Source organism: Moschus berezovskii, chromosome 2 (genome assembly GCF_049115385.1).
Source record: "Moschus berezovskii isolate FMDL1 chromosome 2, NW_MosBer_1.0, whole genome shotgun sequence".
Classification (NCBI taxonomy): Eukaryota; Metazoa; Chordata; class Mammalia; order Artiodactyla; family Moschidae; genus Moschus; species Moschus berezovskii.
In genome coordinates this window covers 6,023,167-6,093,424 of record NC_142461.1, presented here as the reverse complement: position 1 = coordinate 6,093,424, position 70,258 = coordinate 6,023,167, and the positions used below count along the sequence as shown (strand labels likewise).

The 70,258-nt window shown below is 54.6% G+C and overlaps 1 protein-coding gene across 1 annotated transcript; it reads right to left on the bottom strand.

Moving 5' to 3' along the window:
* Window positions 1-27,539: 27,539 nt before the first annotated feature.
* EPHA8 (EPH receptor A8) lies at window positions 27,540-63,548 on the bottom strand. Its single transcript, XM_055397644.2, has 17 exons — window positions 63,455-63,548; window positions 58,093-58,157; window positions 50,896-51,559; window positions 42,767-42,922; window positions 38,324-38,659; window positions 35,191-35,315; window positions 34,941-35,103; window positions 33,630-33,723; window positions 32,160-32,227; window positions 31,108-31,272; window positions 30,724-30,909; window positions 30,356-30,417; window positions 29,580-29,789; window positions 28,489-28,638; window positions 28,211-28,401; window positions 27,784-27,957; window positions 27,540-27,654 (listed from the first exon to the last, which is right to left on the bottom strand). Exons 1-17 carry the CDS (start codon window positions 63,546-63,548, stop codon window positions 27,540-27,542), a joined length of 3,018 nt encoding a protein of 1,005 aa, XP_055253619.1.
* Window positions 63,549-70,258: the final 6,710 nt, after the last annotated feature.

The following is a 70,258-nucleotide window of genomic DNA, read 5'->3' as shown; positions in this document are numbered from 1 at the left end:
GTAATTAACTCTCCAACACCAGGAGAAAGTAATCAGCCTGGAGTTTGCTGCAGGTGGGAAAAGAGCAGGCTTTTCCTAGGGAGTATGCAAATAAATCGAAGTTTGCAAACCACCCCTCGGGCTCCACAGAAAGGCTGTCAGAACCGAGGACGCCCAGCTGCTAAGCAGGCACCGGGTGATGCTGCCCCCAGCTGCAGGGGGGCCTGGCCCCTCACTCAAGTTTATGGGGGGGGGGTGGATCGGAGGGTTCAACGTAGGAGTGGGGGGCCTTGCCTTCGGGGCTCCCCTGCGCACCTGCAGTCCTTGTGTCTGGAGCTCTGCAGGGAGGCAGAGGGAGAAACAGGCTCTGGGAGGACTGGCTTTGAATCACACCACCGGTCCTTGCTCATGTGACTCTGAGCAAGTCACTCCTACCTTCCTGAACCTCAGTTTTCTCATTGAAAGATGGGGATACAAAGACACTCTTTTCAGGCTTGCATGGAGAGCTGGACAGACATAAAGCCTCTACCCTGGCCTGGCACTTGGGTGTTCAGCAAGTGGGAACTCTTATCAGAAAGCATCACGATCCATGAGGGCGGTGTGCTCCCGGGTCAAGGCCATGACCCCTCGGGGGCTCATGGGTGCCTGGTCTACATTTCAGGGGGTGCAGTCAGCCTTGTGACATGTAACTTGAAAGGGTTCGAGAATGGCCTTTCCCTTCTGTTTCCAGGTATCTTATTTGGTTAGCCAAAAAGTTCATTTGGGTTTTTCAAAACTATCTTGAGAACTTTTTGGCCAGCGTAATATTTCTCCTGCCTTGCTTGAAATTCTGGACCTGGACTAGGGTAAGGAGAGTGAGGGCCCCAGTGGGAGAAAATTTAAGGAGGCATTCACTAAGGACCAAGGACCGGGTGACTGCAGAACTGATCCTGAGGGTGAGCACCACCTTAAATATGCCCCCAGGCACTGGACCCAACTCATCCTCATCCAGGCTCTGATGAGACCCCCCGCCATTGTCAAGCCCTCTCTCAGAATTAAGCCTCCTCCTTTAAAGAGATTCTGGAGGGGAGCAGGGAGGGAGCAAGAGGAAATTTTCTGAGTGATGGAAATGTTTTATGGCTACATTGGAGTGTCAGGGGCACCGGTGTATGTGTTTCTCAAAACTCACCAAATAGCACATTTAAATTATGTGTATTTCACTGTATATAAATTTTATTTCCATAAAACATAATTTTAAATTAAATAAAATGTAGGTATCTTCTGGGAGACATCTCACATTAATGTGCAGTTATGGTGATGATCAAGGTGGTCATTCCACTTCTGCTTGTATACCTCCTGTGACAGGGAGCTCACCACTTACGGAGCCAGGACATCACTTGTTTGGCAGTAGAACTAGGATCTGAACACAGATCTTACTCCAGAGTCCAAGGCCTCGACCTCAGCTCTACTGACTGTCCCAGGGTTGTGTGTGCTTGGGAATCATCATGAGGGTTATATGAGGTGTGACATGTGAAATGTTTGTCACATATCACAAGATGTTTAAGAGCTTCTGTGCATGTGGAATTGCACTTCCCCAAGATTGCCAGGAGAAATAACAATAACCTCAGATATGCAGATGACACCATCCTTATGGCAGAAAGTGAAGAAGAACTAAAGAGCCTCTTGATGAAAGTGAAAGAAGAGAGTGAAAAATTTGGCTTAAAGCTCAACATTCAGAAAACTAAGATCATGGCATCTGGTCCCATCACTTCATGGCAAATAGATGGGGAAACAATGGCAGGCTTTATTTTGGGGCTCCAAAATCACTGCAGATGGTGACTGCAGCCATGAAATTAAAAGACACTTGCTCCTTGGAAGAAAAGTTATGACCAACCTAGACAGCATAAAGACATTACTTTGCCAACAAAAGTCTGTCTAATCAAGGCTGTGGTATTTCCAGTGGTCATGTATGGATGTGAGAGTTGGACTATGAAGAAAGTGGAGCACCAAAGAATTGATGCTTTTGAACTGTGGTGTTGGAGAAGACTCTTGAGAGTCCCTTGGACTGCAAGGAGATCCAACCAGTCCATCCTAAAGAAGATCAGTCCTGAATATTCATTGGAAGGACTGATGTTGAAGCTGAAACTCCAATACTTTGGCCACCTGATGCGAAGAACTGACTCACTGGAAAAGACCTTGATGCTGGGAAAGATCGAAGGCAGGAGGAGAAGGGGACGACAGAAGATGAGATGGCTGGATGGCATCACCGACTCCATGGGCATGCTGCTAAGTCACTTCAGTCGTGTCCGACTCCGTGCGACCCCCATAGATGGAAGCCCACCAGGCTCCCCCGTCCCTGGGATTCTCCAGGCAAGAACACTGGAGTGGGTTGCCATTTCCTTCTCCAATGTGTGAAAGTGAAAAGTGAAGTTGCTCAGTTGCGTCTGACTCTTCGCGGCCCCATAGACTGCAGCCTATCAGGCTCCTCCGTCCATGGGATTTTCTAGGCAAGAGTACTGGAGTGGCTTGCCATTGCCTTCTCCAATACAGTCCTAGCAGTCTGTTAATGAAAGAAAGATCTGGGACCAGTTCAGTGCAATGACATATGAGCGGAAGGGACGTGGCTGGCGCAAGTCCTCTAACACGCTCTTGTCCCGCTGCCACTGTGGAGTCCTCGTGTAGCGATGCTTGGAGCTGCAGAGTCCAAGTGGCCTGGCTCACTGAGTGTCTGCACGGAGGACACCTGTCCTGGAGAATCATCTGGACCACAGCAGGCTTTGCAGGAGCAATGGGTAAACCTCGGTGCTGTCGAGACGCTTGAGCGCGTGTTATTCCCATAGCATACCTTCCTTGTCCTGGCCCATACGGCACAGAATGCTATGATGTTAATATTGTTGCTAGGCCTTGTAGTCTGAATCACCTTCCTCCTCTTCATTTCCAGGCTGTCATTGTCAATGACAGCACCCTCAAAGAACCCTTCAGGCCACACCATTTTCTGCTTATCCCCACTGAGCTGTCCAGGGTCCTGTCCTCCGTCTGAACTCTCCAGCACTGCTCAGACTTTCATCAGCTCTGTGTAGTCTAAGCTGGGCTGCAGGGTTTCTAAAATGAGAAATAACCAGATTCACCTTTGGAGAGCTTAAATTCTGTTGTGGGGAGGCAGATGTGGAAATAATTCCCAAAGTAGGAGGTTTATCAGGTGCCAGAGAGTATAGAAACTGGAGGTGGGAGTTCCCAAAGGGTAAAAGAGGTCACCACAGTGTAGGAATCTTGGGACACTTCCTTGGAGGAGGCGGAGGGGAGAGGAATGGGAGGGGGAGGGGCGGGGAGGGGGGCAGGCCTCGGTAGCTCCCTCTGATACTCTGGGCTCTCATCACAACTCCAGTCTGAGTCCCAGTTCCTCTACTTCCATCTGCTGTGTAAGGTGAATCAGGCGTTCTGGTTTTCTCATCTGTAAAATGGGGACAATAAGAATATACCTTTACAGGGTTGTTGCAAGAACTCAACAAGTTAATGTGAAGTGCTTACTTCATGTGAAGTGCTTACGCAGCGCCTGGCATGCAGTGATTACTCAGTGAAGAGCTGTTTTATGACCGCATTTGGCCCTTGCAACAACCCTGCAAGAGGACAGAAATAACTAGCATTGTCTCTGTCTCGCAAATAAGAAAAAGGAGGCTCAGAACACACAGCTAAGAAGCGGATGAGCGTGGTCTGGCAGCTGTGCCTGCCTTTCACCAGAGCCCGTTTGGGGTTAGAATTTGTGTCCTCACCGCTTCCTCTGCCATGACCACTTTTCCCAACTCTTTCCACTTTTGAGACTCCACTCTTCTTTTTCTTTAACATTTATTTAATTTTTTAAATTGAAGGATAATTTCTCTACAGAATTTTGCTGTTTTCTGTCAAACCTCAACATGAATCAGCCACAGGTATACATATATCCCCTCCCTTTTGAACCTCCCTCCCAGCTCCCTCCCCACCCCACCCCTCTAGGTTGATACAGAGCCCCTGTTTGAGTTTCCTGAGCCACACAGCAAATTCCTGTTGGCTGTCTATTTTACACATGGTGATGTGAGTTTCCATGTTACTCTTTCCACTCATCTCACCCTCTCCTGCCCTCTCCCCATGTCCATAAGTCTATTCTCTGTTTCTCCATTGCTGGCCTGTAAGTAAATTCTTTAGTACCATTTTTCTAGATTCCGTATATATGGGTTAGAATATGATATTTATCTTTCTGTTTCTGACTTACTTCACCCTGTATAATACGTTTTGGGTTCATCAGCCTCACTAGAACTGACTCAAATGCGTTCTCTACTCTTCTTTTTTAAATTATGGCAACATATACAAAACAAAATTTTTTTAACCATTTTGACCATTTTAAAGTGTGCGATTCAGTGACATTAAATACAGTTACATTGCTGTGCAGCCATTGCCACCATCTGTCTCCAGAACTCTGAAACCCTGTACCCATTAAATAGGAACTCTCTGCCCCTCTCCCTCCAGTCCTTGGCAACCATACTTTATTTTCTGTCTCTGTGAATCTGACTACGTTAGGTGCCTCATGTAAATGGCATCATACAGTATTTATTATTTCATGACTGGCTTATTTCACTTAGCACGAAACATCCTCCAAATTCCTCCGTGTTTTAACATGTGTCAGAATTTCCTTCCTTGATAAATCTGAATGCTATTTCATTGTATGTATAATTCACATTTTATTTATCCGCTCATCTGTTGATGGAACTTCTTCTATCTTCTGGCTATTTAGTGTGATAAATGCTGTCATGAACATAGGTTCAAATGTCATGAACATAGGTGTACAAATACATTTTAGGGTCCCTGCTTTCATGAGACCCTACCACTGCCACCAACTTGGGAGCCTCTCCAAGATCTTTGCCAGGGTCCCCAGTTCCCAGTGACCCAGGAGCCAGGCCCCCACCCAGCTCACAACCCACAGACCATTCTGCTACCCATTTGGCTCCCTGCCTTCACTGCTGCGATTCTCCTCTACCTGGCAGCCCTTCTGCACCATCTCCTTAACACAGATCCACGTATTCCCCAAGGCTCACCTTAAATGCCTCCCACTCCAGGAAAACTGCTTCTGCCCTCCAATGTTCTCTCCTGCCCAGCCCTCCATCTTTCCCTTGCTTAAGTCTCTGATTATTTTTTAAAATATGGACTTGAGTTTGAGGAAGCTCCAGGAGTTGGTGATGGTCAGGGAAGCCTGGCGTGCTGCAGTCCATGGGGTCGTAGAGTCGGACACGACTGAGAGACTGAACTGAATTGATTTTTAAAATTTTTATTTATATATTTATTTATTGTTGTTGTTTAATCACTAAGTTGTGTCCAGCTCTTTGCAACCCCATGCATTGCAGCATATCAGGCTCCTCTGTCCTCCACTATCTCCTGGACTTTGCTCAAATTCATGCCAATTGAGTTGGTGATGCTATCTAACCATCTCATCCTCTGTCACCCCCTTCTCCTCCTGCTCTCAATCTTTCCCAGGATCAGGCTCTTGTCCAGTAAGTTGACTCTTTGCATCAGGTGGCCAAAGTACTGGAACTTCAGCTTCAGCATCAGTCCTTCCAGTGAATATTCAGGGTTGATTTTCTTTAGGATGGACTGGTTTGATCTCCTTGCTGTCCAATGGACTCTCAAGAGTCTTCTCTAAGTACTACGATTTGAAAGCATTAATTCTTCGACGCTCAGCCTTCTTTATGGTGCAACTCTCACATCCATGCATCGCTTATTTAGTATTTATTTATGGCTGCATTGAGTGTTTGTTGCTGCGCTCAGGCTGTCTCTCGTTGCAGTGAGTGGGGCTACTCCCTAGTTGCGGTGCTCAGGCTTCTCATTGCGTTGGCTTCTCTTGTTACAGAGCACAGACTCTATGGCAGTTGTCCCCAACCTTTTCAGGACCGGTTTCATGGGAGACAACTGCTCGTCTTCTGCTGTGCAGCCCAACCCCTAACAGACCATGGGCCAGGTTGGGGACCCCTGCTCTAGGGCAAGTGGACTTCAGCAGTTGTGATCCACGGGCTTAGTTGCCTCACGGCATGTGGGATCTTCCTGGACCAGGGATCGAACCTGTGTTGCAGTCAAATTCTTACCCATTGGACCACCAGGGAAGTCCGTCTCTGTTTACTTTATACCTTACATTACTATTGTCTGAGACTGCCTGATCTCGCCAACCCCCTTCCTTCCAGAATAGGCAGTTTCCTTTAGCATGTTGTAGAGATAATCTCCCCTTGAAGGGAAGCAAAAACGGCAAAAAGGAGAGCCCTCCTCCCACCAACCTCCTCCTCCCTCCAAGAATGTGTCCAGACGGAGTGACCAAGCACTCTGGTTTCACGCACTGGTGGGAGGAATTGGATGAATTAGAGTGACGTGGCTTCTCCTGTCTTGTGCCACTCTGACTTTTCAATCTAGAAAAGTGTCCTGCTCACCTGCCAGGACACCTCTGTCACCTGAGGGGTTGGGGCCGTGTGAGTTCAGAGAGCTTTTGCTGTTTGGCTTGAATGCTCCTGCCTTCCACTAAGCTCCTGGATTCCTGAAAGCCCTCTGCCTGGATTCTTTTGTTCTGCCGCCTGGTTTTACTCAGAACCCAAACTTCAAGGGGGTTGGTTCTGGTTCCCCCATCTCCAGGCCTGGTTTCTCAGAGCCCAGGTGGGTGCTGGGTTTTCTGTAGCAACGAGGTGGTCGTGACTTCCTAGGGCTTTCAGCCTCTGCGGAGGACTAACTGGGGTTGCCACTCCAGAGCACCCCCTTTTGGCTTCTCAGCAGGCAGGGGTGGCCAGGTTATTTTTGTGATAAAAGTTTAATAAATTGAAAGGCACGGTTTTCATTCTGTGGGTAATTAGCTGCCGCCGCTGTGCTCCCTCCTAATTGTCTCCCTCACTCCAGACGGGCGTAGATCAATAGGAAGCGGCCGCTGCATGGTGAAAGTCACAATTAATTAATTGTCGGGCGTGTGTGTGTCTCCATCTCTGTCACATCAAAGGCTCGGGGGCGGCAGCTGCCCACATTTCTGGCCCTGCTGGGCCAGCCCAGCCCAGAGCCCCAGATGCACGTGACTACACGCCACCGGGCACGCTTCCTGCCTCTCCCCTGGGCAGTGAGGCTCCTGGATGAGGGGTCCCCTGAGACCTCTGGCTCAAGGACTTTCTCCGACAGCCAGCATTTTCTTGGCACCCCATTCCAAACACAGGCTCCATTAGATCTTTGCCCAGGTACGTGTCCCCTGGTCCCCTGGCTCGTGCTCCAATTCATTCTCCTCCCTGCGGTCTAAATCCTCAGCTTCTGGAGCTCTGTGATGAGCTAGAAGGGTGGGGTGAGGAGTAGGTGGGAGGGAGGTTCAAGAGAGAGGGGATATATGTATACATACGGCTGATTCACTTTGTTGTTCAGCAGAAAATAACACAGCATTGTAAAGCAATTATACTCCAATTGAAAGAGAAAAGAAAAACAAAGTCAATGAAACATTAGAGAAAAAGAAAATCTGTAGCTTTTATAGGTTAAAACTTTGACTGTATCCAGAATGGTGGTTGATTGTCTCTGGTGGTGGGGGTAGGTATTGACTAGAAGAGAGGACATTCAGGGATGCTGGGAATGACCTGCGTTTTTATCTGGGTGGTAGTTTCATGGGCTGTGGGCTTCCCTGGTGGCTCAGATGGTAAAGAATTGCCTGCAATTCAGGAGACCCCGGAGAAGGCAATGGCAAGCCACTCCAGTACTCTTGCCCAGAGGATCCCATGGTTGGAGGAGCCTGGTAGGCTGCAGTCCATGGGGTCGCTAAGGGTTGGACACAACTGAGCGACTTCTTTCACTTTTCACTTTCACACATTGGAGAAGGAAATGGCAACCCACTCCAGTGTTCTTGTCTGGAGAATCCCAGGGACGGGGGAGCCTGGTGGGTTTGTCTATGGGGTCACAAAGAGTCGGACGCGACTGAAGTGACTTAGCAGCAGCAGCAGCAGGAGACCCAGCTTTGATCCCTGGGTTGGGATGGGAAGATCCCCTGGAGAAAGAAATGGTTCCCCTACTCCAGTATTCTTGCCTGGAGAATTCCATGGACTGAGGAACCTGGTGGGCTACAGTCCATGGGGTTGCAAAGAGTTGGACATGACTAACACTTTCATTGGTGTATACCTACATACTAAGCTATTTTGCTATACACTTCAGTTTAGTGCAAACTGTTAAACATGCAAGACTAATGCCTCTCTCCTATTCAGTACGAACAACTTTATGCGCCAGGCATTGAGACAGGATGGAGAGGAACATGGCCCTGGGATGATGAAACCAGAGGCCCTGCTTAAATATACTTTCCTAACCTTCACCATCAGCCTTGGAGAAAGACAGCGTGATCCCCATTTTACAGATGGAGAAGCAGAGGCGTGGAGAGGCTGGGGGGTGGAGGGGGAGGACCTGTGTGTGCTGAGGGGCTTGTGTGCCCCCTGCACAAGCTCAGTGCCTTACACGCCTCCACCGCTCCATGAAGGTGGAGCGATACGTCCCATTTTACAGCGAAACTGAGGCTCAGGCAGGCAGGGTCCCTTATCTGAGGTCACACATCCTGGGGGTGCTGAATTGGGTCTGGAACCAGGGTTGTCTCCTTTTCAACATCTCCCTGAAGGGCAGATATGGAGGAAGGGGGGAAGGACAAGGAGAAGTGGGGGGGAAGTTGTTAGGGGCCTGAGAGGGGATGAGCCCACGGGGGAGCACGCCCAGCAGGGAGTGAGCGTGAAAGAGGTGGTGCTGAGGACAGGCTTGTGGACGCACCCACACGCAGGCACACACGTCCGCTGCTTCTGTCCCATTCCATCCTTCCTAGTGGGGCTCCCTGCTGCTTCTCTGGGGCCAGTGAGGCCAACCTGCCCTCTCCTGTAGAGCAGGAGAGGAATTGAGTGGTCTCACCTGCTCGGCACCCAGAGGGGGCTGGGTGGGGGCGCTGGGCTTTTCCTCCTCCGTCTCAGCTGGGCTCCCAGCCCCACCCCCGCCCTCCCCAGCTCGGCAGGTGACCCTTGGCCCTGGGAGAGGTCAGCCCCCCCCACCCCCTCCCCACCATCCTGGACACCAGGGCCAGAGCTCCATGCTGTCGCATACCCCTTCCCCCCTCCCCAAGCAGGATGATCCTCCTCCAACCGGAGCCAAGCCGGATGGGTTGACAAATATTGTAAGAACTTCATCGCCAGTGGGGCGAGGAGGTGCCTGTCCTTCTGTCGGCTGCTTCTCAGTGAGAACACAGCAGCGAGTCCAGCCTCCCCTGCCTGGCTGGGCATCAGGGGAGGCCACCTCCGTGCTCCCACTGCCGGGGCTGCCTGTCATCGAGCCTTTGAAGTGGCGCCTGATTTTCCAGTCTGTCTGAAGTCGCTGGCTGTTTATGCAGCAGCTGGTCCGGCAAGTCCCCCCGCCGGGCCTTTTTCCATGACGGTGCCAGCCACCAGGGACCTGGGGAGACAGCCACCAGGTCTCTGGGGTGGGGAGGGGAGCAGGAAGAAGCTGAGATGCCATCTCTGTCTTCAGGGTCTTTTCTAGACTGCGGTTTGCTTATTTTTTGTTTAAAAGGACAAAAAAAAAAAAAAAGAGTTTCCAAGAACCCTAATGTGCTATTCTCTTCAAAGAAAAAGGAATAAAGATTTTTAAAAAACAAAAAAAAATTAAGGGCCAAAGGTAAAGCTTTTAAATGTCTTTGAACATTTTTACTGTGGTGGCAGTCACACTGGGGAAGGTGCCGGGCTGGGAATCTTTTCATGGATGCTAATGTGCCGTGTGACCTTGGGCAAGTCACTTCTCCCTGCTTGTCAGATCCCTGGTGAAGGTTGGACTGGTTCTGCCCCCTCCCCACTTTGGGGCCTTCTTACAGGCTGTGCTGTTTGTTTTCCCCGAGACTCACTCCCTCAGGCCACCTCTTCCTTCTCAATATGAAAAGTCTTCTTTAGCCCAGGAAATCAGAGAGCAAAGTGGAAGGGCCCTCCAGGGATCAGACTGGCAGCATGATCCCTCTCAGACACGGGTGCAGAAAAACCTCCATTTGGGGGACTTCCCTGGTGGTTCAGTGGCTAACACTCCTCACTCCCAACACAGGAGGCCTGGGACCAATCCCTGATCGGGGAACTAGATCCCACGTGCGGCAACTAAGGCTGGGCATGGCCAAGTAGATAAATAAATAAAAATAAATATTTAAAAAATCTCCACTTTGAGGATGTCACAGCTGGGGATCAGAGAAGGTAAGTGACTTGCCCAAGGTCACACAGCGAGGGAGTCTGTGGTGGCAGGGTTGAATCTGTGTGTTCTAGCTTCCCAGCTGGTGGGAGGTGGGGTTGTTTTTCCTCCTGCCTCATTAAGCGGTAGGAGGAGTCCCCAGAGAGCAGTGGCCATACTCACGTGAATTACATTTTTCAACTGAGGCCCTTGAGAGTGGAGTTTAAGGGTGAGGACTCTGGGGGAGAACAGAATTTGGGGTCCTGCATTCACTGCCCCATTTATGTGATCTTAGGCAAACGGTTTCCCGTCTCTGAGACTCAGTTTCCCTAACTGTAAAATGGGCCTATTCCATGGGTTTCCTTTGTGCACAGCTATAAGGATTAAGGATAATATGTGGTTCCTGGCGTGATGGGCCTTCCCCAAATCCAGCAGCTACTCCTGCAAGTCCTTAGCCTGGGGCTGGAGCCACATCTGTTTTCTCCATCAAGCACTCGGAAAAGGAGGGCACCCGGGGCCTGTCTCTCGGGCCCAGCTGTCACGTCTGCTTTGCACGCCACATCCCTTCCTCCAGAGCCCCTTTCTGGGAGAGACAGGCGGCCCGTGGCGGGTGTGCAGGAAATGTCAACCTCATCTCACTGAGAGGACTCTGCTAACACTGCTGAGACCCCTGGTCAGCAGAGTGGGCAGGGAGCAGCCCAGGGCCCAGCCTTGCTCCCTGGGGCTGCCCAGACTTTCTTGGTCTCCCCGTCACAGCCTGGCTTCCACCACTGAGAGACAGCCCTGAAGCTTACCTGGGATTGGGGCACCCTCAGTCCAGGGGCCTTAAATGGAGCCTTGAATGGTGGATGGTTGGGTGGGCTCAACCTCAAGCAAGAGGAACACAAGGCAGGTGCCCAGTAGGTATGGGCTCGGGGCCGGAGAAGAACGAACTGGGTTGGATTCCTGACCATGACTCCACCACTCACGGACTGTGTGACCCAGCGCACGCATGCTTCGTTGACTGCTCAGTCATGTCCAACTCTCTTGCAACTCTGTGGACTGTAGCCCACCAGGTTCCTCTGTCCATAGCGTTCTCCAGGCAAGAATACTAGAGTGGATAGCCATTCTCTTCTCCAGGGGATCTTACCAACCAGGGATCGGACCTGGGACTCCTGCACTGTAGACGGATACTTTACCGCCTGAGCCACCAGGGAAGCCCGTGTGATCCATGTCAGGTCTCTAAACTCAGGTTCTTGAACTGAAAATAGGAACAGGGTTAATGCCCTTTCCACAGGGCTGTTGGGGACACTGCAACAATCTTCCGGAGCCTAGATCCCCAGATAGATCCACATACAGTATGAACCTAATAGGAGGAAGATGCTATGAATGTTGTCAAGCTCTTACCCTCACAGCTGAGCATGGGATTCTTTCATCCACCCACCCATTCACTCACTATTCAGTTAGGCCTCCTGTGCACTTGATATAATTTGCCAGCTCAGTTCCAGGCACTGGGGAAGCATTACTGAACATAGAAAAGATCTCTGCCCTCCTGGAATTGATATTCTAGTGGGAGAGGCCCAGAGGGGACGAAGAATGGGGCTGGGCAGCAGTAAGGAGTAAAGGAAAGGACACAGAAAACCTGTGCTCAAATCCTGGCTCAGCCACTAACTTGCTGTGTGACTTTGGACAGAGTGCTTCGCCTCCCTGTGCTTCAGTTTCCACATTTGTAAAACAGGAGTAATAGCCCAGCCCGGCAGAGAAGGCAATGGCACCCTGCTCTAGTACTCTTGCCTGGAAAATCCCATGGATGGAGGAGCCTGGTGGGCTGCAGTCCATGGGGTCACTAAGAGTCGGACACGACTGAGTGACTTCACTTTCACTTTCATGCATTGGAGAAGGAAATGGCAAACCATTCCAGCGTTCTTGCCTTGAGAATCCCAGGGACGGGGGAGCCTGGTGGGCTGCCGTCTATGGGGTCACAAAGAGTTGGCCACGACTGACGCGACTCAGCAGCAGCAGCAACAGCCCGGCATCATCAAGAGATGAGTTTCCAATGAAGCGCTAGGGGAAGGGGCTCCTCCCACTGCTCAGCTTTCTTCCTGAGACTCAGGGCTGGGGGGCAGAAGATGGGTGGGTCCTACCTACAGCACTTCTACTCAACCGTGATGCCCAGCCCAGCATATCCCAAAGCTACAAATCTGGAAATGCCTGCCGCAGCTGTTCAAGTCTGGTCCTAAGGTGGGGGCAACAGCTCTGTATGTCTTCTCCAGCCCTAGACCCTTCAAACTAGGACCCTGAGATCCTGTTTCTTCCAGTCACCCTCAGGGTGGGATCCGGGGATCTAGGCAGCCTTGTTGTTGGAGAGGACCACCTTCATCCACTCATCCATTTTCTCTTGGTAAGCAATCAGCCAGTCGACAAACACTCATCGGCATTGACCATGTGGCAGTCCTGTGTTAGATCCAGGAGCTCAAGGTTGGGTTGTGTCAATTTCTTTAGCAAACATTAAACATCCTCTGTTCTAGGCTCTGGGCCTGGCCCTGGGGACAAAGTGATTCATTGATTTGTTCAAGGTTTAAAACGCCTGCCATATTCCCTATGCTGAGTGTTAAGCAAATATTGAGGCCCTACTCTGTGCCAAGCACTACGACAGGTGCAGGGAACAAAAACCCAGGGGCTCCCTGAGCACCAGCGCAGAGCCAGGTACATCACACGAATGGGAGACTGGCGCCAGCGTTTTGTATGCAGACCTGAAAGCCAGAGTTTCTCCCTGTGGCTAATGAATCATCGGGCTTCACAAGAGAAGTGTGAACAGACCCCCTTGTTCATGAATTTGTTAATTGAGCTCCTCGAACCCAGACATTAACCTGCATTACCATAAATACTGCAGAGAACAGCCATCCGCAATTGATGCTCAGTGCTAATGGAGAAAATCGGTCGAGGAATAAAACTGAAATGGAGTCATAAAACCTTACTTTCACCATTAATTTGAACCTAGTCTTCCCTAAATACCTTCGGCTAAATCTTTCTATAATGTTCCAGGGCTGGGAGAGGGGGTGTGGGAGCCAAAAGTGGGAGCGGCTGTGATGTGGAGGCTGGGTGTGGGGACCCTGGAGCTGGAGGGCTGGGGTGGGGGTCCCTGGGCTGGCTGGCCTGTCTGCTCTGCTTCGCCGGGGGCCAGTCAGCTCTGGTCCACGAAAGACAGAGGTGGGTTTTGGTGATGAGTGAACCCGTCTCCTCACATGGAGAGAAGAGAGGGGTGGGAAGAACAAGGTTGATGGAAGGGTCGGGAAGATCCCCTGGAGAAGGAAACGGTAACCCACTCCAGTATTCTTGCCTGGAGAATCCCATGGACGGAGAAGCCTGGTAGGCTACAGTCCACGGGGTCGCAAAGAGTCAGACACGACTGAGCGACAGAACGGAACGGAACGGAGGCAGAGAGGAAGGCAAGAGTGACCCCTTGGCAGGTGGATGGGGGAAAGCATCACACAGGCGCTGAAAGACAGATGGGCTGCTGGCCTGACCAAAAAGACCATTAAGGAACAGACAGACTAATAGGTGGAGGAGAGAGATGGGAGGCCAGTCTGACCACTGGGAGGACGGACAGATAGAACTGATGGTGAAACAGAGAGGAAGACCTCTGGATAGACTGACAGACAGATGGACAGCCAACCTGACCCATGAGAAGCCTGACAACCAACAGGCAGAATGACAGCATCATAGGCAGACAGACGGGCACAGTGACAGTCCAAGAAGCAGATCAAGGGAGAGGCAGGTGGCCAGTCTGCCCGTTGAGAAGGCAGATGGACAGACGGACTGAAGGGCCGTGGCAAGCGGAGGCTGGGTTTGGGGCAGAGGCTTGTTGTTAACCCTCCCTGGATGCACTTAGGGGGAAGGGAAGGGGGAGAGGCCAGGTGGATGTCTTCCTCTTGCGTGTCAAACCCAAACCCCTTGCGTGAGGGAGTCTGGCGTGCAGGGTGCTCCCCTGGGCCCCAGGCTTCCTGGCCTCTTCCCCTCCTTCTCCTCCTCCCAGCCACGTGCAGCGTCTGGCACGCAAGGCAAGAGGCTCAGAGTTGCTGATGAGGTGTGCGCCATGGTTGGAAGGTGGGGGCAGTGCCTGGACCCCTCTCTGGGTAACCAGGGCTCAGATCCAGCAAAGGGTCCTAGCCCTGGTCTGCCACCCCTTTGCCTCACGGGTACCCTCTAACCCTCACCACCACTCTCTGTGGAAGGTTCTACTATTACCTCTGTTTAACAAAGCTTCAAACTGGGCTCAGAGAGGGGAAGTGCCCAGGCCAAGGACTCAGCATGAGGTGGTGGGAGCCAGACTGCCCGCAGGAAGCCCAGGTGGGCACCGATCCTCGGCAGTCAATGGGGCTGGCAGGTCCAGTTTCCTTGTGGCTGTGCAGTGTGTCTACCAACCCCTGGAGTTCACCATAGGAAACCTCCCAGCTCTTAGACAGAGGCCACTTCCTTCCTCTGGGATCAGCTTTTCCAGTGACCAAGATGCCTTTGGCCTCCATCTGAGGGACTCCCATTTGCCTCTCAGCTGGATGCAGAGTTATGTGGGCAAACCCCCAATAACCAGAGCCCTGGTCATTCTGACTGTTGCTTGCTCTTTGCTCCGTGAACACGGCTGGTTGGGGAAAATTCAAAACTCCCCTAAGGAGTGCCCTGCTTTTCCATGAATGGAGCCTCAGTTCCCACCCCCTTGATTTGTATCCATTTCTCTTTTTGGTCATCAAGTGCTCAGGACAAGCAATGCTTCCATTTATCAACATAATGATAGTAGTAGCAGCAGCAGTAGCAGCAGTAACAGCTATCGATGGAGTGTCCAGTGAGAGAAGATAAACTATGTTCTGAGCTCCAGATACACTCACACCTCACAGTGGGTCTGCGAGGCAGGCCTCTTCCCCATTTTACTGGAGGGAAAGCCAAATCTAGGGGGCTTCTCCACAGTCTCATAGTAAGAGGCAGAGTCAGGATCTAGATTCTGCTTAAATCCAAAGCATGGGCTAGTTCTGCTACCCCAGCAGGCTCGGAGATGCAGCCGGAGCTTGGTGGGGCTTCTGAAAGCCGTGACTGGACCACGGGGAGTATGGGGGGAGGGGAAGGGGGTGGCAGATGGTGGGGCAGGGTGGGTCAGAGAACCCACAGAGCTGGGAGGCAGGTGGCCTTGGTGACTTAGAGACAGCTTCCTCCACCACCCTGGACTGCTGTAGGTGAGAATTACCATCCCATCCCTCATGAAAGAAACATCAGTTTTAATCGGATCAGGCCCCACACCCTGTGCTGGACATCTCATCCATTTTTAATTTATTTCTTCCTTAAAACTTAACCCATGGGGAGGAGGTGGGGAGGTAGCTGGGAGAAGGCTATGGAGGGATGTGGGGAAGAGGGTAATTCCACACTTTCTGGATGTGTTCAGGGAGGCTTTGTAGCACAGCAGTTTGGAATCACACACATGGAGGTGATTTCAGCTCATTACTTTCTAGCCACGTGACCTTGAAGAAGTCACGTCCCCTCTCTGTGCCTCAGTTTCCTCCTCTGTAACATGAGGCTAATGATATCCATGCCCATAGGTCATGCCAGGCACACGATAACGTGAAAGAAAAGTGAAAGTGAAGTAGCTTAGTCGTGTCTGACTCTTTGCGACCCCATGGACTGTAGCCCACCAGGCTCCTCCATCCATGGAATTTTCCCAAGAGTACTGGAGTGGATTGCATATTTCCTTCTCCCATAATAGGCACATAATAGGTGTTCAGTAAATTGCAGCCATTGTGCCTAAGGGCTGGTCCCCAAAGTGGAATGTTTTGTCATTCTCATTGCCTGGAAACTCCTTTCTTCCTGAGGCAAAATCATCCTTCACTGAAGGGATTCTGACCCTAATAAGGGGTTCTTAAGTAGAGTTGAAATCTCTCTTTCTGAAACCTCAACCTTCCCAAGCCTGTTTCCCAGGACAGCCCCTCCAGGATATGAAGATAATGATAGGAAATGTTCCCCTGTCCTTACTAGGGTCTTGCTACAGTCTCTAGTTGCCATAGCTTCCAGAACCCCCTTCAACACAGTATCCTCCCCTGACACACCCAAGGGTTTGTTTTTCTCCTCCAGCACAGTCTAGCAAATATTACTGAACCAGGACATAAGCTGCCTCAGCCTTATTTAGTCCACAAGACACGCATCAAAAGTATTTGGACAAGAAGGGAGGTAAGTCTCTAGATGCACCAGGCCAGCATGGAGCATGGCAGGAACTCAGTAGTCCCAATAATCCAGCCTCAGTTCCTCCCAAAGTCTAGAGGTGGCCTTGGAGGCAGGCGCCTGCAGACGCAACTTCAGCACCAAGGACAGCTCCACCGGGTTTGGCGGCAAGATTGTCCAGCTGGGTTTGTGGCTTAGCGCAGTTCAGGCAAGGTGATGGCTCCAGACCTCAGATAACTGGCTGGTAGTTATCTGGTTTCAGGGTGAAGTGCTGAATAACTGTTGAATGAATGCTTGATTGAGTGCCTTGGCTTCAGCAGGCCAAATTATGGACCTGAAGTTGGAGGCAAGAGTCTTATCTCGTCTGAGCCTGTTTCCCCAGCTGCGAAAGGATGGGGAGAAGAATGGAGATATAGAAAGGGCCTGGTATATAATCCTGTTGAGACGTGACCTTTCTTGAGAATAGAGCCAGGAGTGTCTGCCTGTCCTGTGAATGATGCTGGGAGGATCTCAGAGGAGGAGGCAAATGCATGTATTAAACTGGATTCCTGAGGCTATGCTGTGCATCTGCAACTGGGCATTCCACGTCTGGGATATCTCGGTGAGTATCCTTACACTGAGGCCGAGTGTTTCCTAGTCTTAGCATCTTGACGGACATGCAGTTCTGTCATCGGGGGAGAGACTAGGGGAGGGAGCAAATCAGAGGTGACCATCTGAGCTTGGCATGCGTGCGCACACACATACACACACAGAAATGCTCTTACCACCCTCTACACCACTCATATGCTCAGTCACACACTGCTTCATGTCACAGTCATGGAAATGCATGTGTATCACACACACACACACACACAATCACAGATACAATAGTATTGAAAGTGAAGTCGCTCAGTCCTGTCCAACTCTTTGTGACCCCATGGACTGTAACCTACCAGTTCCTCTGTCCATAAGATTTTCAAGGCAAGAGTACTGGAGTGGGTTGCCATTTCCTTCTCCAGGAGATCTTCCCAACCCAGGGATTGAACCCAGGTCTCCCACATTGCAGGCAGATGCTTTACCATCTGAGCCACCAGGAAAGCCACATACAATAGTATACCAGCTCCAATCACACACATTTGTATGTTTCGTGTATTTTGGTTGCTGGGTTCTGCATACAAAGACATCCATTAACTTCAGCCACCCTCACTTTCATGGTGTATACTTACTCATCAGAGTCATACTCCAGAGACCTACACACACGCAATCCTAAATTAACAGTCATATATCCTCATGGAAATAATGTCACACTTACCCTTTTGCACAGTCACATGCTACCACATGCACAGAAATGTCTGTGCAATCTCTCAGAATCACTAAAACACAAACCCATACCAATAGGCACCACCCCACTCCCCAGTCTGTCCCATCCTTCATCCTCCTTGTCCAGTGAGCCTGGGCTACTTTCCCAGGTGTGATCAGCTAACTGACTGGGTGACTCCTGATCTTAGGACAGGGTCCACATCCTTAACCACCCACTCAGCACACCTCACCAGTGGCCCTCCCCCCAGGGGTCAGAATGAGTTAGTTTGGATCCTGGTTCACCACTCACCAGCTCTGAGCAAAGTTTCCTGTGCCTTGGTTTCTTTACTGGTATAAAGGGGATACTGACAACAACCTTCTCATAAGGCTGCTGTGAGGACTGGAAAGCATGCCTGGAAATGCTTGTCACCATGTCTGGCACATGATAAAAGGGTGGTAAATAGTGACTCATTAGTATTAATAACAGTAAGCCACCCACATAGGTTCCCATTCGATGCCACACAGACAGCCTTCTCTCCACAGCCCCTTTCACACAAGTGGGTGGAGGTGGGGATAATTACTTTCAGCATCCAAAGATGATGTCAGCTTTGGGAGGGAGGGGGCTTCCCCGGGCTCCTTTCCCCTCACTGCCCTGGCCCCCACCCTTGGGTCACCTTGGCTATGCCCCCACTTGAACTTTCTCCCGATGGTTCCCAGCCTCCTTCGCCTGCATCTGCATCACCTAGACCCCTGCCAAGGCCTCCAGCCTGCTTCTTCTTCCCTTGGGCTCCTGCTATCTCAAAGCCGGGAGGTGGCCTTCTGGTTTACTTTATTTGATGCTGGGCCCCTCACTTTTGGTATTCCGAGAAGCTCTTGCACTAATCTCCCCACTCTAAATGCTCAGCACATTTCTCTTAAAGCCACAGGAGCTCCCCCCCACCCCTTCCCCATCTTTTATTCATCACCTTCCACCAGCCCTAACACAGGAGACATGGAAATGCAAACCCTCCAAGGACTGCAAATTTCATGCCAGCAGCTGACCCTTTGCCAGCCTCCTAGGGTGGGGGAGATGAAGGTATCCTAATGAGGTGTCTGGGCATTGGGGATGGAGTTGGAGGGCTGGTCATCCACGGGCCTGGGCCATCACCCACTAGGCAAAATGAGAGCTAGGGGAACAAGGGTGAGGGGTCTTCCCTGGGGGCTAGGATGCTAGCCCACCCTTGCCTGCTTCCAAGGGCTCACCCATACTCACCAACTGCCTCAGCCTTGCACCATTCCAGAGACACCCAGACACCCTCCTCCAGTCATAGACCCTGTTCCCGTGTCTTACCCTCATATCATCTCCTGATCCTCATGACAAGTCTGTGTAGTGTGTATTGTATTGACCCCATGTGATGGGCTCAAGGTCACGTGGAAGGGGGGATGAAGAAATTGACCCTGAGCCAGAGCGGATACCCAGGGCCACAGGAAGGGTCATTTGCCTGTGCCTCCATCATTCACTGAATTCTGACCATGATCCAGCCCTGGGCTGGGTACTGAGGTTGTTTGGCTACATAGGGACATTCTTGGCCTTAATCAGTGGTAATTAATCACAGTGCCATGTAAGTGCTTTCATGGGAAGCCTAAGGGTCTGTGGGCACTCAGAGAAAGGAGGCATCCAGCCCTAAGTCAGGGGAGCGGGTACCAGAGTTTGGGAACTTCAGTATGGGGAGGAATTAGCCAGAGAGGAAGGGAGAGGAAGAATACTCCTCTCGTGGAATACACACATGGCACAGCCACGGAAGAGGGCTGAGAGTGTTTACGGACCTACAAGTGTTTCCTTGTGGCTGGAGGGTCCTCTGCGGGTTTAAAGGGAAGAAACAAAAGAGACAGGTGGGGCCAGATAGGAAAGCTCTGCTTGATGCCCTGGGACATCTCTTCCCATGCCCCCTCTAAACCCCAGCCGTGCCGTCTGTCTTCCTCTCCCCAGAAGCTCCCTCAGAGGACTAGGAGGGTTTGCCCACACTGGGAGCCCAGAAGATCATTCTTCCCGGCGCTTCTATGCTTCTTCAGGGGAGACCAAGTAGAACAAGACTCGCTCCAAAGAGAGGAGATACTAACGGTGAAGATTCAGATATTGTGTCCGATTACAGGGTAAGGTCCTTGTATATTTGAGAATTTCCTTTTTCTCCTCAGGTGGCTCCTCTAGGTAATTTGTTTTCCTTCTGCAGGTGGTTCCCAGAATAGTGATGCCAAATACAGGAAGTAGAAGAGAGTCCAAACCTGCTTTGGGAAGCCTTCCTTTGACTCACACTACGAGAAGTTGAGTGGCCTAGGTTCAGAACCAGGCTGTGTCTCTAATGCTGTGCAAACTTGGGTGAATCCTCTCTGGGTAAGGCTGCTGCTGCTGCTAAGTCACTTCAGTCGTGTCCGACTCTGTGTGACCCCATAGACGGAAGCCCACCAGGCTCCCCCGTCCCTGGGATTCTCCAGGCAAGAACACTGGAGTGGGTTGCCATTTCCTTCTCCAATGTGTGAAAGTGAAAAGTGAAAGTGAAGTCACTCAGTCATGTCCGACCCTTAGCGACCCCACGGACTGCAGCCTACCAGGCTCCTCCATCCATGGGATTCTCCAGGCAATAGTACTGGAGTGGCTTGCCATTGCCTTCTCCGCTGGGTAAGGCTAGGTTTCACTATTTAAGAAACATGAAGGGGATGTTGCTGGTCATCCAGTAGCTAGCCTCTGAATTTCCACTGTAGGGATGGGAGTTCCATCCTTGGTTGAGGAACTAAGATCCCACATACCACATGGCCAAAAAAAAAAAAAGAAACAAACAAACATGGAGGGTGTGGACAAAGAACAAATTGGTCCCCTCAAAGCTCTCTGAGTTTATAATAAGAGCAAAGGAACTTATTCCACTTTTCTATGATCCTATGACTTGGCTTCTCTATTTTCTTTAGCCTGTGAGCATCTTGAGGGCAAAAATTATCTCATTTATTCCAGAATTCACAGATTCAAGCAAGGACCTGTCACAGAAGAAATGCTTGGTAAATATACAATCATTCATTTATTCATCCAACAAACATCTGTTTACATACAAATGAAGGCCACCAGTGTGCTGTGAGCTAGTGTTAAAGCATTGAGTAAATTAGATACCATACCTGCTTTTTGAAGTATGTTGATGATAAGGGCAGAAGAAAAGTAAATAGACAATGTATAACTTCAACAGGTTTTAAGTGCTGTAAAAAGAATAACCTTGTGTAACATAGCAGAAAGTGACTCAGGAAAAGGCAGTCATTTTGGGGGTTGATTATTTTGAAGACATGGAGGAATATCCCAGGCAGGAGGAAGAGCTCATGCCAACACCAGGCATGTTCAAGACATCAAAAGAAGAGTGTGAATGAGGGGGAGGTTGGGTGGAGGGAGGTTGCTCTAAATCTGGAGCAGGTTTGCTTTAGGCCAGGTGAGGATTTTAGATGCCATTACCAACTTGATAGAAAGCTTTTGGAGGGGTTGTAACCAGGGAAGTGGTTTGTGTTGTGAAGATCCCTCTGGCCAGAATCCCTCGTGCAGAATGGATTACTGGTGTGAGATAGGAAGAAGGGACACCTGTGAAGAGGCTCCCACAGATGTCCAGAGAAGCATGGGTATTGGTGGCTCAGACTTGGCAGCAAGTGTGGAATAAATGGTCAGCTAGAACCCACCCCAGAGAAGGCAGTGGCAAGCCACTCCAGTACTCTTGCCTAGAAAATCCCATGGATGGAGGAGCCTGGTAGGCTGCAGTCCGTGGGGTCGCTAAGGGTCGGACACGACTGAGCGACTTCACTTTCACACATTGGAGAAGGAAATGGCAACCCACTCCAGTGTTCTTGCCTGGAGAATCCCAGGGACGGGGGAGCCTGGTGGGCTTCCGTCTATGGGGTCGCACAGAGTCGGACACGACTGAAGTGACTCAGCAGCAGCAGCAGAACCCACCCAGACTCTATGACCTGAAGGTGCACCCAGTCACTGGGGCCTAGCACCCTGGACAGCGCACTCCACTTGTTCCCAGAGGGCTGATTTGGGTTTCTCCCAGACACAGATTCCTCAGAACACCCTCCATTGTGGTTTTAAAACATTTTAATTTCTAATTAGAAAACATTCCAACATACAGAAAAATCAGAAAATACAGTAACAGACAGGTATGTGCCCACCCAGGTTAAATGGGTGTTAACATTTTGTCATATCTGCTTCAGGGCCCTCTCTCTTTTTTTAAAAAGAAAATGGATGGAACACAATCAATACAGCTCAATACCTCTTTCCTCCTTGCCTTTCTTCCACAGAAGTAACTAAGCTGAAGCTGATGTTTACTGTCCCGGGCGTGTACTGTCATCTTCTATTTATGCATGCAAAACCTTTAAGTCTATTGTTACATATATTTCAAAAGTTTATATAAATGGTATAATACTGTACACATTTCTTTGCCATTTATTTTTTCATTTCATATTTATGTTCTGGAGATTTACCCATATTGGGAACATGTTGATCTACTTTGTTCATTTTAACTGTGATAGATGATTTCATTGTGTTTATAAAGCAGCTTATTTTCCTGTTCTCCTGCTGAGAGGCAGTTAGACTGCTCCTCGTTTTTCTATCACATACGAAGATGTGATGAATATCCTTGACCACATGAATATGAGCTTTGCACATGAATATGAGTTTCTCCAGGGCTTCCCAAGTGGCGCTAGTGGTAAAGAACTTGCCTGCCAGTGGAGGAGACATAGATGCAGGTTCGACCCCTGGGTCGGGAAGATTCCCTGGAGGAGGGCATGGCAACCCACTCCAGTATTCTTGCCTGGAGGATCCCATGAAGAGAGGAACCTGGCAGGCTACAGTCCATAGGGTAGCAAAGAGTCAGACACGACTGAAGTGACTTGGCATGCAAGCATGCGTGTGTTTCTCTAGGATGCGCAGAAAACGCTCTCGGTTCTCCACCCAGATTCTATGACCTGCAGGTGCAACTCATCCCCCAGCTGCTGTGAGTTCTGGCGGCTCACAGCTTCTTGAGAACTTCTTCATCCAGGAAGTTATAAGTTACCCACCACCCCATCCCCTACATTGGGCAGCCCACTGTCAATGACTGATGGATAAGCCAATGACTGATGCAAAAGCCTGGCCTCTTGGCCTCAAGGCAGATTCACTCAGCAATGTTATTAATGCTTCAGAGCTCCCCATGGGGTCAGATTGAAGATAATCTCCAGCTGAGGACCTACCATTACTTAACATTTCCTCCTACCCTATCTGCCTGACCCTCTCTCTCCACCTGAGAGTCCTCTATAAACCACCTGCACAAGAATCTCGGGCACTGCTTAGGGGACCTAACTTCAGATGGGCACTGCTGCTGCTGCTGCTAAGTCACTTCAGTCGTGTCCGACTCTGTGCGACCCCATAGACGGCAGCCCACCAGGCTCCCCCGTCCCTGGGATTCTCCAGGCAAGAACACTGGAGTGGGTTGCCATTTCCTTCTCCAATGCATGAAAGTGAAAGGAAGTAGCTCAGTCGTGTCTGACTCTTAGCGACCCCATGGACTGAAGCCTACCAGGCTCCCCCGTCCCTGGGATTCTCCAGGCGAGAGGACTGGAGTGGGGTGCCATTGCCTTCTCTGCAGACAGGCACACACCTAACCTAAGGCAGAGCCACTTTGTCTCAGATTTGCTCATCTTAAAACTGACTGTTTCCTAATTGTTCTCCAAAGTAGTTGTACCAATTTACATTCCCACCAGCAGTTTGCAAACATTGCTGTCCCCCACCTACCACACTCTTCTATACTAGTGATATAGACTAATCTTGCCAATCAGATTGTGCAATATGCTATCTAATTTATGTTTTAATTTGCATTTCCATGCTCACTAGTGATATTGAGAATCTTGTTACTATCTTTATTGGCATTCAGATTTCTTCCCCTGTTATTTGTCTGTTCACATCTTTTGTCCATTTTCCTACTGCTTTGGAATGTTTATGGTAAATTGATTCTTTGAAGCTTAAATTTTTTATTTTGGAAACGAATTCTCTCTTGGTTGGTTATCCAAGTTGCAAATATCTTCTGCCAGCTGTGGCTTTAACAAATTTGCTTATTTTTTGCCATGTAGAAGTTTTTGATTTTAATGAAATAAGATTTATCATTTCCCTTTATCATTTGTGCTTCTGTCTTGTTTATTTTCTACTCTGAGATCTTAAAGTTATTTCCCTGTTTTGTTTGAAAAGCTTTGTACTCTGCTTTTTATACTTGCTGACAGGACTTTGATCGACCTGGAACTTACTTTGTGAGTGGTGTGAATGGGGATGTACTTTTATCTTTTTCCATGGGAGTATTTAATTGTCCTAACATCACTCATTGACTACCATGTTTCAAACACTCAGATATATTTGGATCTGTTCTTCGTCATTATTCTGCTCTTTTTCTCTGTTTCTCTATTCCTGGGACCAAATCAAATGATTTTAATTATTTAAAGCTTTGTAGCAATTATTGAGATCTGGCAGGGTAAGTTTTCCTTCCTCTTCCTCTTCTTTCTTCTTCAAAATTGTCTTAGCTATTCTGGGTTCTTTGTCATTCCATTGCGTTTTGGGATGACCTTGTCAAGCTGCAGAGAAAACCTCATTTCAAATCTTATTGGGAATAAAATGTATAGATTAAATTGGAGTCTACTGGCCAACTTGATAATAGGGAGTCTTCCCACCACGAGCACAGTTTGCTTCTCCCATGGCTGTTCTTCTTCCCTCCTCTGCATCCCACCCTTGCACAGGGGGCTGCCTGGGAAATGAATCTCCAAACCCTTCTCATCCTCCAATGCCCAGCTGAACGCTCCCTCCTCCAGGAAGTCCTTGATGATAGCCCTGGCCCTCCAGGCTCGATCTCCCTCTTTCTCTTTCTCCTTTGACCTCCTCTAACCCCGCTGTGTGAACCATTTTCTGGACATAGCCTCCTGGATCTGATTGAGGGAACCATTTTTGGACTCTCTGTACCTCCACCTGCTCTCAACTTCTGAACAGAAGGGGCTTCATGTCCATCCTTGTATCCCCAACGGCATATCACCCAGTCCATGGTAGGTGGTTGGTAGGGAGTAGGTACTATAGGCTCTGATGGTTGGTCCTTAGAGAAGAGAGGTGTGTAGTAACACATTCTTCCTCACAGGAAACTCCTGGTTCCATGGGGCAGAGCCTGGGGCAGAGCTTGGGGTTTTAGAGGGATACACATCTGGCCTGAGATCAAACAGCTCTGGCTTACATGAGGGTTCTGCCATATGGGACACTGGCCTCTGAGAAGGATTATTTGTGAGACTGTAGGGAACACACTACACGGGTTTCCTTTCTGGTCCTCCTTTCCCAAGTTGGAGGAGACCCTTCCCTCAGCTGGAGGGGTAGCTGGAGATCATTTATTTGCTTATCAACAAGACCCCAGGGGTATTTTCCCCAAATGTCTGAGTCACTGACTCAAATGCGCGCAGCTGGGCTCTGCCCTGTCTCTGATGCCACCAGCTTGTCTCCTGCCACTGTTTCCTCTCTCTGGAGCAGAGGTGTGTCCTGAGCCCCTGATAGAACTATGGAAGAACTATGGAAGCTGCCTGCATCCTGTCTTCCCTTCCCTGCCCCTTCCCTGAGCACCCAGGTCTCTCAGTGAACTCATTGTTCCCAGGGAAGCTGTTTCCATGAGAAGAACTTTCCTCACACATTGCTCCTCCAGGGGAGTCCCCAAGAGAATGCAAGGTCAGGGCAATGCCCAGCTACAAGGGATCAAGCTCCAGGGTTAAGCACCATCTGCAGTTCACAAAAGAGAGAATTAGGGATGCTTCCTAGCAGAGGATGTGCTTTGGAGTTGGACAAACCTGGGTTTTGATTCAGACTCCCACAAACTTGACTTCAGGCAAGCTGACTTCTGTGAAACTCAGCTTCCTCTAAAAACGAAATGGGCACATGAATCCTTCCTCCTAGGACAGATGAGAAGACCAGAGGGGGGGAAAATGTATGTGCTGCACATAGTAGGTGCACAGCATAAGGCTGCTCCTTCCTTCCCAGGAGAGGTCAAAGTTGTAGGGATGGAAAGAAATGGGAGACACAGTCAAAGATGAGGCAGAATTTATTCTCCTTGTGGGCAAGTACAAGATTCAGGATGGAGCCCACAGAGAGGCAGGTCCCTGGGGCGCCTCACGCTACGGGCAGGGGCCACACTTTCCCAAGTGCCAGGCCCACTGTGTGCCCCCCTACCATGAGGATCCGGAGTCCAGGAACTGGGCGAGAGTGGGATGGGGGCGAGAGGAAGACAGGGTCCTCCCCGGATCGTGTCCTGACCACGTTTCCGACTTCCATAGGAAGGAAGAACAGCTCGGCGACATAGTAATACAATATACAGAGGTGAAGAGAGCTGGCCGCGGCACCCAGGCGGGGCTGAGGCTCCCCGAATTATTGCAGGAGGGAGAGGGGGCTCAGTGCTGGCATCTCCGCGGGACAGCTGTGCTGGCTACGGGGCGGGCTGGGCGGGGGGTGGAGCTGGGCTCGCCCCTCCCTGGGGGCTGGCAGGGCTCACTGAGTATCCTGCTTGGGGGTTCCCTGGGCCCTACCAGCTTCCCCTGGGATGGGGCTTTCTCACCCTGGGTGGTTTTTTATTTTATGTGCTTTGAAGACCATTTTTGCATTGTCAGGAGTGAGGAAAAAAAAATATTCTGACATGGTAGAAAAAAGATATTTACATACCCTGGTGGGCCGCAAGAGGGAGGGTCAGTTCAGTTGGTGGGGGAGGGGTGCGGTGGGGTGGGCTTCCCAAGTCCCTCCCACCCACATCCATCTGTGTGGGAGGATTTGGGGGAAAGAGCCCCCAGGGGTGGAGGTGCAGCTCTGAAACTCTGAAGCTGCCCTGTGACCTTGGATCAGGCACACACGCTCCCTTGGTCTGCCCAGAAGGTGAAGGAGGGGTGGACTTGGGGCTGAAAAACTAGGATCTTATGGTCCTTGATCCTGGGCATGGGGCCGGGGGGAGGGGCGGGCAGGCCAGGGCTGGGCAGTGACATTGGCAGAGGCCCTTCCAAGTGAGAAGCCCTGGGCTGTGGAGGGGTCCCAGAGACTAGGAGGAAGGTGGTGGCCCCTGGCCCCGGGCCAGGTAGCCAAGTTCAGCTGAGGGCATCGGGTGTGCCCCGTGGTGATGCCTGCACAGAAGGTGACCAGAGAGGCTGGCCGGGAACCCTGTTTTCCTGTTGAAGCAGTGATGGGAGCCAGGTGGGGGAAGCAGGTGACCCCCACCCCTACCAGCTAGAGGGAGGGCTCAGACCTGAGATAGAGCCGGGGGTGGGCCCATCCCGGCGGAGAGCTAGGGTGGGCCTCATGCTGGTGAGGTTCGGAAGTAGCCCCTGGCTCCAGCCTCCAGGCGTGCGGGAGGGGCTGAGCCTGTCCCCAGCCCCTGTGGGTGCTGGGACCCGGGCCCACATTCGAGGGGCAGTGTCACACTGAGCTCCGAGCTCATACATCCTCACGCTTGTGACACGCCGTCCACAGTCATACACACACGCGCCCCCAGCCTTAACGAATAAGCACGGTCACCCGAACTCGCACACATCCATGGGGGACCTGGAAGATGGACACACACACATGATCACGCATGTTCACCAGGGCTCCCACGACCTCGTGAGGTGAGTGCGTGCACACACACCCCTGCACGCACAAGGAGGCAGGTGAGTGACATCTCAGGGGCCTTGACGCTCCAGCTTCTGGGAAAGAGAAGGCCCTCTGCCCTCTGCTGGACGCCAAAGTCCCTTCCCAGGTGGACTGACCCCGTAAGTTCGGGTCTTGCGGTGGGATCCTCGTCTCCCTGGCACCGGAGCGGAAGGCAGCTGAGGCGGAAGGGCCGAGGCCTGGGACCGCCCACCTCGCGAGTCCTCCCACGACGGCAGGCGGGGCCCCGGGGCTGGCTGAGTTCAGGTCAGAGGTGCCGGCGGGGCCCCTGGGTGCTGGTCAGCTGGGCCCTCATGGTCTGGATGCTGCCCAGGATCTTCTTCTGGTGGCCCATGAGGGTGATGCCCAGGGCACGCACGTCCCTGGAAAGGAAGGCAGTGATGACCTGGGCGGCTGGGCCCAATCCCGGGAGCTGCAGCTCAGCGGCTCCGCCTCGGCCCCGCCCCCTGCCCTCTGCCGCCCGTCCAGTCCCGCGGGCCCAGCGCACTCACTGGGCGTTCATACGGAGCACCATGCCCAGGGAGGAGTAACCCCCGGCAGCGAAGTGGTCCCGGTAGCGGCCCATGCGGATGGAGTCCAGCCAGTCTCCCACGGTGAGGCCCCCGCTGCCACCCGCGCCCCCTCGGAGGTCAAAGCAGCTCCGGGCAAAGGCGGGGGGCGGACACCTGAGGCACAGGGGCCCTGGGTAAGGGGCCTGCCAGGAGACACTGGCACCCGCCACCCTCAGGTTTGGCAGCAGCTAAGGGGTCTACCCCGGGCTTGGAAGGCGAGGGGTGAACAGGGGTCAGGGGCCCAGGCTGGGTCTGGTCCAGGGGTGCGGGCGGAGCTGTCCCAAGGCCTGGACGAAGCCGGGGCCTTGTCCAGGGCAGGCGGGGAGGGCGGCCGGGCTTGGGCGGGGCTGGGGTGGGCGCCAGGCACCTGTGCACGGTGGCCGTGGCCCTGAGACTTTCCGGGCTGTGGACGAGCGAATCCAGGACGCTGACGATCTGGGAGAAGCGAGGCCGCTGGGCGCGATCTTTGTGCCAGCAGTCAAGCATGAGCTGGTGCAGCGCGTGGGGGCAGCCCATGGGTGCGGGCAGGCGGTAGCCCTCCTCCACTGAGCTGATGACCTGCGGGGGAACAGGGCGCTGGGCTGCAGCGGACCCCTCGCCCCCAGGCCCCAGAACGCCACTGCCCAGCCAGGCTCCGGCACTCACGTCCCGGTTGGTCATGTTCCAGTAGGGCCGCTCCCCGTAGGCCAGCACCTCCCACATGACCACCCCGAAACTCCACACGTCGCTGGCCGAGGAGAAGGTCCGGAAGGCGATGGCCTCGGGGGCCGTCCAGCGAATGGGGATCTTGCCTCCCTGTGACGGACACACGCGTGTTGAGAACACCTCCCCAGCCTGACGGGGAGCTGAGCGCAGGGGTCCGGGCTGGGGAACTTGCAGGCTTGTTGGAGGGACACGGCCTCCACGACCTTCCACGATCACCTGTTCTGATGCGGGGGGAACCTGCACGCGGAGCAGGGGTGGAGACTGAACGAGAGCCACTGGGCGGCGGGCTCGGCACCAGGAGACCGTCAGTAAGAGCCGGTCAACAGGTGGAGGCGAAGAGCCGACTCAGGAAAAGACCCTGATGCTGGGAGGGATTGGGGGCGGGAGGAGAAGGGGGCGACAGAGGAGGAGATGGCTGGATGGCATCACAGACTCGATGGGCCTGAGTTTGGGTAAGCTCCGGGAGTTGGTGATGGATGGAGGCCTGGCCTGCTGCAGTCCATGGGGTCGCAAAGAGCGGACATGACTCAGCGACTGAACTGAACTGATGCCTGAACAAGTGATGAAGCTCAGACAACGTGGTCTAGCAGGTTTCCAGCTCCCTTTACCCCGCTTCCTTATTTTGGTCACAAAATCCTTTTTGTAAGTGAAACCTCAGTGGGTGAGACCCTAAGGGCAGGCTCTGATTGGGGCAGAGGTGGGGGCCCTCTGCACTTAAGGCACCTTTCAAGAAGCCCAGATCCCCACAGAACACACTGTGAAAATTCTGGGGGTTTTTAGCCAAACTTTAGAGACAGACACAGTGTGGATGTGTGATGCAGAGAGGCCAGCTCTCCCCATATCTCCCAGTGAGTGAGGGGCCATGGGGACCAGCCCTGGTGTCTCCCCAGTGGCGCAAAGGCAGGAAAGCTTGCACCCATTTGACAGAGGGGCAAACAGAGGTGCAGAGAAGAGACAGGACTCGCCCCAGGCTGGAGGCAACCCTGAAATCTCCAACCTCCCGAACGACACGTGGGGTGCGGGCTACGCACCGTGGTGGTATAGGCGGCATCAGGGTCGTCCTCCAGCACCCGGGAGAGCCCAAAGTCGGACACCTTGCAGACCAGGTTGCCGTCAACCAGGACGTTGCGCGCGGCCAGGTCGCGGTGGACATAGCCCAGGTCTGAGAGGTAGCGCATGCCGGCACCCACGCCTCTGAGCATGCCCACCAGCTGCACGATGGTGAACTGGCCGTCGTGCGTCTGCAGAGGGACGCGGCGTGGGCTTCAGGAAGGCTCCTTGAAGTTCACAAAGGGCCTCCCTGCTTAGGGAGCATGCTAGTGTCGAAGGTTTGTTCTCACGTCTCGTTTACCCTCACAGCAACCCTGAGAGGTAGCTAGGTAGGTAGGTGGGGCATGAAGACTGGTCATCCACTTTGCCCAAGGGGAGAGGGAGACCCAGAGAGGTGTGGCCCTGTCCCTGACCACCCAACAGACACATGGCCCAGTGAAGGCTGGGAATCTCAGGGTTTCCGGTCCCCACCCCATGCCTCCCAGCTGGGTGGGGCCCTGGGAACCCACAGAAGCACCACGCTTAGCCTGTGTGCAGGACAGGGCGGCAGGACCCACAGCAGAGGGGCTTTCACGTGATGGGGGCTGAAAGGCACTCAGATGGACTGACCCTCTCCATGCCTGGCTCCCGCTTCCCCAGGTCTGTTAGGTCCAAGCTCTGGGGACGAGTGGGTGTTTGGAGGCCTCGCATGATCTCGCATCACCCAGATTGAACTTCCCTCTCCCGGCCCATGTGGAAAGCAGAGTGGGGCACGCACCCTCAGGAACGCATCCAGAGACCCGTTCTCCATGTACTCAGTCACGATCATCGCCAGACGGCCTGGGGGCAGTGGAACGGGGAGGAAGTGGCTCTTGGTGGGGGATCAGGGCTGCAGGGCTGTGGCCCCATGAACACGCCGCCCCCCGCCCCACTCTGAGCTGCCAGGAGCTGGGCCAGTACCGTGGGGCCCAGGGAACATAGGGCTTTCACTAGGGTCCTGGCTCTGGGTCCCCTTCCCTGCCAAGTCATCCGGGGACCTGAACCAGGGGGACGGGGCAGGGCAGGGTGGTAGGCGGATGGACCCAGAGCCCTGACCCCAGCAGGAGGGGCTCTGAAGGCTGAGGCTGTTGTCCGCCTGGCACCTACCACGGGTGACGACACCTTCAAGGCGGATGATATTGGGGTGGTCAAACTGACCCATGATGGACGCCTCACTCAGAAAGTCCCGCCGCTGTCTCTCCGTGTAGCCAGCTTTGAGGGCCTTGATGGCCACGGGCACGTCCCGCTGCCCCGGCATCTGCAGCCGCCCGTAGCAGACTTCCCCGGACTCGCCTGTGGACCCAAGTGGGGCAGGCAGGGGGTGGACGGGGGGACCTTCCCCTCCTCCGCCTGAACTCTGCACTCACCCTGTCTTGCACACCCGTGTGCCTGGCCATGCCTGGCATCTTGGCACCCTGCTCCCTCTGCCCGGCGTGCCCTTCTCCCAGGCACCTCCGTGACGTCCCCGCACACACAAGCCCTGCAGCTCACCAGAGCCGATGATTTTCTCAATGTGGATCCGAGACGCCTCGATCTCGCGGGTGAAACCACGGCCCGTTCGGCCCGGCTCCTCGTAGGTGTGGGGTTCTGTATAGAACTTGGGCTCCAGGATCTTCCCCGGAGGGTGGTGCAGGGGCAGGAAGACTGGTGGAGGCGCTGAGGGGCCAGGAGAGAAGGGCCATCACTGGGGTCCCTGAGGACGTTCCCTCCCAGCCCTTCCCTGAGTCTGGGAAGGGTCTGAGGGTGGGGTGAGAAGCGTCTTCGGGAATCTCAGGATGTGGGGGGCAAACAGCAGACATCCAGTAAGTGCTTGCCAAGTGAAAGCGGGGTCTCTATGGAAGGGCTCTGAGGTCTCTAGGGGATCTGGGGATTTCTAGTGAGTTCTGAGTATGTCTGACATATTTCTGGGCTCACTTTCAGGATCCTTAAGATCCTTTTCAATTGGTCAAACAAACCCAAGGTCCTTATGAAGATCTTTCTCATTCCTAGGGTTAGGAGTGTGACCAAGAGTGGTTTCACCACAGTACCGACTCAGGTGGGTGGAACGTGGTTCTCTAAAAGACTGGTTTAAGAAGGATTCTGAGGCCACATTCAGGCTCCATGGGAATCAGTACCATGATTGATTCTACCATGCGCAAAGAAGTGGAGTGTTGAGGTAGGTATCCTCATATTCGCCTTGTTTTCTGAGGCCTCTGCAGGGTCCTGAAAAAGTTCTCTGTAGCAAGGGTTCCTGTCCAAGAGTATCTGACCAACAACCCCCCCCCCAACAAAAAAAAACAACAAAACCTGGGTGTGAACATGCCTGTGAGTGCAGAAATCCGTGCAGTTCCCTGGGAAGAGCTCTAGAATCCTCCGCAAACCCAACAAAGTTGAACCGCACCGTGCCCCTGGGGGCTGTGTGACACCCTGCTGTCTCTCTCTGGGGCTCTAGTCTCTTCTGCAGGCACGTTTCCCCTTCCCTCCTTTTTTCTAGCCCCAGCCCAGCCCTGGCTCCTGCTGTGACCGCCCCTCTCCCCTCCGGACCCCGGGGCTCCTGCACTCACCCTGCCCGTTCTGATAGTGCATCTTCTCCTCGTCTGAGTGCTGGAAGGCCTTGCTGTAGCCGCAGTGCCTGTGGAGGGGGACGGTCCTCAGCTTCAGCCCTGACCCCCATCAGCGACATGTGCAAACTCCCTCTTTCCCCCATCCCCTTTCAAGTCAGCTCCGGCCACTCCAGTCACTGCCCTTGGGGCATCCTTGACATTGACAAACACGGCATGGGACTTTGCTGGTGGTCCAAGGGTTATGAATCAGCCTTGGAACATAGGGGACGCGGGTTCAATCCCTGATCAGAGAACTAAAGTCCCACGTGCAGCAGTGCACCTAAGCCTGTGTGCCACAACTAGAGAGTCCACGCACCAAAACGCAAGATCCCACATGCCTCAACTAAACTCGATGCAGCCAAATAAATACATATTTAAAAAATACTTCGTAAGAAAACACTGTATAGTTTATACAGTTGAGTCCACGCAGCCTTCACAGCAAAATCTATGGTATTCCTGGCTCAATTTTACACAAAAGCACTCCCGGCAAAGGGTCTGGGAGATGAGGCTTCTGACGCCAACTCTGCCACGTGACCTCAGCAAGCCCCTTCCCTCCCCTGGGCCTCAGTTTCTCCACCTATGGATGATCTTTCCAATTCTTACTGAGCCAGGATCCGAAGCCCACCCCAGCTCCCTCTGGAACCGAGTGGAAGAGTGACTAAGAGCCTGGTCTTCAGTTTTTTAACAGATCTGTGTTCTGTCCCACTTCTGACATCTATTTAGCTGAAGTGGCCTTACCTCTCTGATCCCCAGTTTACTCACCTGCAGAATGAGGCTGGAATCTATACATCCCTGGGCATCATTAGGATTGAGTGAGGGGGTCATGCTGCAGGGAGACCCGGTGGGACTGGCTGGTGGGCGGACGTGGCGTGAGGGAATGAGAACCGGGGACGATGGCGAGGTCTGGGGCTAGTCATGCCATGAACGGTGGTACCACGTTCTGAGACGGGGCTTGGGGAGGGGACGGTTTGGGGGTGCTGCTTGTCTGAAACACACTCGAGTGGAGATGGGAGCGGACAGCTGGACCTCAGGGGAGAGGTCTGTGTGGATGCCACGCTTGGGGGGATGTCAGTGCGAAGGTGGGATTCAAAGTCGCGGACCCTGATGAGGTCACTGAGGAAAGGTACAGGGTGAGCGGGTGAGAGAGGAGTGTCTGGACGAGCCGGGGTCCTCCAGCTTTTGGAAGCTGGTTAAAGAGCTGGAGATGCAGAAAGACAAGGCCAGACAGGTGGGTGGAAAACAGGAGGTGGGCCTGAGCGTGGAAGGCGAGAGGGAAGTGTGCCAGGAGGGAGGGAAAGAACAGGTCCATCCATAAGGGAGCCCTGCCCCAAGCACAAAGGGTCACTGGCTTGGCGGGGGCTGGGGACAGGCAGGAGACACAGCGCTGCAGGGGGAGGGGCTCAGGGTGGCCGGGGGCCCAGGCCCACCCACCTCTTCTTGCAGATGAGCAGGAGGAGAAGCACAACCAGGCCAGTGATGAGGGTCAAGCAGATCCAGACGATGGTCCGGGTGTCGTAGCGGGGCCCTGTGCGGGGAACCAGGGCGGGGCGTTGCCTAAACCCTTAGCCTTGGCCTCAGAGGTCTGGCAGCCTCCTCAGCTCTGGGTCAGCCGAGAGTCGGGGCACAGGTTGCACCTGCCTCTGCGCCTCCCTCCCCCTACAACCTGCCGCTTCAACATCCTGCTTCCCGACCTGGGCACAGTTACTGGACTTCTGAGCCTCAGCTTTCTCACCGACGAGCCCAAAACCACCTGCCCTGCCTGTTACCATAAATGACGAAGCTGGGTACACCACACATTGTGGCCAGCTAACCCACAGCTTCTCCAGGGAGATCCCAGCATTACTGTGAGTGGGCAGACCAGAAAACTGAGGCCCAGAGAACTCAAGGAACTTACTCAAGGACGCACAGCACAGAGTCAGGCAGGATTCCTACTTGGACGGTGCCAATGTGGTGTCAAACCTAAGAGTGCTTGAGACACACAAGTTCCAAGGGCATGCCAGGCAAGAGGCAGGGCGTCAACTCAGCGTTGAAAACCTGTTGTCCTAACGCTGCCCCCTGGAGGGTGCTGAGTGTAGGAGAAGACCCCAGCTGGCAGGAGATGGGGGTGGGGGGGCGGGCATGGCGGGCAGAGGATTCCCAGGCTTGAATGTGCACTGGAATCACCCTCAAGGGTTTTGATCCAACCGAAATTTCTGGGCCTCCAGTCCCAGGGTTTCTGATTCCAAAGATCTGGGGTGGGGCCTGAGAATGAGCATTTCTGACACTTCCCAGGGGCTGCCCTGACTGCCCGTCCTGGAAGACGCTGTGGGAACCGCTGTTCTGGAGGCAGGGGGACGATACTGGGGAAGGAGCGCAGAACCTGTCCCCAGGCTGATCAGATTCAAGTCTTGCTCTGCTGGGTAACCTTGGGCAATCTATTTGACTGCTCTGACCCTCGTGTTCCTTGCCTGAAGAATGGGTCAACTCCCTAGAGGGTCTCGGTGCCGATTAGAGGGTCATCCTGTCGGCAAAGAGCATCAGGATCCTACCAGTCACACCGACGCTCGGGAAAAGCCCACAGATGATGGGCTGTTATGAGCTCTATCACCCAGGGTATGTAACCTTCCTTCTCTGAGCCTCAGTTTTTTTTCACCTATGAACATGCCAGTCAGTTCCCACACCGGCGCAGTACCTACTAGCTCCTTTCCTCTGACCCCCGCGACCCTGGCCCGGCGCCCTTGCCCTCCCCCAGCCTACACTCACGGGGTTTCCCAGTCTCCACCTCCATGGCCTGGCTGAAGCGGCCGCAGCCGGCCGAGGTGCGCGCTCGGACCTGGAACACGTAGCGGGTGCCCGGCTTGAGGCCCGAGACGGTGGCCCTGGTGGTGACCGCCTTGAGGGTGGAGTAGCTCTGCATCTCCTTGTCCTGCGGCGGGAGGGGCGTGGTCAGCCTCGGCAACCCCCCCCCACCCCGCCCCGCCACACCCCTGGCCCCGTCCCCGGGGGGCGGTACCTTCTCGTAGTACTTGATCTCGTACTCCAGGATGATGCCGTTGGGCTGTTCCGGCTCCTGCCACAGCAGCGAGACGCTGGTCTGCCCTGCTCGCTCCTGGCGAATCACCACCACCTGGGATGGGGCTGGGGAGCGGAGGATTGGGGGAGTGGGGACTCGGTTAGGTCAGATGGATAGTGGGTGATGTTGAGGACTGGCCTCTGTCTGTCCCTTGCCCAGGCGCGGCCCAGGGATGCTAGCTGGGACCACACTCACACTGCCAAGTGTCCTGCCGCTGCCCCAGGAAAACCAGTCCCCTCTGCTCCTACTGTCAAATCACCAACGGCCACCCTGGTCAGTTACACGGGGTCAGCACAGCCTGGCTCCAATCTGGGATGCTGAGCTTGGCTGCATCCACATGAGGCCTGACCACCCCAGCGTCTACGGCCTCCTCCTCTCTGGCCAAGTCCACTCACTGGAAGTTTGCTGGACCCCTGCCAGCCCTACCGAGCAGCGCTTCTTATCCACCCTGACGTCTGTGTTGCCATGTTGCCGGCCCCTGCCCAGGGCCTCAGGGGGTGTGCAGCAGGATCTCAGGACTGCTCAGAGAAGGAGGAAGTAAAGAAGGGAGGGAAAGAGTCAAAGGAACTGGCGCCCTCACTGCCTGGGTTTGGAGGGCATGGGTGGGGTGGTGCTGCGAGAAGGGACTTGAGTGACCTGCTGCCCACGTAAGCTCAAGTACCCTGGCTGCCACACGAGATCACCCTTTCACCCCCTGGCTCATTCCCTCATCCTCCCATTTCCTCCCCACCTCCTGCAGTCTGGCCAAATGCCTCTGACGTGAGCCTGACGGGAATGTCAGATGTCAACCCGGCCACAGCCAAATGGAGGGGACTGTTCTCGGAGCTGCTATAACCTCCTCCTTCCTGCCCCGTCCAGCTGCAGCCTTCCTGTTTCCCCGCTGCTCACCCTCCAAAGGCTGGAGGACCCCTGATAAGGAGTCCTCACTCAGGAGAGATGGGGCTGGGTGAGTAGGAAAGAGAGGAGGGTCCTGGACCAGTTGGGGGTCCTCTAGCTTTTGGAAGTTGTTGGAGAAGAGTTGTTGGCCATGAAATTAAAAGACACTTGCTCCTCAGAAGAAAAGCTATGACCAACCTAGACAGCATATTAAAAAGCAGAGATGTTACTTTGCCAGCAAAGGTCCATCTAGTCAAAGCTATGGTTTTTCCAGTGGTCATGTATGGATGTGAGAGTTGGACTATGAAGAAAGCTGAGTGCTTAAGAATTGATGCTTTTGAACTGCAGTGTTGGAGAAGGCTCTTGAGAGTCCCTTGGACTGCAAGGAGATCCAATCAGTCCATCCTAAAGGAGATCAGTCCTGAATGTTCATTGGAAGGACTGATGCCGCAGCTAAAACTCCAATACTTTGGCCACCTGATGGGGAGAACTGACTCATTTGAAAAGACCCTGATGCTGGGAAAGATTGAAGGCGGGAGGAGAAGGGGATGACATAGGATGAGATGGTTGGGTGGCATCACCGACTCAATAGACATGAGTTTGAGTAAGCTCCGGGAGTTGGTGATGGACAGGGAGGCCTGGTGTGCTGCAGTCCATGGGGTCGCAAAGAGTCAGACACAACTGAGCGACTGAACTGAACTGAACTGAGAAAGGAGGGGCTGGTAGAGACGAAGGACTGGCCAGACAGGTAGATGGAAAGTGGGGGGTGGGCCTGGGCATGGAAAGCAAGACAGCAGGGGAGGGAGTGCCCACTGCAAGCTGAATTTCTAGGGACAGGCGGGCAAAGGTGTCCGACTGGAGGTGCCCGAAGGTGTCCACGGAGGAGAGGACACAGGTGTGTGAGCATGACAGTTCTTTTCAGGAAGCTTCCACGTGAAAAGAAGTAGTCTGTGGCTAGAAGGGCATGTGGGTTCTTAGGAGGCTGTTCTTTTTAACAATGGAGCCCCTGCGCCGTGTGAGTAACTCCGGGTTCTCCTTCAGTCCCGATGAGCTGGTCACCTGCCTCGGCCGCCCCAGAGACACGCGGGCAGGGGCAGGGCCTAATCCTTGCTGAGTCAGCAGCATCGAGCAGAGAGCCTGGCATCTGACAGGTGTGCCACAGATGCCAGAGGAATGAGGGTCTCTTGGGAGGATGAAGCCTTGGCCTCTGGGAGGGGATGCCCTGGGCTCCTGGCTGGGAAGCCTGTTTCACTTGGGAGAGAGACAGACCTGGGTTCGAATCCTGACTCGACCACTTTTATGCGAAGACCCTGGGTGGCTCTGGGCCTCAGCGTCCTCCTCGGTAACATGGTGGGAACGGAGTCGCTGGGTCAGGCCTGCGTGGTGTTGAAGGACACGGAGGTGGGGGGTGATGAGCCATAGGGCGCGTGCCAGGGGGCTGTTAATGGGAAAGCCGCCACAGAGTCAGGCCGCTGCTTGACACCAGAATGGGGAAAGAAGGGCTATATTCAGCCCAACGACTTGCTAGAAAGAGAGCCGAATGGCTGCTGCCCAAACCGGTGTGGCCAAAACCATCCCAGGGACAGCAGTGGCTGCTGTTCTGGAAAATGACGATCAGAGTGCCTTTATTTTTTAATGACATTTATTGAGCACATACCATGGGCCAGGTGCTGGGCTCCACATTTTTATTTCCTTCACTTAAGCCTCATGACAGTAATCACACAGGTATGATTATTCCTACTGCATTGGGGAGGAAACAGAGGCAGAGGGGGAAAGTTCTGGAACCCAGGCCTTGGATGGTCATGCTGGTCTACCTCGGGGCTTTCTGGATTGCTCCTACTTACAGGAGGGCTTCCCAGGTGGCGCCGGTGGCAAAGAACCCGCCTGCCAATGCAGGAGATGTAAGAGACAGGGGTTCAATCCCTGGGTTGGGAAGATCCCCTGGAGGAGGGCATGGCAACCCATTCCAGTATTCTCGCCTGGAAAAGTTCATGGACAGAGGAGCCTGGCGGGCTACAGCCCACAGTGTCACAAAGAGCATGTGTTCTATTTTACTAAGGGCATGGAAAGCCTATAGCTTGGCGTCCTGGTCAGGAGGACAGGGTTAGACAGGTGGGCACTTGCCCAAATACAACCTGCAGCTCTGAGGCTGCAGAGCGCGAAGGTTGGGGAACTGGGGACCGGCGCCTCCGCCTACCTGCCTGGTTTGTGGTGATGTTGACCACGGCGGCCCGGCGGGGCTCAGGGCTCAGGTCAGACACACCGTTGACCGCCTCAATCCAGAAGGAGTAGTTCATGTGGGCCAGCAGGTTGGCCACCAGGAGGCTGGCCTGCACCAGGCTGGTCTGCTGGGGCACGAAGCGGGTGCCGCTCCCACATGTCTCGCAGTGGCCCAGGGCCCATGGGCAGCGGCGGCACACGGCGTTGTAGGTGATGTCGCTGCGGCCGCCCCGGTCCAGAGGAGGAGCCCACTCAAGGGTCACAGACGTCCCATTCACGCTGGAGATCAGATTCACGGGCGCTGAGGGGGGCCCTGGGGCGTACAGAAAGACAGGCAGGCCTGGTGGGTATTCATATGGGCTGGTCCAGTCTCCCCCACCAGATCAGGGAAGGACTGTGGTTCCCCGCGATCCCTGGGGCTCCCTCGGGATGAGGGCACACCTCCTGGATCCTCTGGAAGCTCCCCAAGGGCACAGGTGGTGTCTCTGCCCTCAGACTAAGGAGCGCAGTGTCAGGGTCTGGGCACGGAGGCCACCCTCCCCATGTAGGACCACAGGGATGCTGGTGTCTGCTTCACAGAAAGTCTGCTTCACAAACTTTTCCTCCAGAGCTGGGGAGAGGCTGCACATAGCAGCCCCCCCAGGTGAGACACTCCAGGCACTTGCATCCCACACTCCACTCCTTAACCCCCGGCTGGACTTCATGTAAAGGACACGGAACGCTGTGCTGGAGGAAAGTGGAGCCTGTGTCCCAAGAGACCCCTCGCTCCCCACCGTCCCAGGGGGGGCCCCCAGCGTGGTCAGCACAAGGATACTGAGGAAAGGGGTGGGGCCGGGGGCTGGGGGCTGGGCTAGGGTCCCGGGGGTGGGGGTTTGAACAGAGGCGGTGGGGGTAATGGAGACCCCCGAGGCTCAGAATTTCAACTCTCAGAATCCCAAACAGGGAATCTTAGATTTTAAGAAAACAGAATCTCAGAATCACAGAGAAACCTTCGAATCATCAGGGTATGGACGGCAGAAGTCTAGCCTTTGGCAAGCTTAACATTCCTAGTAGTGGAGGGCACTGCATCGTGGGTCTGGGGAGAGATCGTGGTCCAGCCAGCTGAGCGCAACGTCCACGAGCGAGAGCCGGGCTCACCCGGCCTGAGGCGCCCACAGCGGCCTCCGTGTCCCTCGCCTTCCTCTCTGCGCCTGCAGGTGTCCCAGGGGCAAAGGGACAGGAGGTCTGGGGAGGATAGTGGAGGGCGTGTGTGTGCGTGTGTGTGTGGGGTGGTGGTGTGGGGGTGTGGTATATGAGTGTGTGTGTGTGTGTGTACGGTATCTGAGTATACCTGGTGTGCGTGCGTGTGTGTGTGTGGTGTGGGTGTATGGTATATGAGTGTGGGTGTATGGTATATGAGTGTGTGTGTGGTGTGGGTGTATGGTATATGAGTGTGGGTGTATGGTATATGAGTGTGTGTGTGTGGTGTGGGTGTATGGTATATGATTGTGTGTGTGTGTGGTGTGGGGGTGGTGGTGTGGGGGTGTGTGTGTGTGTGTGTGGTGTGGGTGTATGGTATATGAGTGTGGGTGTATGGTATATGAGTGTGTGTGTGGTGTGGGTGTATGGTATATGAGTGTGGGTGTATGGTATATGAGTGTGTGTGTGTGGTGTGGGTGTATGGTATATGATTGTGTGTGTGTGTGGTGTGGGGGTGGTGGTGTGGGTGTGTGTGTGTGTGTGTGTGGTGTGGGTGTATGGTATATGTGTGTGTGTGTGGTGTGGGTGTATGGTATATGAGTGTGGGTGTATGGTATATGAGTGTGTGTGTGGTGTGGGTGTATGGTATATGAGTGTGGGTGTATGGTATATGAGTGTGTGTGTGGTGTGGGTGTATGGTATATGAGTGTGGGTGTATGGTATATGAGTGTGGGTGTATGGTATATGAGTGTGTGTGTGTGGTGTCGGTGTATGGTATATGAGTGTGTGTGTGTGTGGTGTGGGGGTGGTGGTGTGGGGGTGTGTGTGTGTGTGTGGTGTGGGTGTATGGTATATGTGTATGTGTGTGGTGTGGGTGTATGGTATATGAGTGTGGGTGTATGGTATATGAGTGTGTGTGTGTGGTGTGGGTGTATGGTATATGAGTGTGGGTGTATGGTATATGAGTGTGTGTGTGTGGTGTGGGTGTATGGTATATGATTGTGTGTGTGTGTGGTGTGGGGGTGGTGGTGTGGGGGTGTGTGTGTGTGTGTGGTGTGGGTGTATGGTATATGTGTATGTGTGTGGTGTGGGTGTATGGTATATGAGTGTGGGTGTATGGTATATGAGTGTGTGTGTGGTGTGGGTGTATGGTATATGAGTGTGGGTGTGTGGTGTGGGTGTATGGTATATGATTGTGTGTGTGTGTGGTGTGGGGGTGGTGGTGTGGGTGTGTGTGTGTGTGTGTGTGGTGTGGGTGTATGGTATATGTGTGTGTGTGGTGTGGGTGTATGGTATATGAGTGTGGGTGTATGGTATATGAGTGTGTGTGTGGTGTGGGTGTATGGTATATGAGTGTGGGTGTATGGTATATGAGTGTGTGTGTGTGGTGTGGGTGTATGGTATATGATTGTGTGTGTGTGTGGTGTGGGGGTGGTGGTGTGGGTGTGTGTGTGTGTGTGTGTGGTGTGGGTGTATGGTATATGTGTGTGTGTGTGGTGTGGGTGTATGGTATATGAGTGTGGGTGTATGGTATATGAGTGTGTGTGTGTGGTGTGGGTGTATGGTATATGATTGTGTGTGTGTGTGGTGTGGGGGTGGTGGTGTGGGGGTGTGTGTGTGTGTGTGTGGTGTGGGTGTATGGTATATGTGTGTGTGTGTGGTGTGGGTGTATGGTATATGTGTGTGCGTGTGTGTGTGGGGGTGGTGGTGTGGGGGGGTGGTATATGAGTGTGTGTGTGTACGGTATCTGAGTACACCTGGTGTGCGTGCGTGTGTGTGTGGTGTGGGTGTATGGTATATGAGTGTGTGTGTGGTGTGGGTGTATGGTATGACTGTGTCTGTGTGTGTGTGTGGTGTGGGTGTATGGTTTATGAGTGTGTGTGTGGTGTGGGTGTATGGTATATGAGTGTGTGTGTGTGTGTGTGTGTGTGTGGTGCGGGTGTATGGTATATGAGTGTGTGTGTGTGTGTGGTGTGGGTGTATGGTATATGAGTGTGTGAGTGTGTGTGTGTGTGGTGTGGGTGTATGGTATATGAGTGTGTGAGTGTGTGTGTGTGTGGTGTGGGTGTATGGTATATGAATGTGTGTGTGTGGTGTGGGTGTATGGTATATGAGTGTGTGTGTGTGTGTGTGGTGCGGGTGTATGGTATATGAGTGTGTGTGTGTGTGGTGTGGGTGTATGGTATATGAGTGTGTGTGTGTGTGTGTGTGTGGTGTGGGTGTATGGTATATGAGTGGGTGTGTGTGTGTGGTATATGAGCACACCTGGGCCCTCACCAGCCTCTGCAGGGGACCTGGGGCTGAGTGGGGATGGAGGCAGGGGGCAGGGGACACGGAGTTCACACTGGGGGGTAAATTTTAGGGCAAAGCTCCTCAGCACCAGGTCAGGCCCCCCTCACTCTGTCCCAGGAGCCCAGGGCGGGCAAAGCGGGGTGTGGCTGAGCTGGCTGCAGCTCCTCCCAGCTGGGCTGGGGGTGCCAGGCCCCTCCGGGTGAGGGTGGAGGAGACCAGGAAGCTGGTGAGGTGCTGCATTGGCAGAAACACTGACAGCCATGCAGCCCTGCGCGCCTGGGGTCCGGGTCCCTCGGCATGCCCCCATGTACGGGTATGCGCACGTGCTCTCCAGGCACACGTCTCCCTGGCTGGCCAGGTGTGCTCACGCCGAGCTCACAGAGCTCCACGGGGACTCAGGAGGCCACTGCAGGTATCCAGATGCACACACATGTGTGCACTGCACACCCAGGGGCACAAGCACTTGACCAGCTCACACTCTATGCAGGCATCTTCTGTCTCCCACACACAATAGCAGCTCCTAGAACTCAGGAGCTCCTACCAGTGCATCAGGGTCATCATTGATGGGGGGCATCTTCTGATACATGCGTTGCCTCAGGGGCAACCCCCTCCACACCGCCTGCCCACCCTGGCCCCCAGGACACTGGCATGACCACTGGGTCAGAAGATGACCATGGTCACCCGGTGTTGGAAAGGGAGAAGTCCAGCTCTTGGTCTGCCCTTCGCAGCAGACAGGACAGACCGAGAGAGGAAAGGCAAGATTTCCCTGGAGAGATGGCAGGTGACCGATGGCAAGAAGCTGGGGGCCCAGAGAGGTCAAGGCCATTGTGGAAGGGTTGGAGTTACCCCCAGGCCCAGACCGATCCCTGGCCCAAGAGAGTCACCTGCAGAGACCTGGCTCCCTGGGGGCACGGGGTCTTGGTCTCTGGGGCCACAGGGTGGTACTCACTGGTGCAGGCGGCAGACGGCGGGTCCAGTGCCGCCCGGTAGTAGCTCAGGTCGCAGCGGCAGGCCTGGGCGGCAGGAGCCGCAGAGTGGCTGTGGGGAGGGCAGCGGGCGCAGAGCTGGTCCCCGGGGGCCGACTTGTAGAAGCCCAGCTCACAGGCTGTGGAGAGAAGGTGGCCTCAGGTAAGCCAGCGGGGCCCTGCTGACGGGCCTCAGGGACGGGGCTCTCAGGCCCCGGGCTCCCCAAGGGACAGTGGTCCAGACCTTCAGCATCACCCCTTTCCTATTCCCACCTGAAGGTGCAGGGACTGACGCTCAGAGGTGGCCGGGACTTACACAGGATTGCACAGCAAGGCAGGGGCAGAGCTGGAGTTGAGGCCCTGACACCTAAGAAGCAGCCCCACAGTTGGCTCAGGAAGAAAGCCCTCTGAACGCCCCTCATCTCCAACGACCCCTCCTGCCCAGGCTCCCAGGTTTTGTCCTTCACAGGCACCACCAGCCTCGGGGGCAGGGGCCACGGCTACGAATCCAAAGAAAGTGAGACAACGTTGAAGTTGCTCAGTCCTGTCTGACTCTGCAACCCCATGGACTGTAGCCTACCAGGCTCCTCTGTCCATGGGATTTTCCAGGCAAGAATCCCAGAGTGGGTTGCCATTTCCTTCTGTAGGAGACCTTCCCGACCCAGGGATTGAACCCAGCTCTGCCGCATTGTAGGCAGACACTTTACCACCTGAGCCACCAGGGAAGAACCCAAGAAGGGCCAAAAAAAACCCCAGGAATTGGTCCTGCATGGGGAGGGGGAACAAGAAAGCCAGCCAGGGAATGGGGGTGGGCGTGAAACATGGCTGGAAAAGACGTGTGATGAGACCAGAGGCCCCCAGACATGGACAGACATGGAAGCATCCGTATGAAAGCACAGACCCTGGCCCCATCACAGTCACCGAGTTGGGAGACCAGGGGGTGGCCTGGGAAGCTGCGTCTTACAAGTGCCCCAAGCGACGCCGACCGTCAGGGAACTGCGGGCTCCTGACGTTCCCAGAGCCTGCGTCACCGTCGCCGCGGCTGGGACTGACGCGTCTCGCATCTGACCCTCTCTCCAGCCCCCGCCTCACCCACCACGCGTCTCTGCCCTGACGGCCAAGCAGCCCCCAGCCCCGCTGCCCCAGCCCCAGCCCACCCCATTCCTTCTGCGCATTTCCAGGAGCACCTCGTCTACACCAGGCTCTGATCTGGGCGCCAGAGACACAGCCTTGAACAAGGTCCACGTGGTCTCTGCCCTCAAGAAGCTGGCCTTTTTCAAGGTGGGGAAGACTCAGTAAAAGAAGCTGTGATCATTTCCAGAAGAAAATAAAAGCCGAGGATGTGGCAGAGGGTAAATGGTGGGCAGAGCGACCTGCCCCAAGAACGAGTCACCCGTACAGGGAGCGCAGATGAGTGTGTTGGGGGGCTCTCGAGTGACACTGCCGGTCCAAACTCTCGCAGGCTCCCCGTGGCCTCAACAATAAAGCCTGGCATTCAAAACCCCCTGGAAGCCCCCGTCAGTGCGACCTCCCATGCCCGCCTTTCTCAGGTCGAACTAGAGGACCGGCTGGCGTCTGTACTCCACGCCTCAGGGCCTTTGCACATACCGTACTCATTCTCCTTCGTCTCCCTGTCAGATTCTTTCAAAATTCCTTTTCACTGTGCCTTTGATGCAGCCTTGCTGGACACACACACACACACGCGCACACACACAGACGCGACCACTCCCCTCTCTGTCTTTGCATCCCTGCAACACCACGGCTGTTTTTTTCATCTGCGTATCTGACTCTCTCTCCTTGAGGGCAGATGATCTCTCTGAGTAGGGCCTTATTCATCTCAGAGTTCCTAGGGTCTGGCCCAGCGTAGAGCTGTCAACACTGGTGGGCATCTTCAAAGTGAGCTAATCCTTCCATTATCTGCTCTGGGCAGAGACAGACCCCAGGAGCTCAAGAGGACCAAATGCCACCCCGACAGGCAGCTCCCAGCTCCACCTGTGGAACTGAATGCTTTCAAACAGGGACCGTCAGGAGACACTGGGCTCTCTCTCTGCTGAGTCCTGTCTGGGCTTGAGAGAAGCTTCATTTGATTTGATTGTATCTCTTGATTATAATAGCTAAACTCCAGTTAATTTGTAAAATTCTACAAACTTGGGAGGAAACCCGCAATCAGGAGACATGATGATGTCCTCAAGTTGCTTCCCAGACTCAAGAGACTGTGAAGCCAGAAGCCTGGGGAGTTGGGGAGAACGTGCTTCAGTTTTGAGACCTCTTCCCTGGCCCCTGGGGAGGCCCCAGACTCGGGGCCAGGAGCTTGGAGTTGTGGGGGGCTCCTAGCTGACATCTTGTGACCTTGCCTCCTCTTCCCAGGAGCCCCCCAGGAGGCCCAGTTCTGGGGCACAACCCAAGAGCGTCCTTCTGAGCCCAGGAAGCAGGCAGAGGAAACAGTCTTTACACTTTGCCAGCAAATATTTATCCAATCTGTTGGTGAGCTAAATGATGTTCTATCACACTGGAATCATCGGATCCATATCGATTAATGTCGTGGGAACAGCCTGCTCATTCTGTCTCTCGTCTGCTCCTTCACCCACATTTACCAAGTTTCTGCGATGGATCGGAGACAAGAGCTAACGCTGCTTTCAGGAAGCTTTCTGAGCAGTGAGGGGCAGACCAGTCCACGTGCAGTGTGACATCTCCATGTGACATGTGGCACTGAGGAAGCACCCCAGGACAGCCTTTGTGTTCGGAGACCCAGACCATTCAGAGTTCAGCGGGTCCTCCGTCAAGAGCAGGAACTCAGGAGCAGGCTACCTGCTGGGTTCCTTTGCTCATCCAGTCCCCTCCCTCCCCGAGGCTTAGTGACGCTGGGCAAGTTGCTGGGCCTCAGTGTCTCCATCTGGAAAATGGGGATAAGAATAGTTCCCACCTCCAAGGGCTGCTGCGAGAATGACAGGAGTGAATACACATGAATTCACACCCGCGCAGTGCCCGGCACTTGTTACTATCACTCTACTTAGTGGGCGTGAATACATCTGTTTAGCAGAGAGGAAACAGAAGCTCAGGGGAGCTTGAGGGCCTCGCCCCAGGCTCCCAGCTGAGCCAGGATGCAAACCCGGGTAGGGGGGAGCCTCTGGAGCCGGGCCCTTTCCCCCACCAGCCTCTCAACACCCGGCCTCGGCTTAGAGGCAGCTCCGCCATCCCACCAGTCCACCGGTGGGTGGTTCTCTCACGCTTGGCTAATACCCATATGGCTATAAAGTGTCAAGGCTAGATTAATCCGCTCAATGAAAATAAAATAATCTTTAATAAGAATACTAATCACCAGGCCTCGGGGAGCCCGGAGACCTGGAGGCAGAGCCGGGAATTAATGGCCGAGACAGATGGAGCGGCTCTGGGCTGGGGCCCGCCGACCCAGGGCGCTTCCGGCATCTGCGGTGCCCAGTGTCGGCCGTGGGCCAGGAGGGGCTCCCGCCCCTGCCGAGGGCACCTTGCCCAGGCCGCCTGTCAGGCTGGCAGCTGCCAGGGGCCCCGGCCACCTCTCTCCTCTCCCCTGCGAAGAGCTTGAGATTTGACAAATAAGGTGTCTGCCGGTGGCCGACCAAAGGAAATTAATTCTAAATCAGATTTTAAACACAGTCAGGAAGGCAAAGGAGCTCGTTGTTCATGCTGCCCCTTCGAAATGAGATGCTCTGATATTTATAGAAAGATGATTAGGGCCGCAGAGGGTGGCTTATACTCTGCATCCAGGTGGCAGAAAGGACGGTGCTAGGGACTTGGGACTCTGGGCGGTGGCTGTGTTGGGTGATGTTCTGAGAGGCCCTCCCACTCTCTGGATTCAGGGTAGGGGGGCGCAGCCACGTGGGTGGTGGGGGGAAGGTCACTGGGTCAGGGATTGGGTGGTGTGGGGAGTTTTCTGGCTAGAAGCTTGGGAGATTTGGGATTCAATCAACTGCTGCTAGCTGTGCGCTCTCGGGATGGTCACTTGGCCTCTATGGGCCCGCTTTTCCCCACTGGTAAACTGTACTAGCTCTGCCCGGCTCTGACGTGCTTCCGTGGGTCCCTGTGGCCCAAACGTGGTCTCAGGAAGGCTTCTAAAAAGCCACGTGATTGGGCTGGTCCCCTCTCCTGGGCTTTACTGTCGTCTCTGTAAAATCGATGGCTGCCTGGCCACCCTAAGGGGAGCCACGAGGGTGAGATCACTGAGACAGGAGCCTGACAGCTGTCGCCATGAAACTGGCGGCCCTCAAGATCCAGGTCCCTTCTCCTGTCACTAGAAATAAGGTGGAGGGGCACTCGGTCAGAGGAGGCCGGGACCCCCTCGCCCAGCCCTGTTTGCTCAGAGAGAACTGCCCAATGGAGAAGGCCAGGGCCCCATGGGTCTCTGGAGGTCCCGCTCAGGCTGGGTCAGGGCTGTAGCTCTGAGGTCATCTCAAGTAGATCAGCAAAGGCACGCCCAGTCTGTGCCCAGCTCCTTTTCGGCCCCTAGCTCCCCCAGTTAGCGGGCTACCCACTGGAGTGGGTGGGGGTCCTTGGGCCCCCACAGGGCTGCCGGCGGTGCTCCCATTAGGCGAGCACCTCAGTTTGCACCTGCGCTGCTTCTTCAAAGGAGGTCAGCAGACACCGCACACGCCCACCGACAGGGTTGAGAAACGTCTTTACCCGTGTGATTTAAAACCGGCATCCTGTCCCCAAACCCCACTGCCTGCAGTGCACGATGAATTAATATTTTTTTATAAAACCTGTAATTATCTTGCAACTGGCATAATTATGTTGTATTGTGATTTAAATGTAAAAATCAAAACAGGCTGAAATTCCCTAACCCTGCTTTAGCATTACTTTATTATTTTTTATTAATGTGCCAGCAGTGTGAGGAAATGGGAGTGGCCTTGACCTCTCCCAGCTCTGGGGATGTCCAGCTGCTCAAGTCTTGGGGTTTTCACCAGGACTCCTGCCCTTGACATGCTGTGGGTCCTTGGGCAAGATGCATTCCCTCTCCGGGCTTCACTTCCCATCTCCACCAAAAAAGGAGCTGGAGCAGTACCTCTGAGTGAGGCCCCTACCCCGGAGTCAGTCTCCCTCGAAGGGCAAGGATGCATGCTGGACAAACAAGTGACCTGGTGTTCGCTCTGGCTCAGTCCAGGGTTGGGGACAGCTGACCTTGAACAGGTATCCACAGGCTGGCCCACCTGACTATTACAGCTGATATAGTCCTGGTTACAAACTGTTTTAATGTTACCCCAGGGAGGTGGGAAGCAAGGTTTTGCAGAGGGCTTTGTGGACAGAGGAAGCTGTTTAGGGCTCTGGAGTGAGAAAAAACGGGATCAGATCCCTACTCTGCTACTTAAGTTGAGGGGACTCAGTTTTCCCCATCTGTGAGATGGGTATACAATACCTAGCTTTGAGGACTGTGAACTCCCTGGAGACAGGGATGACCTGTGCCTCTATCCCTAATGCATGGATGAGTTACTGACATGAGCTGTATGAGGTGCTCATTTAAGTGCCTGGCACATAGCGAACACTTGAAAACTCATCTCTAAGAGATTTTATTATCCCCATCAGAATAAGGGGATGTTGGGAACTGGGTCTCAGAGAAGGCACTGGCACCCCACTCCAGTACTCTTGCCTGGAAAGTCCCAAGGATGGAGGAGCCTGATGGGCTGCAGTCCATGGGGTCGCTAAGGGTCAGACATGACTGAGCGACTTCACATTCACTTTTCACTTTCATGCATTGGAGAAGGAAATGGCAACCCACTCCAGTGTTCTTGCCTGGAAAATCCCATGGACAGAGGAGCCTGGTGGGCTGCAGTCCACGGGGTCTCTAAGATTCGAACATGCCTGAGCGATTTCACTTTCACTTTTCACTTTCATGCACTAGAGAAGGAAATGGCAACCCACTCCAGTGTTCTTGCCTGGAGAATCCCAGGGACGGGGGTGCCTGGTGGGCTGCCAGCTGTGGGTCGGACATGACTGAAGCGACTTAGCAGCAGCAGGGAACCGGGTCTAGCATGGAATGCAGTCAGGATGGGCCAGGGACAGGTGAAAAGCCTACAGTAGCTCAGAGCGAGACAGACCTGACTCAGGCTCAGTTCCACCCCTCATCGGTTGTGAGACCTAAGCGGGACTTGACCTCTTGGGGCTCAGTTTCCCCATCTGTAAAACGGAATTGTAATACCTGCCTTGCTACAATGAGCCAATGAACTGATGTCCTAGGAATCCCCTTGGAAGCTGTAACGGCAATAGGAATGTTTGTTGCTACTGCTACCCAGCGGGAAGTTGAGAAGTACAGGGATGTCTGTGAAGGAATCGGGAGAGGCTGGAGGTTTGGGGAGCCTGGCAAACTAGGCCACAGAAGGTAGAACAAATCCGGAAACAGGCAAATGTCACAGAAGGTGCTTTGGAGTTTAGGGTCCAGGAGAGTGAACTTATAGCAGTCAGCAGGGTAAAAAAAGATTTAAGGGCTTCACAGATGGAACTCGTGGTAAAGAACCCACCTGCTAATGCAGGAGATATGAAAGACATTGGTTTGATCCCTAGGTTGGAAAGATCCCCTGGAGGAGGGCACAGCAGCCCTCCCCAGTATTCTTGCCTGGAGAACCCCATGGACAGAGGAGCCTGGCAGGCTACAGACTATAGGGTCGCAAAGAGCTGGACATAATGGAAGTGACTTAGCCCACATGCACAAGGAAATCAGACAGCCCCAGAGAAGGGCCAGAAAGGGCCTGGGAGCTGGACGGAAGAATCTGGTCCTGGAGTTCCTGGGGCAAGACAGTTCCTAAAGTGGACTGGGGTGGTCTCTGAAGCTACCTTGAGCATCATCTGAAACAGTCAGCCTGTGTCCTGCTCCTGTGAGCACCAAGCGGCCTTCCTGCTGGCTAGGACAGAGGCATGGTGCTGAAAGGCCTGAGGGTCCCTCTAACTGTGGTCCCAGGGCCTGTGTAGCAGCAGCTAAGGGCTTTGAAGATATTCTGAGTGTCTTTCAGGGCCCCATCCCAGTCTTCCCTGAGGCTGTCTGGGGGACAGGCCCTGGTCTCTCTGATCCCCGCCCAGGAACATCTCCTTCCCCAGGAGAACCAGTAGTCCCCATGGCAGGCTTCACCAGGCTGGACTGAGTGGCTGGACTGACATGTGTCCAGCCCCTGGGGAGATCAAGGGACGGCAGAGGGCAGCCAGGCCAAGACCAGTAACAGCTGAGGCATCAGCTGTGTGAACTCACCAGCCCTCCCGGGGTTCCTGGGCTGTCGGGGTGCCTGGCTGCACCGATCCAAGAAGCATGTCTGCTGACCACACACACACACACACAGACACACACAGCCTGGACTCTGGGCCCTGAGCTGGTCTGCGACACGGGAACCCCGGCACCAACCACCTGTGGGAACAGGTGCTATTTCAAGACCCAGCTGCTCTCAGCTGTCCCCTCCCCCACATCTCTAGCTAAGTTCCACTTGCGCGGGCAGACTGTGACACACCCAACGCAACCTGGAAGCTGTCCCTGCCCGCCTAGCTTCACAATGCCTCTGTACGCCACGCATGCATTCACCCCGAGCCCAGATTCCAATCGACACCCCCTCCTCAATAGGGCCGCAGTTCAGTGGTTCTGAGTCTGGACTCTGGAGCCAGACTTCTGAATTCAAATCACAGCTCTGTTGAATTCCCAGCTGTGTGACCTTGGGGAAGTTACTTTGTCTCTCTGGGCTTCAGCATCCTCATCTTTAAAGCCAGGGTAATAAAAGCTCCTATTTCACTGGGTAGCTTTGGGGATTAAATGCGTTCATACGTGAAAAGCGCTTAGAATAGTGACGGCTGTGGTAGGTTCCATCACTGTTCCCTAACACGGGTATGTACCCAGTAGTATACCCCAGTCACACAGGTGCCCAGAGATGGAGCTCTCCATAACACCCACGGAGGATCTACCCGGCCGTGGTGTTTTTCCCTCCCGGCAAGACACATAGAGCGCACACACGGGAGGCCTGGGGGCACAGGAACACTGGGGCTTCATGCATGCTCCCAGGTGCCGTGTGCACCACCCAGACACCTGCCCACTGTGCCAACCCTGCCCGCCGCCCCCACCCCCACCAGCCCCGCCGGACTGAGCCCAGCTGCGCAGAGGCGCGCTCACCCACGCAGGCGTCCCGCCGCTCCTCGAAGCCCGCGCTGCACACGCACTTGCCGATGGGCACCAGCCACTCGCCCTCGGCGCTGCAGTACATCTTGGGCGTGTCCCGCTCCTCGGAGTGCCGCACGCACTGGCCCCGCACCTCCACCAGCGAGGAGGAGTCGGCCCCCGTCACCGCCTCCGAGAAGGCGGCCAGGTTTCGCACCATGGTGGGGCACTTCTTGTAGTAGATGCGGAGGGACAGGATGGCCAGGCAGGCGCCGATGTCCTGGAAGGCCAGGTAGAAGCCGCGCTTGCTGAGCGGCCCCACGCCGCGCACCTCTGTGTTGAGCTTGAGGCGGCGCACGCCCAGGTCGGCCCCCGTGAAGCTCTCGTCGGCCGCGACGGTGTCGATTTTGAGGAACTGGCTCTCCTGCGTGCTGGCGCCCAGGTCGCGGTCCGACTCCAGGTAGTAGAGGTTGAAGGTCTCCTTGCAGGTGCCCAGCACTCCGGGCATGCTGTTGCAGTCCCGCAGGGTGAACTTGATCTCGGCGTAGACACGCCGGGCGCCGTCACGGGGCACCCAGCTGGTCCGCAGCCAGTTGTTCTGGTTGGGGCTCATGACGTTGCACACCTGGTACGTGTGGATGGGCTGGAAGGTCTCGTCCACCTCGTTGATGGAGTCCCACTGCGGGCAGAGAGACCACAGCCAGCTGAAACGAGAGGCAGCGGCTGGCCCTCTCTTGCCACAAGCCACGTGCACGGTGCTAGGGGAGGTCTGGGAAAGAAGACTGAACGTCCTCCAGCCTCCATGGGCTGACCTTCCAGTGGACTGTCAGCCATCAAGAGGCTAAGCACCCTACAAACGAGGTTAGGGGAAGCGTCATTAGTCACTCAGTTGTGTCCGACTCTTTGTGACCCCATGGACTATAGCCCACCAGGCTCCTCTGTCCATGGGATTCTCCAGGCAAGAGTACTGGAGTGGGTTGCCATTCCCTTCTCTAGGGGATCTTCCTGACCCAGGGATCAAACCTGTGTCTCTTCTGTCTCCTGCACTGCAGGCAGATTCTTTACTGTCTGAGCCACCGGGGATATTCTGGGGAAGCGTTATCTGTTGCCTTTTCACAGATGCAGAACCGAGGGGTTCAGACCTAGAGCCGTGTGTCTGGGGTCACATAGCTAGTGAGTGATGATGCAGGACTGGAACTGATGCCCAAACCACAAATCTCTGACCTCGCTTCTACACAGCCACTCAGTCACTCCCAGAGTGGGGTGACTTGCATGGGGAAGTCAGTGAGCCCACTGGTCCAGTTTTCATATCAGCTGCCAGAAAGATCTTTTTAATTGCATGAAGCTATGTCATACCCTGGCCTCAAGTCCTTCAGCAGCACCCCCTGAACTGGTGCTTGTTGAGTGACTGTCTGATGGATGGACTTCCTCTGCCTTGCTGTGTGTGATGTTCCCTCTGCCCCCACCACGGGCTGCCCTGGGTCCCATGCAAGGGGGTACCAGGATGCGGGGAAGTTGAGTATGATCACTTCTGTGTCAGGTGCTGGCCAGGCGTCACTGATTCAGAGGTAAACCAGTGACCATCACTGACACAATCAACAGTGTGAAAAGGCAACGCACAGAATGGAAGAAAATACCTGCAAACCACATATGTGATATGGGCTTAGCATCCAGAACATATAAAGAACTCTACAACTGACAAAAAACCGACAGACCTCATCAGAAAACGGGCAAGGGACTTGAGTAGACTTTTCTCTAAAGAAGATATACAGATGGCTAAAGAGCTTGTGGAAAGATGCTTAGCGTCACTAAGCATTGAAAGTGAAGTCGCTCAGTCGTGTCCGACTCTTTGCGACCCCATAGACTGTAGCCCACCAGGCTCCTCCGTCCACAGGATTCTCCAGGCAAGAATAATGGGGTGGGTTGCCATTTCCTTCTCCAGGTGATCTTCCCGACCCAGGGATCGAACCCAGGTCTCCCATGTTGCAGGCAGACGCTTCAACCTCTGAGCCACCAGGGAAGCCGAACTCAAATCAAAACCACAGTGAGACACCACATCACACCCACTAGCTATTATCAAAGCAACGGAAAATACCAAGGGTTGGTGAGGATGTGGAGAAACTGGAACCGTGGGTGTTGCTAGTGGGAACGTTAACTGGCACGGCCACTGTGGAAAACAGTGACAAGAAATTAAACACAGAATTACCACAAGTTCCTCTTCTGGTGTGCACCCCAAAGAAACAAAAGCAGGGACACAATCAGAGGTTTGCACACCCGTGCTTACCACAGCCCGAAGGTGGAAACTCAAATGTCCCTCAGGGGACAAATGGACAAACAAAATGTGTGTACTGATACAGCGGGGCACCGGGAATCCCTGACACGCGCTGCGACACGGGGGAACCTTGAGGACCTTATGCTGCGTGAAATGAACCCCACACGAAAGGACAAGTCCTGTGCATCCACTTGTATGAGGCCCTTACAGACAGAAAGTGCACAGGTACTTACCAGGGGCTGAGGCAAGAGGGTCACGGGAGTTATTATAGTTTAATGGATACAGAATCTCAGTCTGGGAAGAGGAAAGCATTCTGGAGATGGACAGGGGTGACGGTCACATAACAATGTGAACGGACTTAATGCCACTGAACTGGAGGCTTACAAATGGCTAAGATGGTAAATGTTATGAAGTGTATTTTGCCGCAGGAGGGGAAGGGACGACAGAGGAGGAGATGGTTGGATGGCATCACCGACTCGATGGACATGAGTTTGGGTAAACTCCGGGAGTTGGTGATGGACAGGGAGGCCTGGTGTGCTGCAGTCCCTGGGGTCGCACACGACTGAGTGACTGAACTGAACTAATAAAAAGAATTGCACAAGAAATACTCTCTCCCCGCAAGCCTCTTCACATTCTCACAGATAAAGTGTGGAGGGTGACACACAAAGGGTGTGGCCATTCAGAGTGTGGCAAAACCTCCTGCAGGGCTGAGGCTGGCCCTTCCTGCAGGGGCGGGAGGGAAGAGTCCCAGCAGAGGCTGGTAAGGGCCAGCAATGCTCAGCAAGCCCAGTCTGGGCACAGAAGAGCCATGCTGAAGACACAGCGTTGAGAAATGAAACAGAAGTCAAGAGGCCTGGGTTCAGTTTCAACTGGCTGTGTGGCCTTAGGCAAATGGCCACGCCTCTCTGGGCCCCAGCTTCCTTAACGGCAGAATGCTGCCCGGCCAGGAGTGGTCGCTGTTGGGCTGAGTTCAGTGGACTCCTCAGGGTTCTGAGGAGGGGCTGGGAGCCATGGGCGGACGGAGGAGATAGGCTCTGGGGCCGCTGTCCCGGGTGCACCAGAGTTGCAGGGCCGTGATCTCTCTTGGGCCCCTGGGGGTATTGTCTTTGAACTCGGGACCCTATTGCTTAAGCAGGGGTTGGGGAGAGGAGGACAGTTTGGGAGGAGCGGGGAGGAAGCAAAGACCACTCCTCACTGTGCTCTGAGAATCTGCAGGGTCCTGAGCTGTCCCACAAGCACTAGAGTGGGGATCTGGGGCATCCCGAGTCTTCCCTGCCTGACAAAAGCCCTTCGATCTGACTTCATCTTGGTTAGCTATATGGTCTCAATCTCCAGCCCCCTTATCTGTAAGAGGGGCTCAGAAAGGCCCCACTTCAGTGAGACTTGAGAGGATGAACGGAAAAGAAAACTGCCCGGTGCTTAGCTTGGGCCTGGCCCAGAAGGGGACTGACATGATGCTGGACTGCCATCATCCCAGCCCCACTGTGCCTGCCTCCAGGGACCCCTGGGGAAGCAGACTAGGGCACGCCAGCCTCACCTGAAACACTGCATGCCTCCTGCACACCCCCCACCCCAAGAAGGACCCCCACGCCGCACCCTGCTTGGCAGCCGGGGCTCTGGGCAGCACTGCGTCACATCTGGGGTTAAAGTCATTGTCACAATTAATGGAGCACCAAAGAGCCAGCCAGCTGCTCACTGTCTGTTTCCTGCCAGGGACCCGGATAAATTAATCAGCTCAATCCCAGTCTGCTCCAGCTGCCCGAGCAGGGCCAAAGGCCTGGCTTAGCCTCAGGGGCTGCCGCAAACACGGAAGAGTGGCACAAATTCCTGGCGGGTGGTACAAGGGCAGAATCAGCCCTGTTCTCTACCTGGGGCACCCTCACTCCATGCCGGGTGCCATGCCCACCCCAGCTGCCTCTCTGGCCCCTGGCACATACCGACCCCCCCAACCCCCACTATCCCTATGGAACTCTGTCCCCTTCCAGGAGCCGAAAGCAGCAAACCAGCTGTGCATCCCTGGGCAGATCACATTCCCTCTCTGAGCTTTGGACTTCTCATAGGTAAACTGAGGTAGTTAACGCCTGCCCCTTTCATCTACTCCAGGGGCTGGTGAGGATCAAGAGACAATAAAAAGGAAAATTCACGAGTGACTGTTAATTTACCAGATGAGGTGGAGCACAACCCAGTGCGTGGAAGGAAGGGTCCAAAGAGTGGGGAGCAGCCTGGTTAGAAGCATGAGTTCTGGGGCCAGACTCCCCAGATCTTAGCAGAGACGCTTAACCTCTCAGAGCATCTGGCTTCTTGCTGGTACAATGTCCTTTTCCTGCATCATCTCTCAGATGACAACTGCAGGGAGCAGGTTCTGTGATCATCCTTGTGTTATAAACGAGGAGGTGGAGGCGAGGTAAAGGGACTGGCCTGAGTCACGCTGATTAGAGGCTTCAGAGCACCGGCTTGTCTAGACCCAGCACCGCTGGCTCTAGGCTGTGTGGCCTGCCTGACGGTCTGATAACTTGGTGAGGCTGGAGACAGTCACGGATGACCCTTGTACCCAGGGTGCTTAACAGACTCCAGAATCAGAAAGGATGGATGGAACCACAGGGGCCGTCAACCCCCATCCAGCTACAAACTTATTCAACAAAAGATTCCCAGGCCCCTCCCCAGACTCCCTGGACGTGGGCACCTGCACGTTTCACCTGCCAGCCTGGCACAGGTTCAAGATCCAGAGATCTCATCTGGCTTTCGCTCTCCTCTGGGCAAGCCCCATCTCCAGGCCCTGTGCTGATGGGAGGTGGTCCCCTGTTTCAGTAAATGATGCAGAATCGGTCCCCAGCCCTTCACAAGGTGGCACAGGGACTCAGTGAGAGCTCCAGGCCCAGAAAGATCTGAGGGCGCATCCATCACTTGAAACCTGCCTGATGGTGGAAAGATTTTTCTCACTGCTCTGAGCCTCAGCTTCCTCATCTGTGAAATGGGATGGCTGTACCACCTGCAGGATTAGTAGTGGTGATTAAACGAGATAATGTCCACAAACTGTTAAGAGCTAGGTGACTTCCCTGGTAGTTCAGACAGTAAAGAGTCTGCCTACAATGTGGGAGACCTGGTTTTGATCCCTGGGTCGGGAAGATCCTCTGGAGAACGAAATGGCGACCCACTCCAGTACTCTTGCCTGGAAAATCCCATGGATGGAGGAACCTGGTAGGCTATACTCCACAGGGTCGCAAAGAGTTGGACATGACTGAGCGACTTCACTTTATGTGAATATAAATTATTTGTTCTAATTCTCAAGCAAATTGAGTAACTGTGAATCACTCTTTTTTTAGGGGGTTTTGTTTGTTTGTTTTTTGCCACGCCATACAGCTTGCACAATCTTTAGTTCCCCGACCAGGTATTGAACCTGTACCTTTGGCAGTGAAAACGCAGAGTCCTAACCAGTGGACCAACAGGAAATTCCCCGAGCCACTCTTCACAGCATCCAGCAAACAAAAGAACCTTACATCACCAGAGCTATTGCCCAAAACACAAGTCCAGTCATATTTCTCACCAACCCCCACTGCTTAAAACCCTTCCCACTTCTTGTTACCCTAAAAACCAAGTCCTCAGCTCTGAGTGGGACAGAGACACCCAGTGCCAACCAAGGCTTCAGGTCCATTCCTGCCCAGCTGCTGAGTCTCAGGGGAGACACTGACCCAGCCCACAGCCAGGCAGTCACCTCCTCTTGGGTCAGCCCCTGCCAATGGCAGAGCAGGTTTCCTGCACCAAAGCCCTTCACACGCACGAGCACCCCGGGAGACAGCCACGTGGGACACCCAGACGAGCCCCTCAAGGGAAGAGGCTTACCCCCCAGGCCCAGCCTTTGTCTTCAGGCAGGGCTGACGTGCTGAGGTAGAGAAGGGGTCCCTCCTGGGTCTCAGGGACCCTGGTCTGCCCCTTCAACTCCCTGAAGTCTGGTGCATGGGAGCCGATGACAGCAGACTCAGACCAGAACCCCGGAGACAGAGGAGCCGGGATTGTCCTGACCCCAGTTACAGCCCTCAGACAGCCCAGATCACAGTCTTACTCCAAAGTAGAGAAACACTCAAAACTCAGCTCAGTGGCATTGTCATCATTAATATTATTATCACTCCGTCTCCGGAGCCACGGAGACGTGTTCACGAAAAAAGTTGTGGGTACCAGACGTGTTTGTGTCTATGGTGGGGGTGTGCGTGTTTCTGATCATGTTTATAGGAGGAAATTTATGTGAGATATAGCCTTAATACACACTAATGATAATGATAATAATACATTTAATGAAGGCCTATCCTGTGCCAGGCATGGTGCCAAGACCACGTGTCATCTCCCTTCACCGTCCCAGCAATCCCCATGAGGTTGCCACATGTTCATCCCATTCTACAGACAGGGAAACTGAGACTCAGGGAGATGAAATGGTGACCCAAGGACACTCAGCTTGTGGATGGTGGGGCCCAACCACACCAAGCTCATGGACTTGCTTTGGCCTTACCGTCCTGCCCCCCTGAGATTTAAGAGAATCGGGGGGACTGGGCAGTGCATCCTTGGCTCTGGACACTCGGGGTTACCGTGCCAACTCCCCGGGAGGGCGGAAGGGAGTTGCCTGTGAGTACAGGGATCTAATGGGCTGAGCCCAGCATCACCATGGAGGCCAGATGGGCCTGGGACACAGACGTAAGGATACCACATCCAGGCCTCAGACTGGAAGAAGGGGGAGCCGGCCCCGGACTTGGTTCTGGAATTTCAAAAGTCTGCATGTGCTAAATTTAAGAAGTCAGCAAGCTCTGTCTCTGACTGCTGTGCGTCCTTGGGTAAGTCCCTTCACCTCTCGTGGCCTCTGCTTCCTTTTGATCTGCCTGATGATAAGAACTGGACGTCACAGTCTCTCTGTTCACAGAGGGACAGCACTGGCCCCACTGTCCATCACTCACCCCGTGAGCCGGGTACGTGAGCCAGCCCCAGTCCCCGTGGATGGTGGACGTGTCCAGCAAATTCACTGCAGAAAAGAAGACAAGAGCACATCAGATCCCTGGGCACCCCCTTCCCAGTCCCCCAGGATCAAGGTGGCCTGGCCACAATGGTCTGCTCTCAGCCCCGAACACTCCAGCTCCGGTTTCTGGGTCTTTTCTCACCTCCCTGGCCTTCAAGGCTCAGTTCAAGTTCTTACTCTTTTCTGAAGCCTTCCTCCACCACCACAAAATATAATCTTCTCATCTCCTGGAAGACTCAGCTACCCCGAGTGCTAGGCTGCCTCGATTGGGGGTGTAGGGAGACACCAGAGGTCTGGGCTTAGCGGTCTGGAAGGTCTAGATCTGAATCACAGCTCTGCCAGTTGGGAGCTGTGTGTCCCTGAGCGCGTTTCCTCCATCCCTGAACCCCCACTTCCTCCCCTGTAAAATGGGGTGATGGTGATGCCTGCCTTACAGGGGGCTGTGAACATGACCTGACCCTGGGCCACTCACAGGACATGGTGGCATTCCAAAGCACCCACCGATGTTTGCACTGTAGGTCAAACCTCCATCCAGAGGACTGGACCCAGCTTTCCCGTTACCAGGGTCCCTGAGGGCACCTCTCACCAAGCAGGTCCTCGGGCCTTGGAGGAGGAAGCGCTGCCTCGCGGGAGCGTGTACTGCGTGCTGGGCTTTGCTATGGGAGCCTGCAATGCCTCATCCGTGGCCCACTCGCTCCTCTGCCCATTTCCCAGATGAAAACACTGAGCCTCAGGGAAGACCAGGACGGTGCCTAGAGCTCTGCAGGTGTGACTGCTGCGCTGGCACCCAAAGCACCACAGACAAAGCCCCCAGCCCCGGCAGCTTGAGCCCAAGGAGCAGAATCTCTGGGTTGTCACAGTGGTAGAGAAAGGAGTGCTAGCCCGAAAGGCAAGTTTCCTCTAAGCCAGACCCCCAAAGGGGACCCTGCAAAGTACCAAGGACAGCGAAGAGAAAAAAACCTGCTTTTAGAACCTGACACTGCTGGACTCACATCTCAGTACAGCTACTTGGTAGCGGGTGACCTGCACTTCACTGAACCTCAATTTCCTCATCTGTAAAATGGGGATGATGATACACAAGGGTGGGCAACAGTAAACCGCAACGCCTGGACCCAATGCCTTACCAAAGCTGGTTCCTGTTCCCTAAATCCTGGCCCTCCTGCCTCTCTCTTGGTACCGAGGAGTAGTGAGTGTCACTCACTTTAAGGTGATAAAGATGCACTAAACTGGGAAGAAATCAGGACTTGAATTCCAGCATTGTCTCTAGCTGCTGTGTGTCCTGGGGTAAGTCCCTTCACCTCTCTGGGCCCCTGCTGCCTTCGATCTATCTGATGAAAGGAGTTGGGCTCTAAGTCTCACAGCTTTTATTTCCCTGTCTCTTCTATCTACCCACCTCTCCCAGCCAGCAACCACGGGCTTCCAACCAACCCCATCTGCTAACTCAGGCCGGTCGCAGAGGGTTAAAACGGGCGCTCCTGGAACTTTCCCGAAGAGAGGGTGGGTGCTGTCCTTCGGCCTGAGATTCGCACAGCTCTGCGCCTGCCCCTCAGTGATGGAGACAAGTGTCCTCAGGAAATGTTGGGAGTGAGGATGCTCTCCTGCATTGATTTTCTTCCTCCCCTCACTCTCCCCACCCAGCGTCGGTGGGGGGGCTCCAGAGGCCAGCTGGAAAAAGGACTTGCTGAGCCAGGGAGGGCCTTCTGAGCTCTGGCTTGGGATCCCCCTTGGGGGCGGGAGGGGTCGGGACCAGGGAATGGAGGCAACGTCTGCAGGGGGATCGCCCTTCCACGAGCCGAACCGGCCCCACGCCAGGGCAGCAGGCAAAGAAGCCTTCCCACCTCCCTCCCTCCCTCCCCGTCAATGGCGAGAAAACTGGGTCAGGAGCTCTCTCCTCCTGCTGGCGGGTGGGCGGGGGAGGGGCTGCACTGCAGTTTCCCCCAGACCAGTGGGGCCGAGTTTGGGGAGTACAGGGGGCAGACAGGGACCTGTGGGCCCCCCCGCCCCACCTCACGGGCCCCTGGGCCAGCACCGCCCAGATACAACTCAGACCTGTGCCCACCCAGGGGCTGCTGGGACTTCTCCCCCTGAACACCCTGACTCTAGAGGCAGAGGCCTGAGGACCCCCACTTTCCAGGCCCTTCCCTCCCCGCTGGGAATCCCCAACCACATCTGCAGCTGATTCGTGATCTGTCAGCCAAGGGGGCAGCTCAGATAATCCAAAGATAAATCAAAAGTCGATTCTGTTGGATTCAGGAAGAGCGACCAGATTCTAAGGCTGCTTGTTCCAATTCCTTCCAGACTGGCTTCCGTCCATCCCCTCCCTGCCTCTCTCTCTGTCCCCCTCTTCCCCATGTCCTGTCCCCTTCTCTGGGGGGGGACACAGAGGGTCTCTTACAGGAGGGGCCCACAGGAGGTCTCACAGGGCTGGAGGGCAAGTCCAGGGCCAGGCCCCTCCTGCTGGGGCCTGAGTCCCCTTGGAGAGGCCAATGCTTCGGCTCACCAGGGCCGGGCTTTCTCTGCCCTCTTGCACTGCTGGACTATAGGTCTGTGTGACCCCTGGGAAGTCAATGCCCCTCTCTGGGCCCATCTCCCCACTTGCAAACGGGAAAACTGGACACTCGGTCTCTCAGGGCCTTCAGGGAAGCAACCACTTAACCCTTCTGTGCCTCAGTTTTCTCCAGCCAGATGTCTGCAGGCGTCCCTCCCAGGCCTACCTGCCGGCCTGTTCTGGGGGATCAGACGGGTCCCTCCCCTGCTCTGAGAAGCACAGATAATTCCTAAGCCTTTCCTGTTTGACTGAGGAAGGTATTATGCGATTTCTTTTTTTTCCTCCCGCGCCATCACCTTCCCCTATTCCATTTCGCTGAGACTAATACTTAAATTGATTTACATTCCCGGAGGACACAACACATGGTGGTGAGGCTGGAGAATTCGGGGTGGCCAAGGGATGTCAGCTGGGATGTGAATGCCTCGGAGATCACCCCAAATTGGTGGATAATCCACATCAGAGAGTGATAAGGGGCTTTGAGCCTGATGGGGTTCGGGGGCATCTCTGCAGGTGCAGGCCCGTCCCCAGCCCTGTGAGGGACCTGGCAGAGGGGCACTTGGGTAGCCTGGGGGAACTGTCACCTTTGCAGGACCCCCACTGGGAAAAGAGTCCCCTCCCTGAGTTCCCACAGTCTCCTCTGGCCGGTCCTGGCCCTGCACCAGCGCACAGATTCCTGGCTGTCCTACGTGGAACCAGGCCCCAGGTCTCCACTCAGGATTTTCGGACCTGTGTGGGTAACCTGTGCCCAGGCAGGGGTGCCCTGCTGCGATCAAATAGGTGTGGCCGGGCCCTGGCACCAGGCCTGCCGGCCTCCCTCCCACCCCTGACAGACATCCCCCCTTCCTCTCCTGGTGACCTCGCCTCTTCTCCAACTGTTGCCCCTCCCCAGACACAGCCTCTCTCCCAGGCCAAAACGGTCTGCCCTCTGCTCGGGAGCCAGGTCAAAGTCCCCTCCTAGGCGGATCTGGGGTTTGCCAATCTGGCATTCTGGAGGCTGCTGGGTCCTCCTCAAAGAAGAGGGTTGAATCACGGAGTTGAGGCTGCACCACCCAATGTCCAGGCACTCGCTGTTGGCCCCTCAGAATCCCGCTGGGCAAAGAAACTGCTGCCTTCTCCCCATCCAACCCGGAGGAAACTGTGTCCTTGGGTCACAGTTCCCAGACCTCCCAGGCCCCTTGTGTCCCCTTCCCTATTCACCCTTTCCCTGCTCACCTCTTCCCTGCTCACCCCTCAGCTCCCTTGCTATTGTCCCTGCTTCCTGCGTGGCCCCTGTTTCACTGGAGGTCGACTTTATGTACATCTGTATGCGTTGGTGCTGTGCACATGCATTTCTAGGGACACGAATGCGAGTTTGAGGGTCTTTTCGTATATGTGGTGTCTGCCCACGATGTGCATATTTTCACACGCATGAATCTTTACATGAACATGCATGCACGTGTGCACTGGCTGCATTTCTGTGCATCTGACTATAGAGGTGTGGGGGCTGTCCATGCACACACGTCTCTGCGGGCCTGGGTCTCTGTGTGTGAATCCCAACATGTGGCTGCTGGTACATGTGTGGTTGTGGGTACGACTGCGTCTCTGTGAGCTGCTCGTGTGTGAGGGGTGGCTTGGCGGTGTGTCTGAGCATGGATGAGGAACACCGGCTCTGGAGCTCCCTGGAATCTGGGAGTTCATCCTGCCAGGCTGAGGACGCAGCTCTGGAGCCAGGCTGTGAACCCTAGGATTTGCACAGAGCCCCAGGTCAGGCCTCCTCCTGGCAGAGCTGCAAGAGGAGAGGGGGTCCAGGGCAGGGGTCGGGTGAGAAGCAGAAACCAGGGCAGCGTCCTGAGCTGGACCTGGGGTGCCTGGTAGACTAAGGGGTGAGTGTGTGTGTGTGTGTGTGTGTGTACACACACGTTCACATAGGTGTGCAGCCCGAGGTGTTAGGGAAGCCTGATAGATGCCCCCTCCCGGCTTCCCTTATCCCCTCCCAGATCCTTTCGGTCTCTACTGCTCAGCCCACACCCTCATCCTGTGTCCCCCAGAGTGACCGGACTTCCCCAGCCTTGTCCCTGGACAAGACCCAGCCCTCCCGGCCTTGCCCGCCTCAGTTTGTCTGCAGCCTGCTCAGCCCCTTCCTCCCGGGCCCCTTCTCCCCAGCGCCCACCGAAGCTGCTTCCCCTCGGGCAGGCAGTCCCTGGCTGCTGCTGTCCTTCCGCCCCCCACCCCAGCCCACTTCCGAGACCCTCATTCCCTGCCCTTCACGCCCGTCTTCCCCCAAACCCGGTCCTGTTCTCTGGGCCTCCTGCCTCCCTTCCTGGTCCCCATCCCTAGACGCCGCCGCTTCTCCTCAGCCCTCTGAACCCACCCTGCATCCTGGGTCCCTCTGTCCCCTGCACCTACCCCGTCCCCGCCCCGTCCCCTCTCTCCCCTACATCGCTTCTCTTGCCTTCCGTGCTCCGGTCCCGTCCCCTCATCCCCAGTGTCCGAGCCTCAATTCCCCGTCCCCAGCTCCGAACCCCTGAGTCCCGCCCCCCTGTCCCTCACCCTCACGCCCTCGGGTCCCTCTGCCCCCAGCCCTGTCCCCGGCGCCCCGTCCCCTGACCCCGGGTCTCTCACGGTGCCAGCCCTCCCCACCCAGACCCAAGGATCCCAGCCCCGGGCGCTGGGGTGGAGGGGAAGGAAGTTGAGCCTCCCGGCCGGCTCGCTCTGCCGCGCGCGCCGCGCCCCCGGCCCCGCGGCCGCTCCCGCCCCGCCAGCCGCCGCCGCTCACCTTCGCCGCGCGCCGCGGACACGCAGGTGGCCGCCGCCGCCGCGGCCGTGACGACCCAGAGCGCGGGGGCCAGGCGGCCCCGGGCGGGGGCCATGGCCGGGCGGGCGGGGGCGCCGCGCACCCTGGGCTCGGCCGCGGCCGCCCGCGCGTCAGCGCGCTCCCCGCTCTCCCGCACACCCGGCGGCCGGGCGCACACACCGGCGCACACGCCGGCTCGCAGCGCACACGCGGGCACCCGCGCCCGCCCCTGCCGCCGCCGCCGCCGCCGCCGCCGCCCCGGGCGGGGGCCGGCCTGTCACGGCGGCGCCGAGCCAATCAGCACCGAGGCGGGCGCGGGGGCCGCGGAGCCCGCACCGCGGACAGCGACCCGCCTACACGGCCGCCCGCCCCACGTGCGCACGCTGGCGCCCCCGCCTTCACCCCGCGCCCCGCGTGGACCCAGCCGCCGCTCACCCAACCTGGGGTCCGGACGCCCGGCAGCACACAGACCCACCGGTGGGGGGGAGGCCCTGCGTGGATGGACACGGACACGCTCACTCACGCACGTGACCCTCAGGCACACGCACCCCTCAACAACTGCCTCGCGCGCGGTGATGTGCACACACTAGTTCACGGACGGAGGCTCAGACACCGGCTCAGAGACAAACTCACGGGCGCTTTTAGTTAAAAATGCTCTCCCCTGCCCCACCCCCAATGACTGGGCACCCCGAATTTAGGTGAGGCCTTAGAGCGCCGTGATCATGAGCTCAGCGCTCAAGGATCCGACCCACGTTTCAGGGCTGGCTTTGAGTAAGTTTCGAAACCTCCCTGAGTCTCAAGGTCCATGCCTGTAGAACAGGGATAAGAGGGTCTGTGTCCTAGATTGGATGTGAAATTATATGCAAGGACCCAGGTAAGGTGCCCGGCCATCCGAGAGGCACACAGCCAGGTGGCCAGCTTGGCTGAAGGCGGTTACCATTCCCGGCTTCTCCTCCCTTGACCTTCCCACTCCAGCTCCAGGCCCAGGATTAGGGATCGCCTCCTGGGGGGGGAGGGGGGCTGCAGTCTGTGGGGGAAGGACCGGAGAAGGGGCTCCCTCCTGAAGCTGACTCTCTCCCCGGGAGCACCTGGTGGGCCAAACTGTCTGGGAAGCAGAGATCTGAGTCCTGGGGGCTGGCCAGCAAGTGTGTGCCCACCAGGGCAAGTTCCGCCTCTACCTCTGCCTTCCATCTGCTGCTCAGCACCCTCTGAATGTATTCCCACTCTTCTGCTCCCTGGGGAAGAATCGGACCCATGGCTGGAGGATACACAGGATGATAAAGGCCATTTGGGGAGTCCATGCGGCGTCGTAGACCCTGCTTTAGGCATTTTATAAACTTGCTCTACTTTAAGCCTCACACAGCCCTGCAGGGGAGGTGCAGCTAAGAAAACCGAAGCACACAAAGGCCATCATTTGCCCGAGATCGCACAGCTGGCTAAACGCTAGAGAGGTACTCAGATCCAGATCTGCCGGACTCCAAAGCCCACTTCTGCGCGTCTTTCTTTGTTACAGAAAGGGGAAGACGGCTCGTATTAGGAGCCCTGTTTGAACAGCTCAGATCAACTGCCTCAAAGATGTAGTTAGCCCCTTGTTATCAGAGGCATTCAAACTGACACTGGCTAGAGACTGCTCGGGGAGGCTGGGGGTCAGGGGAGCAGACTGGACTAGACCCAGAGAGGCAGACTCAAATGGCCACCTGAGACAGGCAGGCACGCTAATGAAACCTGCCAAGGGAAGTGTTCCCAGCTCCAGTCAACTTTGCCCTGGGGGTATCAGTCCAGTTTTCTGCATTTTCAAGAGAAGCTGTATATCTGGGATTTTTATGTGGTATCTCCTAGTATTTAAAGTTACTAATGCAAACATTTTAATTACAAGTGTGTGGAAATCTGCGGAGAGGTGGTCATAGCACAGAGTACTCTTGACCTTCCTTCTGAGCTTCCTTCAGACAGAAGAGTCTCTGGCTGGCACCTGGCTCCTGGGCCACTGGGCTGTGGGCCAGGCAGGGCAGAAAGAAGCAGGTAGTTCAGGATGCAATCAAGGCATTCCTGGGCATCCCCTACCCCAGCCAGGGCTCCCAGAAATATTCGCTGGTGGAGGAGGCTTTGTAGGGGGCTGGAGTTCTCCATCCCCAGGTGGGGGGCAAGCCCGTTGAACCTAGGCTGTGTCCATTTTGCAGGTGAGGAAGCCGGGGAGGCCTCGAAGGACTGGGTGAGCGAGAGGGGGAGTTCTCTGTCAGGGGCCTGCTCCACATTCTGAATCCTCTTGGGCAAAGTGAGAAATGTATTCCACCAGATGTTCCACGGGCTAAGAGCAGTTTGCTTTCTTTTATCTAGCTGAGCTTCTGATAGCCCCACGATGACCTCTCCTGGGGTCTTTCCTCCCACACCTTCCCTTCTGCCTGTCCCGAGTTTCCAAGTAGCAAGTTGCCAACCTGCCCGTGGGGAGGAAGCAGCCATTGACCACCTCCACCGCCATCCCAACCCCGCCACCCGTCTTCAGCTCACCTGCAGCTCTCCTTCCCTGTGTACCTCCCAGGCTGGACCCTGTATCCCTCTCAGAGAACTCCTGCCTTCTCCCCCACCCCATTTTAAAGACAAGGAGCATGAGTTTTGTGAGAGTTGATTGCTGGAGCGGAAAACTCTACAAGGCGCACGAGCAGACTCCATGATGCTCGTGGAGGGTGTCACCTCTCCCACCCGGGTTCTGAACGCCCGCGGCAGGGTCCCCGCTAGGTCCCGACCCTTTCTCCTGGTGCGCAGTGGGTGCTCTGAGAACGTTTGCTGAATGATCCAATACACCTCAAGCAGCTGCGTGGAGACCCGCACCCTGCTGGCCCAGTGCTTGAGGACGTCGTTGCTGGAAGGCCGTTTCTGGTTTACAGGACATCCTGCTTTCTGGATTGCTGTACAGCTGTGCTAACCGGACCTGCTACGTGCGTGAGCTTGACCTCAACTCTTTCCAGGGAGTGAAGCTGAACAACGCTCAGCCCTCCCATCAGCTCAGGGGTGCTTTGGGGCTTTACTATACAGAGCAAGATGGAGGTGGGGCAGGTAGGGCTGGACCTGACCAAGCAGAGGGGCCACGGAGCCAGTCCTTTCCCAGCTCAGGGCCCCTCTCTGACCCTCGTCTTTTCCTTCTGGGAGTGAGGAGAGAAGTCGCAGGAATGTCTGGCGAGCCCCCATGTTACGTTCTCCATTTCTGGAGAAATGCCCTCCCAAGAGTATTTATTCTCACTGCACCTTTCTGAGCCTGTTTCCCCAAATATATGAGGATAAGGAGAAAAATGCATAAAGAGGATGGATATGCCACCAAAGACGGTTGCTCTGAGGCTCACATGAGCACAGGTGCAAACGTGCTTGGAGACCTGTCAAGACAGCTCAGGTTTAAAGGCATCGCTGTTCTTTAAGGGAGGGGGCGGGAGCTGGGCTGTCTTTTGCTCCCAAGGGATGGGCCCTGCAGAGTGCCCCTTCGGGCACAGGGAGAAGAGATGTCCAGCAGGAGATGGGTATGTGGGGGGCACTGGCTAGTGGTGAGACCTCGCTCACCCTTGAGCCACCCTGACCCCTACCCTGGATGTCTTATTGCCCCAAGCTGTCCACACAGGGCCCAGACTTCTGCAGAGAAACGCCTGCCCCGCTGCCCCTTCTCAGCCTCTGCCTGGTTCCCTCTGTGAGGGGACCGGAGGTGGTAGGCATCCCTCACATTTGCATAGAAACCTCTCCTTCTCCCGGGGGCCAGGATCCGGGATGAGCCAGGGGTGGGGGTGAGCCATTGGAGATCTCAGGAAGAGCCAGCTTCCTAACGTGAGGCCCGTGTTGCTTAGGGCCTCAGTTTCCCCATGTGTGACCTGCCAGCTCTACTCATTTTCCCAGGTGTCTTGAATATTCATTGAAAGGACTGATGCTGAAGCTGAAACTCCAGTACTTTGGCTATCTGATGTGAAGAACCGACTTATTTGAAAGGACCCTGATGCTGGGAAAGATTGAAGGCAGGAGGAGAAGGGGATGACAGAAGATGAGCTGGTTAGATGGCATCACCGACTCAATGGACATGAGTTTAAGCAAACTCTGGGAGTTGGTGATGAACAGGGAGGCCTGGTGTGCTACGGTCCATGGGGGTCACAAAAAATTGGACACGACTGAGCGACTGAACTGAACTGAACTGAATGGTCATGAAGGGAGCATGGAGCTGGCCCCCACCGTACTGGGCTGGTGCTGGGGTTCCCAGATCATAAGATAGGACCCTGTCTGTGATGCGCTCCCAGGCTGGAGGGGAGGCAGCCTCCTGGGGACAAGTGAGGAAGTCACGTCCATGACACAGCAGTGATTCATCTGGACCACAGGAAAGGTGTTTAAACTCAGGTGGTGCAGTGGTGAAAATCTGCCTGCCAAGGAGGAGACGCAGGTTCGACCCCTAGGTCAGGAAGATCCCCTGGAGAAGGAAATGGCAACCCACTCCAGTGTTTTTGCTAGGGAAATCCCATGGACGGAGGAGGGTGGCGGACTACGGTCTGTGGAGTTGCAGAGTCAGACGCGACTGGCTGAAACAGCGGCAGCAGCACTTCTAGAGCCGGGGTGGGGGTGCCTTAGCCCTGTCAGCTGGGAATACAGGGTGTGCCACATGTTTAACTCGATTTTTTTTCTAGCAGCTCTATTAAAAAATAAAAAGAGATGGAATTAAGTGTAATAATATATTTCTTGCGGGCATGTTGCCCGGTGTGTAATATTAATTTATTAATCAATTCGGTAATTCAACAGTGATGTATTGAGCCCCTCCTGTGGGGCTGTGCCAGGTGCTGGGAATAAGGTAGGGGAGCCACACAGAGCTGCGGTCTAACGGGGAAGCAGATCATTAAACAGGCAGTTACAAAATCCCCCTCCACATAACGGAATATTTCAGGAACCGTAGGCACCAAAACTTAAAATTTACAATTTAAAATATTAAAAGAAAAAAAAAGTTCTCTTGAAGCAGAACATGCCGAGTGTAGCTCAGCCCTTTCCTGGGCTCTAGGAGTCGTGGTGTGAACAAAGAATCCATGAACCTTGATGTGGAAAAGGACCTGGAGACGAGGTGTGAAGCCACTGCTGGTGGGGCCATGGGAGACAGAGGTGCCCTCAGCGTCGCAGACGCAGGCGGGCCTGTTTTCCCTTGTCCGCTGAATGGGCCCAGGCTCCTCTGCTTGCTGGCATCTCTCTCTTCCCTCTCTCCAGGCTGTCAGCTGCCTCTGCTCTCGGCCTTTGACAGTTCCCAACTGCCTCCTAAACTGCTGCTTCTAATCTGTTGTGGACTTAAAAATGAACGCTGATTAACATTGTACGTAAAGTGAGAGTCAATGGGTTCTAAGCGAGGGATCTTCCCATGAATAAAGAACGCGAGATGAATGTCCGTGGTGGTGGCTGTTCAGAGGTCTCTTCTGCTCATTCCGGGCTGTTTGTTCTCAGGTTGGAGGGTAAATGAGGTGTTGTTATAAATACATAAGAGGCTTATTAATGGCCAGGCATGCACAGACTAATTGCTTCCTCCTGTTTACATATAATCAATCACTTCCACAGTTTGGAACCAGTGGCAAGCAGCAGAATGAAGTAGAAAGATGACGAAACTGGGATGAGCCTCAAAGGTCTGCGCCTGCTCCGTCCTTCATGCTCAAGTCTTTCCTGTCCTGGAAAAGCAGAACCAACCCTCCCTTTACTACACATCCCCCCGGCCCATCCTTCTCTCCTCCCCTTCCCAGCAAACTTCTTGAGTCGTCTGTCCTCACGGACTCCACATTTTACTCTCTCTGTCCCTCCTTGTCCACCGTCACCTCCACGGTCCCCCAAACACCCCTCCCCAGATGCACGCTCCGTGATTCTATGTCCCGTGGCTGGTCCTCATCCGTTACCACCATCCGCCCAGCTGTACGTATCAGGAACCTGAACTTTAACCCTCTTCATCCTTCTCCATCAGCTGTGTATCCAGGACATTCTAAGTCCTTTGATTTTAACACCAAATCATAAAAAAAATTTTTTTTTTATTGGAGTGTAGTTGATGTACAATGCTGTGTTAATTTCAGGTGTATAGCAAAGTGAATCAGTTAATACGTGTACATATATCCCCTCTTTTTTCGGTGCTTTTCCCATATAGGCCATTACAGAGTGCTGAGTAGAATTCCCTCGTGTTATATAGTGGGTTCTTATTGTTGTTCAGTTGCTCAGTCGTGTCTGACTCTTGGCGATGCCGTGGACTGCAGCATGCCAGGCTTCCCTGTCCTTCACTGTCTCTTGGAGTTTGCTCAAACTTAATCACCTATTTTGTATGTGGTAGTGTGCATGTGTCAATCCCAGTCTCCCGATTTATCCCTCCCCCGCAATACCAGAGTTGGACTATAAAGAAAGATGAACGCAGAAGAATTGATGCGTTTGAACTGTGGTGTTGGAGAAGACTCTTGAGAGTCCCTTGGACTGCAAGGAGATCCAACCAATCCATCCTAAAGGAGATCGGTCCTGAATATTCATTGGAAGGACTGATGTTGAAGCTGAAACTCCAATACTTTGGCCACCTGATGTGAAGAGCTGACTCATTTGAAAAGACCCTGATGCTGGGAAAGATTGAAGGCGGGAGAAGGGCACGACAGAGGGTGAGATGGTTGGATGGCATCAAAGACTCAATGGGCATGAGTTTGAGTAAACTCCAGGAGTTGGAGATGGACAGGGAAGCCTGGCGTGCTGCAGTCCATGGGGTCGCAAAGAGTCGGACACGACTGAGTGACTGACCTGAAGTGAACTGAACCGCAGTCCCCCAACCCT

Excerpts from the sequence above, each read along its gene's own strand:
- EPHA8 (XM_055397644.2), bottom strand. The coding sequence starts at position 63,548 with ATGGCCCCCGCCCGGGGCCGCCTGGCCCCCGCGCTCTGGGTCGTCACG. Across the intron at positions 51,560-58,092 it reads TCACGTACCCGGCTCACGGG|TGGGACTCCATCAACGAGGT; the intron begins GTGAGTGATGGA and ends CTCTGCCCGCAG. Across the intron at positions 33,724-34,940 it reads GGTGGAGACTGGGAAACCCC|GGCCCCGCTACGACACCCGG; the intron begins GTGAGTGTAGGC and ends TTCCCCGCACAG.